A 72,089-nucleotide genomic window follows, 5' to 3' on the forward strand; every position below is an offset into this window, starting at 1 on the left:
TCTTTCCATGGGTTTGGCTTTTCCACGAATCTGTTTTAGGTGCAGTCATCCCGCGTTTGCCCCGGGTGACTGGCTTAGGTCACTTGTGTACCGTCTTCAGGTTTCATCCATGTTCTCACGTATTGCAAGATCGTCTTCTATTTTAAGGCTGAATACTTCCATCGAATTTCTGTTGTATGTAATTTTTTTCTTAAATCCATTGTCATCGTGGGCATCAGGGTTCTTTCCACGTCTTGGCTACGATGAATAGTGCTGCAGCGAACACGGCAGCATTAATATCTCTCTGATCCTGACTTCCATCCTTTTGGTTACATACACAGAAGTGAGAGCATATGCTGAGTCGTGCAGAAGTTCTATATTTAATTTTTTGAGGAACCTTCATACGAGTTTGCACAGAGGCAGGACCTGTTGCTTTCTCACCAGTCGTGTTCAAGGCTTCAGATTTCTCCATGCCCTTGCCAACATTTGTTGTCTTTTTTTTTTTTTTAAATAGTATCTATCCCAATGAGTGTGAAGTGAGGTGTTTTTGTTTGTTTGTTTTTGTTTTCTAAGATTTTATTTATTTATTGGACAGTCAGAGAGAGAAAGAGAGAGAACACAAGCAAAAGGAGCGGCAGAGGGAGAGAGAGAGAGAGAGAAGACTGACCAGGAGCCTGACATGGGGCTGGATCCCAGGATCCTGGGATCATGACCTGAGCTGAAGGCAGAGGCTTTAACCCACTGAGCCACCCAGGTGCCTCAGGATTAGTATGATCTTTAAAGTAAGTGTTTTTTGGCAATAAAGGATAAGACAAAAATTTGGATCGGTCTTTGTGTGTTAAACTATACCAAACTCATTCACTGAGGGTATTTCCTTTTTTCTTTTTTTTTTTTATATCATAGTAAGAACACTTAACACGAGATACAGCCTACCGACAGACTGTAAGGGCACAGTACACTATTGTCAACCGTAGGTACAGTGTCGTACAGCAGCTGATCTCGGCAACATTTATGTTGCATAACTGAAACTTTATCTTTTTAAGATTTTATTTATTTATTTGAGAGAGAGATCATGAGCAGGAGCAAGGGTAAAGCAAACTCCCCAGTGACTGTCCTGACAGGCGGGAGGAGGTATCTGACTGTGGTTTTCATTTGCATTTCTCTGATGATGCGTGATGGTGAACACACTTTCACGTGTCTGTTGTCCGTGTGGATGTCTTCTTTAGAAAGATGTCTACTCAGGTCCTCTGCCCAGTTTTAATGGGGTAATTTTTAAAAAATATTGAGTTGTATGAGTTCCTTAAATATTTTGGATACTTATCCCTGTTGTATATATGGTTTGTAAGTATTTTCTCCCATTCTTTAGGTTTTCACTCTGTTGATTGTTTCCTTGGCGGTGCAGTTCGGTATGGTCCCACTTACCTATTTTCGCTACTCTTGCCTGCTCTTTTGGTGTTATCTGTGTTCCAATTGCCAAGGACAGTGGGATGGAGCTCTCCCCCTGTGACTACTTCTGAGGTCTTTGCAGTTTTAGGTCTTACATTTACCTCTTTAATCCATTTTGTGTTGACTCTTGTGTATGGTGTAGGGGTTCAGTTCTACTCTTTTGCATTGGGTATCTTGTGTTCCCTACACCACACGGGAAGAAGACTCTCCTTTCCCCTTTTTGAATTCTTGGTGTCTTTCTTTTAGACTGGGGGATGGCATTTCAAGCGTACTTTCTGGCTCTCTGTTCCGTTCCATTGGTCTATGTATTTGCTCATATATCAGCATCTTATCGCTTTGATTCCTGTGACTTTGAAATCAGGGGCTGTGCTGCCTCCAGCTTTGTCCTTCTTGCTTTGGCCATTTGGAAGCTTTTGTATTTCCATATGAATTTTAGGATTGTTTTTTCTATTAGTGTGAAAAATGCCTTTGGAATTTTATAGGGGTTGCATTGAATCTGTAGATAGCTTTGGTTAGTATAGATATTTTAACAGTATTGATTTTTCCAGTTCACAAACATGGAATGTCTTTCCATTTCTTTGTGTCTTCTTCAATTTCTCCCATGAGTGTTTTATAATTTCCAGTGCACAGAGCTTTTACCTCTTTGGTTAAATTCATTTTTAAATATTTTATTCATTTAGTGACATTCATTAAGTGAGATTATTTTCTTGATTTCTTTTCCAGAGAGTTTGTTAGTAGAAGAAGAGCTGATTTGTGCATGTTGATTGTATGTCCTGAAACTTTACTGAATTCATTTAACTATTTTTGTGGGATCCTTAGGGTTTTCTATATATATAATTGTGTCATCTGCAAACAGAAACAGTCTTACTTCTTCCTTTCTGATCTGAATGCTTTTTATTCCTTTTTCATGCCTATTTTCTTGGGCTAAGGCTTCCAATACTATATTTAATGGAAGTGGTGAAAGTGACTTGTTTCCTGTGTTGTTCCTGATTTTAGAGGAGAAGCTTTCAGCTTTTCACTATTGAGTTGATATTGGTTGTGGACTTGTCATAATGGCTTTTATTATATTGAGGTATGTTTCTTCTGTAAATAATTTTTCAGAAGTTTTTATTATGAAAGGAGGTTGGATTTTGCTGAATACATTTTCTGCATCTACTGGGAAGAACATAATTTTCCCCTTCATTCTGTTAATATAATATATTACATTTATTGATTGGGGTATGTTGAAAATGTCCTTAGAGCTCAGGCATAAATCAATTATTTCTAATTCTTTGTTAGGCAATTCATCGATCTCCATTCTTTGGGATCAGTTATTGGCAAATTATTGCCTTCCTTTGGTGATGTTTCCTTGATTTTTTTGTTCCTTGCGGTCTTGTGTTGCTGTGTTCATGTTTGAAGAAGCTGTCATGTCCTCCTGTGCCTACTGACTTGGCTTCGGGAGAGAAATACCTTCACTTGTCACTCCACTCGCTGGCGGATCCATGCTCGCTCACCCCTTCTCTGCGGGTACCCCTACTCCACAATTTGTCACTTTTGTTTTATCTCTCTCTGCCCCTCCCCCTACTCCCACATGCTCTGTCTCTCTAAAATAAATAATAAATAAATAAATAAATAAATAATAAATAATAAATAAATAAATCTTTAAAAAAAAAAAAAGATGGTGTGCTTTCTCTCGATCCCGAGAAGCCACACTGACCGCTGAGAGCCTCTCGTTTGTTCTCCCTGTCGTCCTAAAATGCCCGAATTGCTGTGCCTTCTCTTAATACCTCCGAGCCACGTGCAAAGGCTCCTACTCACTGACCACGGGGGCTCGCATGGAGAGCCCACTGTGGGAGGGGAAGTAAGATGCTTTGAGCATTGCAGGTGCCGGAGGGCCAGCTGGGTGGGTCCTTAGGCACCAGGGACAGAGGTGTTTGAGACTCACGACTGGCAGTTTGGATTTTGTTCTAGAGAGAGAGGAGAGCTGCTGCAAGGCTCTCAGACAAGAGTGGCTTGATCCGACTCACGTGTGCGATATGTGTGATGGATGACGGGGAGATGGGGGGGCATGAGTGACCGTATCTGCGAGGTGTACCTAGGAAGCTAAGAAATAGAGTTTTGTGATATCCAGGGAAGAGAGGGTGTCAGCCTGACCTAGGATGAAGCCAGTGGAAATAAAGAGAATGAGACAATTAAAAATACACTCTGGGAATAAAAAGGATCAGGACTTACTAGGGAATTCAAACAGGAAGAATCAAGGGAAAAGTCTAGATTTGTATTTCAGCAATCAGACAGGTGATGCCCGGAGAGGGACAAACACTGGCGGGCAGGAGTTTGTGAGGACAAACAAACATGTTGTTCACTCTCTCCGAAATGTTAGGGTTTGGACTGGACTGTAGCCCTTTCTGGCTCTAATAGGAAAGAGGGCTTTATGCACTGGGGTGTGCCTGTCCTCAGCCCTCGATGCGAGAGTGATGTGTTCCCCCCACCAAAGTACGCCAGACCCTTGGAAATCGATGCAGCCTCGCTTTCCACCTGCAGCCGGGCGAGCAGCGAGATCTCGACGCGGGCTTCCGCCGGGGCTGTCCTTGCCATATTCACACGTTCTCTAGCTGTTTCCAGGAATGCAATCTCCCCTGCTGTTTTCTCTCCCTATGAAATCAAATTCTTCTCCTGAGAACTGTTTCGGGCAAGTTCTTTGACTCCAGCTGAAGAAGTCCAGCTGGAAAAGCAGGGCATCCAAAGGCACTGTGGCGGTCTGCGCCACGTGGTGGCGTGTGGGAGAGCTGGGCGGGAGCAGACGGGACAGGGGGAGACAAGGAGCTTGCCGGCCGGCCAGCCCTGCTCCAAGTCTTTATCGCTGGCCCCGCGAGTAAGAAGCCAGTCTGTTTTCCTGCAAACCCACAGCAGTTACTCTTGCCCCAGCCTGTATCTGTCTCTTGGCAGCTGGGCTCCTCATGGGCGGTGCGATTTCTGTGGCAGCTGCTGGAAACTCTGCCCCTTCTCAAGCGGCGCTGCTGTTGCCACGTCAGCAGCGCATCAGATGTATTTAGGACTTTGACACTGGCCCAGAGTGGATGCATGTGTAATTCACTCATGGTGAAACCTGCCTCTGGGGGTCACTCAGAAGAGCAGGGGAGAATGAGTGTCCGAGGAGGGCCGTTCTCAGTAAAAGTTGAACAGAACACCGCACTGAGCCTGGGGGAGTCTTCCTAGAGGTTGTTGAAGACTGGCGTCTGCCTAACAGGATACAGGGTTTATAGGACTTAGTTGTGAGGAGACAGTGAGAAGAGTCAGGGAAGGTGAGTTGGGGTTTCTGTGAAATCAGGTGAAGCACCTTTGCTCTTGCCTGGGAAGGAGACACTAGTGCAAAACCCAGCTGACATTAATTGCCTCCTTAACTGACTTCTCCTGGGTCTGGGCGTGGGGCTCGTTTCCTGGGACCGAATCTACTTAAAGCCCTAGCTGGCTTGTCCGGGTGGTCACGGTTGCTGCTCTAGAATGCTGGCTAAAACTTCTGATGTCTGTCCCTCTGTGTTTTTGTGAAGTCGCTAGAAATTCCTTGAATCCAGAGTTAGAAGATGAATGTTTGTGTTCTGGGTTTGTGCGTGCTCTGGTAGATCATTTCCTCCATCTGGGGCCTCAGGGGTCTCCGAGGTGAGATTTTCTTCAAGATTCTTCCAGTCCTTGTGTTCTCAGCATCCTTGACTTCTTGGAATTTTCCCCACCAACCCTGAGAGTCAGCCACTGTTAAGAGTTCGCTGTGGAGAAGACCTCTCTGCTTCTGGCTTTGAAGGTAAGAACTGTGTGTTTAATTCTACTTCAGGAACAGTGCAAAGATGCCCAGTCAGAGGGTCCTGCAGCAGATCTACTCATCGTGGGGACTGGGAAAGCTTGGGAATTGTGGTTCATGAGGGTGATCACGTTTCGAAGTGAGCATGTTTTCAGCAAACTTTGTACATTCAATCAGTACTTTTCAAATTTTTTTTTTAAAAAAAATCAGCCCTTTTGCTCAGTTATCCCTTAAAGGTCAATCAAATGCTTACTAACACGTGAACATGTCCTAGAAGTTTAAATTATTTTCATGTCCGTAGTAGTTTATTTATCTTTATCAAAATGTACTTTTCTTTTTTATTCTCTGTGAATTGGGTTTTCCCTACTCTATTTTAAGACAGACTTTCTCCATTTTTCAGAAGGTCATCCATAAGCTTTAATCTATAATTGAATCACAAAAAAAAATCAGGGGCTTATTAAAAAAATTATTAACTTTGGTATTTTTAGGAAGCATTTTATCATTTGCAAGGAGGAATCCAGCCATTTTTGCATCAGAGTATGTAGAGTAGACAGTGGGGTCTAAGGCATGAAATGTGGAGAAGCGAGGACTCTGCTGTGAGCCTCGTGGAGAATTTTATGGCAGATTCCAGTAGTGCTTAGGATACACTGGTAAACAGATGACAAGTATTAGTGCTTATGTGGTCTTCTCAAACATGGCTTTATTTGAAAAGTGAACTTAAAACTGTCAGAATTCCAGCATGCAAAAGGGAAGTGTTGGTTGAAATATTGGATGAAAGTCGTAATAAAAAGTCCTGAGCTCCGGGAAGGAAAAGGAGAGCCACCCCCCACCCCCACACCACCCCCTTGCTGCAATGCAGCTGTGAGGAGCCTATGCTCCTCCGTGTGAGCCCCACTCGCCTCTCCAGGGCTGTGGTGTTAAGGGGGGGTAGGGGGTTTATCTGCCCTTTCTGTTCCTTGGTGTTCTTGTCTGTAATATGGGGAAATAATCATGGTACTTTGCTCTTGGGCTTGTTGTAGAGATTAAAAACCTCTTGGAAAAAATACCAGAAACAGAACCTGGTGTATATTAAAGATTCAGTGGGCTACTGCTAAGTTGAGTGAGGAATTGATATTAAATATTTTCTAGGTTAATGAAACTTTAGATACTAAGATGGAATTTTAGGCCAGGGAGTTCATTTCCTACTTTTATGAGGAACCATCCGTAAGAATTCTTGGTTGCATTTCCATCACCTTCATTCATTTTGTATTTGTAAAATAGGATAATCTGGATGCACAGGCCAAGGTCTCTGAGGTCCTAGACCATGATGACTCCACAGTCCACACACTTTTCTGCTGGGGGAGTCCAGGAATACACTGAGCCTCTCCCCATCTCCACCCCAACCACCACGTGTCTGCCACTGGCTGGCGTATGCTCTGAGTGGGGAGGGGAGGGTTTGAGTGTGAAGACATGGTCTCCATTCCTAGAAAGCTTACAGTCTAACATAGAATGGAAGCAGGACAGAAGGGGAAAAATTACATAGGATGTGGTCCTTTCCCAGAGCAGCAGCACAGAGGATGCTCTAAGAAAATGCACATAGGAGGAGTGCCTAGCCCCACACTCACCCCCTTGGGAGATTGTTCCCTGTTGGAGGTGGCCAGGCTACGATCTCCCGAGGGGGTGGGCATGGGGGCATGAGTGGGAGGGCACGACAGGCTAATGCGGGGAGCAGGAGGAATCCTGGCTGGATCAGGTGGCCAGAGGGAGCTCATCTCCCCCTGAATAGGGCTGTGGGTGTGAGCCTGAGACTGAGTAGAGATGAAGGGGTGCAGAGCAGCCTGTTCTTGATGTCTTCACGAATCATTTTAAGGAAGCTTGAACCTCAATACTGCTGTAACGAGTCCTGGACATATGTTAACCTGGAAAATGACACAGTGAAACTAATATTTTGGGGGAGATTCTTCTGCCAGCTGGGTGGAAAATGATGAGAAGGACATGTGGGTAGAGGGAGGAGCCCAGGTGGTATAATGAACAGAATTTAGTGGTGAATTAGATGTGGTGCCCTTAAAGGATGAGGGGTACTTCTGTTTCCAACCTGACCAACTGCCATTCCTATGAAAAAGGGAGCAAGTTTGGTGGGGTTGGGGGGGGAAGATGTGTTTAATCTTGAATATGTTGAGTTTAAGATGCATCCCCATTGAAAGTGGTAAAGCTTCTCAGGCAGGAGCCATGTGAATGTGGAGTGGGGGAGGGGGAGATGGTGAGTTAGCACAGGTGATGTTGGGTGGCAGGGGAAGAAAATGATAAAAGACTTATTTATTGATATAGCAAATGAATCATATCTAACAAGTGCAGTGAGTTTCTTAGCCCTTCCGTGTCAAGAACTCCATGTGATGGTTCCAACCTACCTTGTAGTTTCCACCATGTCCCTAAATAAAACCTAAGCATCAGCCTAATGCAGCTACTCATTGTTCTCTGGGTTTCCCACTATTTTCCAAGGCTGGGTGGTGACCTCTCTTCCAGAAAGCCTTTTGAGATTGCATTTAACTGGGTGCTCTTTCTTTCTTCTCCAAACTGTGGAGCAGTCTCTGAGATACTCTCACAATCTTCTTTGTGTTAGAGGTTTGTGAACCTGCCAGCACATTCACTAGATGACCAACCTTTCATGGTTGGCCATTTTTGGTTTTCTGAAGTGTGAATGACGCCACGCCTGGTTGCAGAGTGTCTCTCGGGTTGACAGAAACCACTCCTTGAGTATGTGTTGCACTAAACCGATGTGTGTGTCAAGCAGGAAATCAAGGACGGGATTAAGATTAGAAATGTGGGAAGAAAGATCCCTTAGTGATTTGAATTAAAAAGTTGATGCTCATGAGGAATCAACAGAAGGTAGAAAAAGAGTCAATTTCTGCACAATCAGGCAATGTCAGGTAATCAATTAATTGGGAATTTGACTGCCCGGCGTGGCAATCTTTTGAAATGCCAGGGGACACCTGCAGGGTGGAGCAGGCAGGTGAAGCCTTTAGGCTCTGTCCCCCGAGCCACTTTGGGCCCCTTCATTCTGAGCCACAAAGATGCCTCAAGAGGGCTTTGGCAAGTGCCAAAAAGGAACTCTCTACTAAAGCCTGAAGGTCTCAAACCAGCAAGTCTGGAGAGTGACAGCAAGTATAGATACAAAAGATGGAAAAACAAAAGCTTAGTTTGACTACACGGGAACTTGTAAACAAGTAAATTTAGGGCAAACATTTTAACAGAGGCTGGTGGGAGCGAACGGAGTATCTGGAGTGTTTCAAGTGAGGGAGGGGTGGGTGCTCTAACGCAGGGGGTGACTCAGGGAAGTCTGCTCTACAAAAGCGGGCTTTAGAACTCATCCTGTTTTTGCGAAGATTTTAAATTCCATTACTTTGGCTTCTTGTGTTTTCCTCTTGGGCTCTAAGTCCTGGATCAACCTGAGAATCTGCTGAAAGAAATGGAATTCTTTCTGGGGAAAACGTGCACATTGGTGTATAGGGACAGTCAGAAAAAGTGTGTTTGTCTTCATTGTCAGAAGTGTGTGTGCATATACTTCTATGTGTATGTTTATATACTTCTGACTTGTGCAATTCAGGGTCTCCAGACACCTTTCCACGGACTTTCAAGGCCCCACTGTACCCCAGACAGCAGCTTCCGGTTCTCCAGTGGCTGCTAAACTGTCCCTCTGCAGAGGCTGGCCCCTTGGATACCACTCTGGGCACCGTTCCAAGTGGCTGTGCTATCCTCTGGCCTCTAGCCAGATGCATTCACACTGTTCTGCACATTTCCTTATCTAAAAAGGCAGCAAACAAATGCTGAAAGGCTTAGGCAGAACTAAGTTCCTCTTTATTTTCTTTTCACACAATTTTTCAGTGTCATCAATAAGCAAAGCTCCATCTCTGAGAATTGAGAACCTTGGCAATGGATTATATGGGAACCAATCAGGACTTTGGCATTTTGTGCCTCTGCCTAGCCATCTTGAGTCCATTTGGATGGAAAGCTCACAGAGTCCTCTTGCTTGCCAAGCTGTGGATTAGTTTATTTATTAATGAGGTGGTGCTGACAATTTATTTCCAAGAGCCAGTGTGCTGGGCAAAGCAATGTAATATTAAGGCATTCCATAAAGTTGTGAGAAAAAGGGTGCCTGGGTGGCTCAGTGGGTTAAGCCTCTGCCTTCAGCTCAAGTCATGATCTCAGAGTCCTGGGATAGAGCCTGCATTATTAGGCTCTGTGCTCAGCGGGGAGCCTGCTCCCCACCCCCCAACTCCACCCCTCTGCCTGCTGCTCAGCCTACTTGTGCTCTCTCTTTTTTTGTCAAATAAATAAATAAAATCTTTAAAAAAATTGTGATGAAGAAGACAACATCCGAAGCCCACAGTTTAGCAAGATGGAGTGCTAGGAAACTAGACACCAGTGAGGTGTGGGAACTGACACTAATTCAGCACCAACTGCATATTGTTGCTGTACATGGGTCGACTGCAAGCACCTCAGCAACTCCATGAGGTAAAAATTGTCATCCCCATTTTATGGATGAGAATGTAGTTTAATAGAAGGTAAGCAGCCTTAGAAGGCACTGGGCTGCCATTTATGGTGCTGGGTATGGTTGGGATTCAATCAGAGATGTGATTTGGGAATGGGAATGGGGTGGTTGGGAATTCCACTTCTTGTCTCTCTGGCCAGACTCCTGTTCTTATGTAGACATCCTACAGTAGCTTTGCTATGTATAGCTGTAACCCAGACCATATTTTAGGGTTCCTCGTAAGTTACCGTGCGTTGATGAGGACCTGTCTTGGAGCTAGTACTATATCCCTCCCTCATCCACTAGTTGTGTAAGAACTGACCTGTTAGAGCAAATGGAGTCATAGTAACCATAATTACTCACATTTCACTCCTTCAAGGTTTGTGTTCCTTTGGGGCGTCTGCCCCTGTGTGGTGTTGTCCTCGAGGATTTCCAAGAGCACCTGGGGCTATTCCCATGATTTTAGCTTCTTCGTGCTCTCCTCTCTCTCAGGCTCTGTAAGGGGAGCCATTCCAGATGGTGATATTGATACTTCTGTGGACCTGTCTCTGTTGTGAGGGAGAATGGGGGCCCCCAGCCAACACAGGATGAACACGGAATCAGAGTGTTTAAGTCACTGAGATGTGGGGCTGCTTGTTACTGCATCACAACCAAGTTGGTACTGACCGAAACCGCCTCTGAGGCTGGTTCTCAGTGAATAACCTACTTGAAATTTACTTCTGTTTTGCACTGATGCTCTTAATTTGCCTGTCATCCCATTTTGATGAATACCTGCCTTGCTCAGGACCCTTCCGTTAAATCCTGCCATTTGAATTGATTTTTCCTCTACTACTCTGTCTCACAGTATGAGTGGCTGACTTCTTTAAAGATACAAGCCGTGTCTCCCTAGCTCTTAATTTCTAAAGGATCCAGGGTCTAGTGAGGAAGATGAAACAGTGTCTCCCTCACTTTTCCAGAGTCTTTCCTCCCCAGAACACACGGGTCCACTGGTGCTGATGTGTGGGCTGACAAAAGGCCGCCGTGGTACTTGAGGCTTGGCTTTTCCTCTGGCCAGTTGCTCAGCCCTCTTTGCCATTCCTTACTTAGGAGAAATTTGCTTTTAGAAGGCTAGGCGGTGCTCTTGGCTGTTTGTCCTCTGATCCCTAACATAACTGCCAGAGGATATTTGCTTCAGAGACACATGGAGGCTTTGAATTATTTTGCCAGGGGACTCCTCTCCTCCTCTGTAAATCACATGAGGAAAAGAGAGCGGAGTGCAGAAGTGTCCCTCCCTGTCATGGGTCAGATAATTTCCAGCTCCTCAAAAAATGCCACTTGATGGCTTGAGGATTCATTAGTATGAGGATGAAGCAGTTGGCTCCAAACAAGGGGTTAATGTGTGTTGGCGTCCAAGGTTAATGGCCATCGATAATCAGGAAATGAACATACTGTGCCCTCTTTAAGGAAAGACATGCTTCCCATGTATGAATTTGTGTCTCCATAAGCCCAGAGGACTGACTGAATAGTCTTTCTCACACCCTGAGAACACCTGCCTTCGGACTTATTTTGGTTATTTGATTTAGGGCAGATTACACATCTGAATGAGCAGCTTAAGACTCTGTGAGTAAGAGGAAAAAGGCAGATTCTGGGGACCCTGGTCATTCCCATGGGCTCCCCTGAACTCTGGTGGGCTTCTTCCTGTCTCCTTGAGCATCACCAGCCCTACAACCAAAGACTTCCTCTTAAGCCTTTTGGCAAGGTGAGGAGGGAAAGCAGGCTCTGCTCTAAATATTAAAAACTTAAAAAAACTGGAGATAATAATAATAATAATAATAATAATAATAATAATAATGCAGTAGCTACTCCTTAGTAAGCCTGTAATTTATACCAGACAGTTCTTACATATGTAATCTTTAATAATTAAAATCCTGGAATATAAGGTATATTAAACCTCATTTTACAAATAAGATAACAGAAGGTCAAAGTTTAACTTGTCAAAGGCCACACACAGTGAGTGCCTGAATTTGCCCAGATAAATTCACTCATGTCCAGTTTTTCCCTCAAATGAAATATTGGTGATACTTTTCTTAAAATAACAATTTCATTATTTTTGGTTAAGTCACAAAACCTTTTTTGGCTTGCTACAGTTATGTTGGTTACTCTTATTATTACTGAATCATCTGGAACTTCTTGCACTAGTTTTCAGGATTCTTGTATGATATCTTACCTTTAATAAAAATAATTTTGTTACATTAAGTTCCTCAACAAGCTGTGTTTTTCCCGGGTTTATCTCCACCAGGAACCAGAAGCAGGGACCTGGTCCTCACTAAAGCTTTTCCTTCCTTCCCCACTTCCACCACCCAGAACCTTCTCCAAACCCAGCATTTCCATGGAGGTCACTGTTTCCATGAGGTAGTCACCGCCTCAACTTTCAACTGAGTTTCATTCTTTTGCAAAGAGACAGAGAAGGGATTTCTTTGAATAACCAAGGACTGTAATTTATAGGACTTTAAGCTTGGAGGTGAATTTTGTCTTTGCAATGACAATGCAGTTGCCTCTCATTCTTGTCTTTTGCCTCTGGGCTCCTTACTCTCTATTCTTCTACTTCCTGCCGGCTGCTCTGCTGATGCTGCCCACCCCGTGATCTAGGCCTGTCAACTTGTTCCATCTCATGTGCCCTGTGAATTCTCCTCCTCCCTCTCCCCTGCTCTTGACTGGCTGTCCTCCCCAGACAGCAGCCGCAGTCACACCTGGTACCTGGTTAGTCTGTGGCTTGACGGCTTTCCAGGTGATTAGGATGCATGTTAAAGCGTAAGAACCACAGTTCCAGGGCATTCATGATTATCTAACAGGCGTTCCCCCTTGAAAAATCTCTTCTGTTGGTACTTTAAAACATACATGTCTTTATAGCTGTAGAGGACCTGTCTGTATTTCTCTAATTTTCTGTTTTTATGTTAGGGTTTTCACCTGCCTGTCTGACAAAAAATAAAAAATAAAAAATTATATAGACCTCAATCCTCTTTTTCTCTGTGAATTTCTCTTTCGGAGACTCTGCCCTTGTCTTGTTCTTTGGTATTATCTCTCACTCTCAAATATCTTTGATTACCTTCTCCATGCTGTGATTCACACTTCAGCATCACGGATCTGAACCTCTTGGAGTTTCACATTTCCCAAAGCCTAAAGGTTGTTTCTCTTGTGTTTTCTTAACCTAGTATTTCAAATAATAAATCTTTATTCTGTAGTAACAAGGGCTGCCAGCCTCAGAACAAAATTAAGAAGTGTTCTTGGAAAATAGAGAACAAATGTTTTGTGTTAGAAAGAATGGGATTTATAAGTGCAGCAACACCACAGCTCAAAACACAAGCTGAAAAGGTGCTGTAATTCAGGAGTAAAGCCAGAGAAATTTTCAGAACAAGAACAGGAGGTTGCCCCAAGATGATCTTTAGGGTGATTGATAACTGACTATGGGACAGTAGGCCCAGAGTTCAGCTTTTTTCTCCCTCCCTATCAACATGTGTGCACACCACACACAGGGCTGGCACTTGTGCCCAAACCTAGCAAAGCCAACCATCTGCTTCATGCCGAGTATACTGGCTTCAGGGAACTGAGAGACCAGATATGGAGATAACTCAAGAGCTTCACAGAATACTATGCAACAGTGAAAAATGAGACTCTGTATGTAATTTCTGCCCAAAAGAAAAATTCATTCCAGTCCCCAAAGCCTAGGGTAAAGAGGTCATTCTTTTGGCCATTCAAAATCCCAAATGGGACTGACTTCCATCTGTATCCACTGAGGGAAGTCTGTCCACTGGCAGTCAGCATTCCAATTCTAAGAAGTTAACCCCTAAAAACCCAGACCCTAGGAAGAATCTGTCCAAGTACCTAAGTGATCCTAAGCCTTTATACTCAAAGTGGGATGAAGGGGGAAGCAAGGATCACCAAATTATTAAGGAAAGTCAAGTCTTTCTTAATTGGATAATTAACATCATTCAAGTGTATAACATAATGATTTAATGTTTCTATATCCTGTGCAATGATTACCACAATAATTTCAGTTAGCGATCATCCCTGCATATAGTTACACAGTTTTTATTTCTTGTGATTAGGCCTTTTAAGAACTTTCTAGCACCTACCAAATATGCAGTAGTGTTATAAACCACAGTCTACCATGATGTACCTTACACATGCACCATGCTGTGTAGAGTCTTATGTAACAGGATCAAAGTGAAGCAAACAAATGATAAACTGATTCTAGATGCAACAGAATTCAGGGAACAGAAGAGAAGTAAAAAATATTCCAAAGAATACTTCTAAAGATACTTGAGACTTTTGTGCTTCCATAAAATAATACCATTAAAAAGTAATGTGAGAACAAGAATTAGTCTTGCAAATTAATCATGTTATTAAAAAAAAATTGTAACTGAAGACAAAAATAGTGATTGGGAAAATACCTGGAAATTGCCTCAGACTATGGGGAAAAGGAAAAAAAAAGGTTTAAAAAAAGATTAAAGGTATGAAGATGAATCTATAAAACTGTGTGTTTTCTGCAGGGGTTTTAGAGTGAACGGAAGTAGAAGAAAAATCCCAGTTCATATTCACAACCAAATACATGTAAATGAGTTAAATTTTAAGTAAAAGAGACTGGTTTACAAGCTCAGCTGTAGTGTAAGAAATAGACACTAAATGTTAGAGCACCCCTGCAAATAGAGAAATGACACATTTAAAAAAAGGCAAATTCAAACAAAGGGGAAAAATAAATATGACAGTATATTTAAGAAAAAAAAAAGGCAAATCTCAAAGCCCTTAACTGGGGAAATGAGATTTCATATTGGTAATCTATTTAATCTACTCCAAAAATGAGGCCACAGCCTTTATTAAGCTTCTTATATTGCTTTAAGATACATACAGCAGAAATAATTAAGACATAAATAAAAAGGACATAGTCACAGGATGAAAGCAGATCTTCACTCAAAATCAACAGGGCAAATATACAAACAACACAGTCATATAAATACTTCATTAAAACCATGTGGTATCTATTTGAACTCAACACATAATAAGTAGTCATTTTAAACACAAGCCAATGTTTACCAAAAATATTGTATTAAGAAGGGGAAGCTTAGGTTTTTAAAAGGGAAAAATCATATATACAATATTTACTTTAAACAATGCAATGCACCTAGCAATTACAACAAAGACAGGCAAAAATAAATACCAAGTGTCATTACCATGCCCAGACTGTCTTTTTGGAGTTAACAGACAACAACAAACCAAAATCCTTAAAAATAACTTATGTTAAAGAGGAAGAAAAAAGGTACTTTTTCAAATGAGTAACAGTGGTGGAATTTCACATAGAAACTTGTGGAGGTGGAACTCTCAGGTTGTACTCAGAGGCAGGGTGTTGAGCTGGCAAAGCACACAAACCCTGAAACTAAATGCCTACTTTTCACTCCTGTCTTTTCCTTGCCTTTATTTTCTTGTCTGACCTTGAAGAATTTAAGTAACTTCTCAGGGTTCTCCTTTCCAAAATTTGGGTGGTAGAACATACCATACCCTAAAAAGTGTATCTGTGTACACTATCTACCTTGACCCTTGAACAAGATGGGGGTTAGGGCTGACAACGCCTGCACAGGTGAAAATATACCTATAACTTTTAACTCCCACAAAACTTTACCAATACTCTCCTGTTGACTAGAAGCCTTGCTAATGATATAATGTCGATTAACACATTTGTGTGTTCTCTGTAAAACATACTGTTTTCTTACAATAAAGTAAGCTAGTGAAAAGAAAATGGTAAACTCATAAGGAAGAGAAAATGTGTTTATAGCATTGTGTTATATTTATTGGAGGAAAAAACTGCACATAAACAGACCCATGCAATTCAAACCTGGGTTCTTCAAGTTCAACTCTGGAAACAATCAGAAATCCTTCCTAGGAAAGAGACATCTTTGTGTTGGAACTGAGTATTTACCTCAACACGATAAAGACGACTAAGACAAATCTAAGGAAAGTCAAGGGAAGAAATTACCAAAGTTAAAAGCAAAAAATAAAAAGAAAACCACAAAAGGATATTCTTGAATATTCGATGAAACAAAAAGCCTGATAGTTTGAAAGAAGCAATATTACAGATAAGCCTTTGTAAAATTTATTAAGAGAAGAATCTATTTACACAAATGCATAAGAAATGAGTGGGAATGTAGGTATGATTTTTAAAAACTGACCTTTTGAGGGCATGCGGTTGACTCAGTGGTTTAAGTGTCTGCCTTTGGCTTAGGTCATGATCTTGGGGTCCTGGGATCGAGTCCCACATTGGGATCCTGCTTCTCCTTCTCCCTCTGCCTGTTGCTCTGCCTACCTGTGCTCTCTCTCTGTCCAATAATTTTTTTTTTAAGTAAAGAAATAGAAAAAGAAAAGTTGATACTTTTACACAAGCACTTATTTTGATAGCTAGTATTCTTTTCATTTACTAGATGAAAAAAATGAGGCACAGATAGGATAAGTTATCTAAAGGTTGCACAGCATTACATGATAGAGCTGTGATCTTCCCAAACAACCCTACACTGAAATAAACATAATAAATTATGTGAGGAGGCATGTAAAATTAGAAAGGCCGATCATGTTGCCAAATAAATAAGGATTTTAGCTTTATAATCCTTTTTTTAAATTATCCTATAAGATTGACTGGATGCCAATAAAAACTCCAAGAGGGGTGCCTGGGTGCCTCAGTGGGTTGAAGCCTCTCACTTCGGCTCATGTCATGATCTCAGGGTCCTGAGATCAAGCCCCGCATCGGGCTCTCTGCTCAGCAGGGAGCCTGCTTCCTCCTCTCTCTCTCTGCCTGCCTCTCTGCTGCTTGAGATCTTTGTCTGTCAAGAAAATGAATGAAATATAAAAAATAAAATAAATAAAATAAAAACTCCAAGAATTTTTTTTTCTGGATCCTCACAATCCACTTTTAAAATTTATTGAGAAAAGTGAATAACTAAAAAACTAGGAAGGAAACTTTGAAAAAGAAAATCCCAATGTAAATCTTTGCTGTTGAAATAATGCGGTATCAGCACAGGGACCAATACGGTGAAAGGGTTAGGAGTGACTAGGGTAGACGGACTGTCTGGTGAAAGTGTTCCTAGAAAATGATCTATGCATATTCACTGTACCCTCTTAAACCAGAAAAATCTAACATCCAGTATTGATGTAGGTGTGTCGATACTGGGTGTAGAAGTTGGCTCCGTCTTTCTGAAGAGCAACTGCCGATACCCGTATCAAGACACACGCAATTCCATTTTCAGTTTTCTATTTTGGAAAAATGTTCACTTTTTTTTTTATTAGCACAATGTTCATTTTAGCGTAGCTTGGAATAGAGGACTACTGGAGAGAAAGTTAATGTTTATTCATAAGGACATGGTTAAATAGTAATGGTTAATGACTTTTAAAAAAAGGCGTATCTGTCCCGTGAAGTACTTTCCCCAGGTGCTTACGCACACATGTGTGCCTACATGAGCCCACGTGCATTCTATTCTCGGACATAAAACATCGTCTCAAACATTAAAATGTTCTTCTTAAGGAACAAAAAAAGATTTCCACACAGTGTGTTGAACTTAATCCCATTTATATAACAGAAAGATGACTTATAGGTGTACAGATCCGCGTGTAAACACATAGTAGGTGTCCTGGAAACATTTACATCAAAATCATAAAAGAATTTGCCTCTCGAGAGGGCAGCATGGGTAGTGGTGAGCGGAGATTTTTATTTTTCTTTGCTTACTTCTGTATGGATTACTTGAGACTATATTTGTATATTCTTTAGAGAATAGTGTTTTAAAATCCTAGGAAACTATGATCACCTAGGAGACTGGTCAGATTAAAATTCTACATGTTCATCAATACAGGTGATAGAATTACGTGTTTACATGGGCACATTGGGAGCCCATGTGGGGCAAATGTGTCTGTGTCTGCAGAGGTTTGTCTGTGTCTGTGTCACAATCCCTGTGAGGCACCTGTCGAGATCCGCAGGGATGCCTGCTGCTGGCTTTCAGACCACTGGGCAACATCTTATGAGCCTCCTCACGTTGGTTGTGAGAGCCTAGGATAACTTCATGAACGATCTGTCCTGGAAGGCTTGTTAGGTTTGCAATTTAGGAGGACCAACCAGAAGTCCTACCCAGTGCGAACAAAAACTTTTCCTCGAGCTGGTTCTCAGGCCACACGAGATGGTAGAGCCCATTGGACGTGCTGTGATGGCAGTTCTCCACGTCAGGTCCCTGGCCCAGTGGTATCTGTGTCACCTGCTCCAAGGTCAGTTGCCTGGGCTCCTCCAGACCCGCTGAATCGGACTGTCTGCAGCTGTCTGACCATCTCATGGGGGCTTAGGTCTGAGAGCATGGCTGTAGGTGTCAGACCACAGTCAGTGTTGAAAGATTGATCGCTCATCTATTAGCTATTAAGCACCATCTAGATCTGCATCGCTGAAAAGACCTAAAATGGGAGCCACATATTTAAGTTTCAATTTTCTAGTGAAAAGAAAAAAGGAAAAGGTGATATTAATTTTATTGCTATGTTTTATTTAACATAATATACTATCATTTCAGCATGTCATTGATGTAAACCTATACTTATAGATATTTTACTTTGGGGGGGACTATATCATGGAAATCCAGTGTATTTTCTCCCTACAGCTTGTTGTGTTTTTGTCCAGCTACATTTTGTGGGCTCAGTAGCCACATGGGGCTGGTGGCTGTCGGAAGAGCCCTTGCTTGAGGAGGAGCTAGGTCTCCATTACATACTGTATTGTGAACCGTCAATATTGGGTTGAATGCAGAATTATTTACTGTATCGGTTGAGGCCCAGATCCTCTGCTGTCGCTCCAACAGCCCCTGAGAGCAGACAGAACCTCAAGGGCTCTTAGTGTGGTGGATCCGCACTGTCCACTTGCCACGCGTGCCCTGCCACACGCCGAGTGGGTTGTGTCCTCCTCAGACTCCTACCCTGAGTCCTAACCCTCAGCGTGATCATATGAGGAGGGGGCAGTTCGGTGGCACCTTCATGAGTGAGATCAGTGCCCTTAGAAAAGAGATGCCACAGAGTTCCCTCACCCTTTGCATCGTTTGGGGACACAGGGAGAAAATGCCGACTGGGAACCAGGACGTAGCTTCTCTCCAGACGCTGAATTGGCCCGTGCCTCGGTCTCGGACCTGCAGCCTCCAGAACCGTGAGAGAGGACTGTCCGTAGCTCACAAGTCCTCCGGCGGTCTGTCCTGTCGGCCGCAACACGCCGAGGCACGCTGTGCCCATTATTTGTGGGGTCCAGCACATTCGGCCCCGTGGCGTGCGGTGGCCGCAGGTGCTCATTCCTGCCTAGTCCGAAGTGGAGGATCTTTCCCCAGGCCCAGGGCATGGATGGGGGTAGTCAGCCGTTCCTTCCAGGAGGGGACTGGGACTAGCAGCAGGTGTCAGGGGCTCGGGGCCGGAGGCCGGTGACGACAGCCAGCCGTGCTGTCTGCTCGCCGAGTCACGCGCTTATGGAGACGTGCGGGGGGCCGGCGGTCGCCTCCCCGGTGCTTGAAGGTCACAGACTCGGTGAAAGCCAGAGTACATCCTGTGTCCCGAGCTTCCACAGCAGTAATTTTGCCCAAATTTGTTTAACCTCCTCTTCCTTATATCTCAACTTGTAACATAGTGTCTTGGAACCCACAAATGTGGGCATCCCGGCAAGAGGCTTCTGGTGGCCCCAAGGTGGGTGGTCCGAGCAAGTTTGCTCTGAAAACCCCTCCACTCGGAGACGGCGCCTTCCCGTCCTTTAGCCCCGCAGAGTTTCTCTCTTGCTCTGTTTCTGTCCTTCTGCCTGATCTCCATTCATGCAGTTTGTCTGTCTGTCTTTGCGCGGAAATGCAGAATTTTTAGCCTTTTAGCTGTCTGACTTGCCCTTCCCATCCCTTGACTCTTTCTGTCCATCATTAAATTCGTGGACTTGCAGTGAGACTTCTGTCCATCCTTCCCAAATTCCTGTGTCTGCCTCATCAGTTGCTACAGTTAATTATGCCAATTAACAATCTATCCCTGCTTAGTGTGACCGACTTTTGGTCCCTATCAGGAATCGACCTCCCGCATTCATGACACTTGGATTTCTCCAAGTGCTGTGCTTGGTCTTACTCGTGGCCCTCAGTGAGGTTCTGCGCCCACCTTTCCGGGTCAGGCAACCCCTGCTCACTCTCCACGCACAGTCGTGTATCTCCCTCCGCCGGTCCTCACAGAGCGAGCTCCCTGGAAGTAGGGGAGTGGGGGGTCCCTCGTCTCAATGGCACATCCTGTGTCCTGAAGTGACCGCTTGGCTTGGTTCAGTCCCTGGCATTCCTGGATCACTATCCTCCTCAAATGTTCTTGTGTGAAAGATTTATAATAAAACCCAAAGCAATCCTGTTTTGGAAAAAAAAAAAATTAAAAACCTCTCCCTTTCCTCCTGCTTATTCTCTTGCCCCTCATCTTCTCTCTCACTGTCCTGCATTTCAAAGAACAGAATTTTTTTTTTCTTGAAGTATATATGCCATACAATATCCTGTTAAAGTGTACAGCATAATGATTTGATATTTTAGATGTTACAAAATGATCCCCATGATAAATCTAGTTACCATCTGTCACCTGAGTTACTACAATGTTATTGACTATATTTTCTGTGCTATGCCTTACGTCCCCAAGACTTATTTTATAGCTGGAAGTTTGTACCTCTTAATCCCCTTCATCTGTTTCACCCACTCCCAACCCTGCCCCCACTCTGATAACCAATAGTTTTTTCTTGTATCCACAAGTCTATTTCTGTTACATTTCATTTGTTTTTTTAACTTCCATCTCTAATGAAGTTATCAAGGTATTTGTCTTTCTCTGACTAATTTTACTCACCATAATACCTCTCCTATGTCCATGTTGTTGCAAATGGCAAGATTTCATTCTTTTGATGGCTGAAAGGGCGCCGGTGGAGCAGCAGATAGTGTGTCTGACGATGCATCAGAAGACTATGGCTGAGTAACACTTCACTCTCTTTTTCTTTATCCATTCAACCATAGAGAGAGAGAGACATTTAATTTGTTCTTGTATCTTGGCTATTGTAAATACGTCTGCATCAAACATAGGACTGCATAGATCTCTTTCAAATGGTGCTGTTTATCTTCAGATAAATACCCAGACGTGGAAGTACTAGATAGTATAGGAATTCTATTTTGAAATTCTTGAGGAACCTCCATGCTGTTTTCCATAATGGCTGCACTGGCTTGTGTTCCTGCCAACAGTGCATGAGGGTTCCTTTTTCTTCACACTCTCGCCAATACTTGTTATTTTTTATCTTTTTGATAATAGCCAATGGGACAGATGTGAGGCAATATTTCAATGTGATTTTGATTTGCATTTCCCTTATGATTAGTGGTGTTGAGCACCATTTCATATGCCTTATGGCCATCTGTATGTCTTCTTTGGAAAAACGTCTAAGTCCTCTGCCAAATTTTTAATAAGGTTGTTGTTTTTGGATATTAAGTTGTGGAAGTTCTTTATAGATTTGGAAATTAACCCCTTATATATGATTTGCAAATGTCTTCTCCCGTTCTATAGTTTGCCTTTTTATTTCGTTGATGGCTTCCTTTGCTGTGCAAAAGCTTTTTAGTTTGTTGTAGTCTATTTATTTTAGATTTCGTTGCCCTAGCCTGAGGAGACTGGTCCAAAAAAATATTGCTAAGACTGCAATCAGAGTGTTAACTGCCTATGTTTTCTTCTAGGAGTTTTATGGCTTTAGGTCTCACATTTAGGACTTTAATCCATTTTGAGTTAATTTTTATGTATGGTGTAAGGTATTAAGAATGGTCCAGTTTCATTGTTTTGCATGTAGCTGCCTATTAGGGCTTTGTTTTGGCCTCACATGACATCTGTTCTGGAGAATGTTTACCATGTGCACTGGAGAAGGATGTGTATTCTCTTGCTTTTCATAGAATATTCTATATATTATCTATTAGGTCCATTTTGTCTAATGTGTTGTTTAAGGCTGATGTTTCCTTAGTGTTTTTTCAGTCCATGGGATCTGTCCTTTGATATCAGTGGGGTATCAAAATCCTCTATGGATACTGTAATTATATCAGTTTCTCTCTTTAGGTCTGTTAATATTTGCCTTATACATTTAGGTGTTCCTATGTTGGGTGCATAAATATTTATAAATGTTGTATCTTCTTTTTGGATTGACCCCTTTATCATTATGTAATGTTCATCTTTGTCTTTTATCCCTAGACTTTGTTTTATAGTCTATTTTGTCTCTTAATGAGTATAGCTACCCCAACTTTCTTTTTGTTTCCATTTGCATGGACTATCTTTCACTTTCAGTCTGTATGCCCTTATATTTGGAGTGAGTCTCATACAGGTAGCACACAGATGAATTATTTTTTATCCATTCTGCTAGAGAATTTAGTCCATTTCTATTTTTTTTTTTTTTTTTATCACTCGGCATCAGGGAAATACAAATCAAAACCACAATGAGATATCACCTCACACCAGTCAGAATGGCTAAAATCAACAAGTCAGGAAATGACAGATGCTGGCGAGGATGCGGAGAAAGGGGAACCCTCCTACACTGTTGGTGGGAATGCAAGCTGGTGCAGCCACTCTGGAAAACAGCATGGAGGTTCCTCAAAATGTTGAAAATAGAACTGCCCTATGACCCAGCAATTGCACTATTGGGTATTTACCCTAAAGATACAAATGTAGTGATCCAAAGGGACACATGCACCCGAATGTTTATAGCAGCAATGTCCACAATAGCCAAACTATGGAAAGAACCTAGATGTCCATCAACAGATGAATGGATCAAGAAGATGTGGTATATATACACAATGGAATACTATGCAGCCATCAAAAGTCCATTTCTATTTAAAGTAGTTATTAGTAGGTATGTGTTTATTGACATTTTGTAAATTGTTTTCTGGCTATTTTGTAGTTCTTCTGTTCCTTTCTTCTTCTCTTGCTCTCTCTGTTGTATTTTGATGACTTTCTTTAGTACTATGCTTAGATTCTTTTCTCATTATCTACTTTGGATTTTTGCTTTTTGATTTTATGAAGCCTGCATGTATTTGCCTATATATGACAGTCTACTTTAAGTTGATTGCAAGTTAAGTTTGGGTACATTCTAAAACTCTGCATTATTATCCCCCCAACATTGTTTGATTTCATATTTTACATCTTTTTATTTTCTGTATCTCCTAACCATTACAGTTTTTGTTAAATTTACTACTTTTGTCCTTTAACCTTCATACTATGTTTATAAATGATTAATTTACCATATTTCCTATATATTTAACTTTACCAGTGATTTTTTTCTTTCCTTTTCTTTTCTTTCTTTGTTTTATTTTTTTTACTTTTTTTTTTTTTTACTCTTAAATGTTTTCTTGTAACTAATTAGTGCCTTTTCATTTCAGCTTAAAGAAGTCCTTCAGTATTTCTTCTACAACTAGTTGAGTGGTATAGGTTGATAAGCTTTGGGTTATCTGGAACAATCTGTATCTCTCCTTTGATTCTGAGTGACAGCCTTGTTGGGTAGAGTGTTCTTGATTGGATGGTGTTTTGTTATTTTTTTTTTTTTCCTTTCAGTATTTTGAATATATCATGACACTCCCTTTGGGCCTGCAAAGCTTCTGCTAAAAGGTCTGCTCATACTCTCGCTCAGAACCTTCCTGAAGCTGTGTTCAGACCTTGCTGCTTCAGCCTCGACACATCCCATCCTTTCATCCTGCAACTAGCAGTACAGAAAAAAAAAATTCCATATCATTTTCTTGCCCTGTACACACCTTGAGGTGAGTAAAAAAATTAAAATGAATTTTAACAGTGAGGGAAATTGTGCACATCCAGGCCAGTTAGTGTGGTAACCAGATCAGTGCGAAGTTCTGGGAGGTAATCGGTAATGAACATAGCATCGACCCCACTGGAAGCTACCACAGTGACAGTGACCTGCAGCTGGATCACATCTCCACATTCGACAATGAAGCTACACATGGCAAATATGTTCCTCGTGCTATCTTGGTGGATCTAGAACCAGGGACCATGGACTCTGTTTGCTCAGGTCCTTTTGGGCAGATACTAAGACCAGACAACTTTGTTTTTTGGTCACTCTGGGGCAGGAAACAACTGGGCCAAGGGCCACTATACAGAGGGGGCTGAGCTGGTTGACTCAGTCCTGGATGTGGTGAGGAAGGAGGCCGAGAGCTGTGACTGCCTGCAGGGCTTCCAGCTGACCCATTCACTGGGTGAGGGCACAGGCTCTGGAATGGGCATCTTGCTCATCAGCAAGATCTGAGAAGAGTATCCCAACCACATCATGAACACCTTCAGTGTGGTACCCTCACCCAAAGTGTCTGACACTGTGGTCGAGCCCTATAATGTCACCCTTTCTATCCATCAGTTGGTAGAGAACACAGATGAGTCATATTGCATTGACAATGAGGCCCTTTATGACATCTGCTTCTGCACTCTCAAGCTGACCATACCAACTTATGGAGACCAGAACCACTTCGTCTCAGCCACCACAAGTGGTGTCACCACCTGTCTCCACTTCCCTGGTCAGCTCATTGCTGACCTCCAGAAGCAGCCGTCAACATGCATTCCCACAGCTCCACTTCTTCATCCTGGATTTGCACCTCTAACCAGCTGTGGAAGCCAGCAGTATCAGGCCCTCACTATGCCTGAACTCACCCAGCAGGTCTCTGATGCCAAGAACAAGATGGCTGCCTGTGACCCCTGCCATGGCTGTTACCTCACTGTGGCTGCTGTCTTCATGGGTGAATGTCCATGAAGGAGGTAGATGAGCAGATGCTCAACATGCAAAAAAGAATAGTAGCTACTTTGTGAAGTGGATCCCCAACAACGTCAAGATAGGAGTCTGCAATATCCCACCTTGTGGCTTCAAGATGGCAGTCACCTTCATTGGAAATAGCACAGCCATCCAGGAGTTCTTCAAGTGCATCTCAGAGCAGTTCATGGCCATGTTCCTGTACCAGGCCTTCCTCTTCTGGTACACAGGTGAGGGCATGGACAAGATGGAATTCACTGAAGCTGGGAGCAACATGAATGACCTTGTCTCTGAGTACCTGCAGTACCAGGATGCCACCACAGAAGAGGAGGAAGATTTTGGTGAGGAGGCTGAAGAGGAGGCTTATGGTAGAGTGCTATCACCTCAGGCTTCTCCATTTCCTCAGCCTTCTTCCTCAGCTGCCCCTGTACTTTCCCTCAGAATTACATTTTCTGCCTCTGTCTCCTTTTTTTTTTTTTTTTTTTTTTTTTTTTTTTTTTTCCTTTTTTCTTTTTTTGGAAGTGGAGGGGGCAGGTCCTAGAACACAGTGCCTGGCACATAATAGGCACTCAATAAACACTTGTTGTTTGTTGAATATCTCCTCTCTTCCACTCCGGGAAACCTAGATTTCTGCCATTTTGGGTAACCCTGTATTTCCTTTTGGTGTCCCCTTCTCCCATCTGTCCTGTTGGTACTTCCCTTTGTTTTTTAAGATAATTCTTCAAGAAGCTGTGTCTCATCAGGTCCCATTTAGAACCAAGTGCTTAAAACCCAGTAGACAGCCACCATCCTAAGCCCATGTGGTAGCCTGGGGGAAAGGAAACCAAGCTACCTCATAGCAGTAGAGGTACCTATAAGGAAGGGGTAGCATATTCTATTCTAGAGCAGTTTGGAGAGGGATATCCAGCTCTTGAGACCTAATTTCCAGGAATTTCCCTGGCCCTCTCAGCTTCAGGAGAGGTGTTCACAGTATTATCTCTATTTATCATCTTCTTCCAAGCTGTGTCCTGAGCTGTTTCTTTTGCAGGGGTCTGCCTCACTCTGTTAAGCAGGATCCTTCCCTTTCCTACATAACCTCCTTCATATGTTGGATTCCTTTCTTTTCCCCTGGTTGGAGAAGGGGAAGAGGGACTAGCCTCCAGAAAGACCCTCCCTATCCCCACCTTTTCTTAGCAAATATCCAGCTCTGCTCTGTATATACAGAAAGGTTTGTACTGCCACCTAAATCTTTTGAATCATTCTTCCAGAAAGGGGCCAAGGAGACCCTCCCATCTTTGGCAACATCTCATTTTTTCCTTTTGCTATTCCCTGTAGGACAGGCTTCATCTTGTCCTACATTTCAAATTTCCGTTTTGTGTTGAACTTGCTTTTTTTTTCATATTGAAAATATAACATTGCCCCAAGAGCCAAAAATAAATGACAGCTGGAAAAAAAAAAAAAAAGTCTGCTCATAGTCTTAGGGGGAATTCCTTTATACATAACAAGTTGTTTTTCTCTTGCTACTTTTAAGATTATTTATCCCTAGATTTCAGTACTTTAATTATAATGTGTCTTGGCATGGATCTCTTTAGGTTCATTTTTTTTGGAACTCTCTGGACTTCCTGGACTTGGATGTATGTTTCCTTTCCTACATTAGGGAGGTTTTCAGGCATTACTTCAAGTAAATTTTCTTCCTCTTTCACTCTTATTCTAGAATCCCTATAATGAATGTTACTTCATTTGATGTTGTCCTATAGGACTTTTACGCTATCTTTATTTTTTTTTTTAATTCTTTAAAAAAATTTTTTTCCCTGCCCTGTTTGGGTGAGTTCCACTGCTGTCTTCCGGCTCTGATTTGTTCTTCTACTTCATGTAGTCTGCTGTTGAACCCATGTAGTGTATTTTTAAAATGCAGCCTGCTATTGAGCCCTATAGTGTATTTTTAAATTTGGCTATTGTATTCTTTAGTTCTATGACTTTTGTTAAGTACTTTCTTCTATTTTCTGTCTATTTGTTGAAGTTCTCATTGCATTCATTCATTCTTCCAATTTTGGTGAGCATCTTTATGACCATGACTTTGAACTCTTTATCTGGTAAGTTACTTATCTCTACTTCATTAAGGTCTTTTCCTGAGGTATTGTTGTATCCCTTTGTTTGGAAAATATCCCCTATTTCCTCATTTTGCTTGACTCTGTGTTTGTTTGTATGCATTAGGCAAAACATCTACCTCTCCCAGTCTTGAAGGAGTGTCCTCATGTATCTTGAAGTAGTGTCCATGTGTAGGAGGTTAGCCTTATCATTCAACCTTACACAAATTTTTGGTTGTCTTTTGAGTCTTTGTGATTATCTAAACTGCCTGATTTACTATTTTTAAGTTCCAATTGTTTTGTTTGCCAAGATCGGTCTGTACTCCAAGGGGAAGTATCTCAAGAGTACACACTGTACAGTCCTTTGGGGCCACATTTATAAACCCTGCTATCCTCTAGACTGGGCAGTCTGAATGTGTGCCCCGAGTGACAGTTGGGAAAATCAGGGCTCTAGTATATAAACTCTTTTCTGGGAGGTACCCACAAGATGTAGCAAAGCAAAGGCGGGATGCAAAGATGGCGTACCTGGCCTACATCCCTTAGAGCACCTCCATAGCCTCTAGATGTGTGGTCATTCTAAAGCCTGCCCCCCATTGCTGAAGTTATAGGATAAGTAAATAAATCATAGTTTCTCCTTCTTCTCCTTTTCCTCCTCCTTCTTCTTCATGCCCTGGGAGGTGGTAGTCTGCCAGGAAATGTCTCTTTTATTGTTTCAGTCCCATGGGACACTGAAGTACAAGTCCCCAGTTCACCAGATCCAATGCCTAAGGGGTATCTCCTGTGTGGACTACATGTATCCACTGGTTTTAGTAAGGCGGGAGGGGAGTATAGGGCCAGGACACACCAGTGGAGCATGCCAGTGCTAGTGCTGGCAAGATAGATGGAGAGCACAGAATTGGTGCCTACCAGTACCTCCATTCCTGGAGGGAGTCCTAATAATCCCTTGCCTCTCCAGAGCATGCTTTAAGATCAGCAAATGAATCTTTTTTTGCATATGGTTCATGTGCTTTTCCAAATTCCTTTGTGCTGTGTCCTGGCATTAGTGAGTCTGTGTGTGCCCTTTCAAAGTAGAATCTCAGTTCCCTAGGTCCTTGGGGTCTCCTGAATGTAAGCCAGGTTGGTTTTCAAAGCCAGATGTTTTGGGGGCTTGTGTCTCTGGTGCAGGTCTCTAGGGTTGGGGTACTTGATGTGAGGCACAAACCCCTCATTTCTTAGGGAGAATCTCCAGATTGTGAAATTGCTCCCTAGTGAGGCTTGCCTTGCTGGGGGTGGGGTGTTGGTGAGACTCTATCTCTGTATCTCCTGTTTACCCTGATGTGACCCTTTTATCAGTTGTTGTAGAGAAGCTGTTCTGCTTGTTTTTGGATCTTTTTCAGACCCATATGTAGCTGTAGAGTTGTGTCCATGGGAAAATGTGAGTTTAGGATCTTCCCATGCTGCCATCTTGAACTGCCTCTTCCACTTCTTGATTATATGGCTCATTTATTCTAGCTCTTGGTAATATGGGTGGCATCTTATCTTGGCCTTTATCAGAAACTTAGGTTGGGACATAGAATAGGTTACAGTTTTTCTTTCACTGTTTTACTGCACAGTGGGTTCTTTGGTCTGAGATAATACTGTTTGGGATATAATGTTAATAGAGAAAGCATCATGGGAGTCCTCAGAGTGTGGCACTTGTTAGGGCATGGTAGGCATAGAAGCCAAGTACACACTGATTCCTCAGAGCGGGGTGCCTTTTTAAGGACTCATTGTTTGTCATTGCTGATAGTGGATTAGATATTCTGTAGTGTTTGTCCCTATGTTAGCTGTTATCAAAAGGAGCTTGTGTCTCGGTCTCATGAATAGGTTCTTTATCTACCACTAAAGGTGACTAAGTTCATGGACACATTGCCTCAGCCCTATGACACTAGGAAGGGAGATTTATACCTGTGACAGAAGTCATCCTTCCCACCTTCATTGGAAATAGCACAGCCATCCAGGAGTTCTTCAAGCGCATCTCAGAGCAGTTCATGGCCATGTTTGTAGGGAAAGCTCCATGGTGGTCATGAACACGAGTGTCAAGGATCTGCCTATTCTATGCCTGTCCTATAGGTTCAGTAATCTCTCTCCCATACTTTCAGGTGTTCAGTCTCCCTGTTGTTTTTTCTGTTTTGCTCCTGAACAAAACGCTGGGTAACCTCTGCCTTGGAGTATATACCTCAGCCAGTTCTTTCTCCATTTAAAGTAGATCTCCAAGTTCACCACTTCCTGCTCAATCCACTAAAAGCATCATTTTCACTATTGCCCTTTAAGGCCACTTCTGGAAGTGGCTGTAATGCGACAGTTTCTCATTTTCTGATAGTAACCACAGGATGCACTGACCCATGTAGGAACTAGGCACACATTCTTTCTTCTTTCATCAGTTGTTCTAAAGAACCCTTCCACATGTGAATTGACAGGAACATGTCATTATTTCGTGCATTTAATTTTCTCATACCTCTGGATCTGCAAAGACTCTGCTCAAAATTTGCTACTCATCTCACAGTGGATGGTTGACGGGCCAGTAAGAGCCAGTGCCTCAGTGGCACTGGTCATATCGGCTTCTAATGGACAGCTGCAGATATGTTGTCACCTGGTCTTGTAGTCTGGGTATCAGGTTCTATGTGTTAAGTCTCCTTTCAGGGATTGCCAGAGATGCCAGACAGTATTTTTAACACCACTGATCTACAGGGCTCTAAGGCCATGGAGCTTGCACAGAGTCTGAACCTACAGAAACTCTCTCTGGCTTTGGCTGAACTTAAACATGGAGCTTTCTGTGTTCCCTCAATAAATGGGTCAGGTTGGATTTCCAAGTGTCATGCCTGTTGCCTACAAAATCCAAAGAGGCAGTTGTGTTTTTAGTATTTACCCAAATTAGTTGAAAACCTACATCCCCGCAAAACCTGCACACAGGTGCTTTTAGCAGGGTTTTTTTTTTTTTTTTTTCATAATTGCCCCAAATTGGAATCAAGCAAAATGTTACTCAGTTTTTCTTGAGTTGATGTAGGGATGAAAATTCATAAAAATATCTGCTTTTTAAAATGGAAATGAACAAGACAATTATAAAATTTAGATAGAAGAAAAACTAGAGTGCCTGGGTGGCTCAGTTGTTAAGCCTCTGCCTTCAGCTCGGGTCATGATCCCAGGGTCCTGGGATCGAGCCCCACATTTGTCTCCCTGCCTGGTGGGAAGCCTGCTCCTCCCTCTCCGAATCCCACTCCCCCTGCTGGTATTTCTGCTCTTGCTATCTCACTCCTTCTGTCAAATAAATAAATAAAATATTTTAAAAAGAAGAAAGAAAAAAATGGTCAGGAATATGTAGGACACTTCTGAATGTGCATTCATACAATGGAATGTTATTCAGCAATAAAACTAAATGAGTTGTCAAGCTTAGGATACTAAGATAAACAAACTCTCGTCCATCCAGAAAATGAGATATTATTCAGTGCTTAAAAAAAAAAAAAAAAGCTATCAAGCCACGAAAAGACACAGAGGAGCTTTAAATGCATATTACTAAGTGAAAGAAGCCAATGTGAAAAGGCTTCATACTGTGTAATTCCAACTTCGTGACAAAAGGCAAAACTATGTACATGGTAAAAAAAAAAAAAGGGGGGGTGTATGTGTGGAAAGGGGGCTTGGGTTATGGATACTGGGGAGCGTATGTGCTATGGCGAGTGCTGTGAAGTGTGTAAGTCTGGCGATTCACAGACCTGTGCCCCTGGGGCAAATAATACAATAATACATTATATGTGAATAAAAATAATTAATAATAAAAAAATCCGTAATTGCCAGGGGAGGAAAAAGGGGATGAATAGGTGCATACAGGGATTTTTAGGGCAGTGACACTATTCTTAATGGTACTGAAATGGTAGTTACAAGTTACTTTGCACCTGTCAGAACACATAGAATGTACAATGTCAAGAGTGAACCCTAGTTTTATCTATGGACTTCAGTTATTAATAATATATAAATATTGGTTTATCAGTTGTAACAAGTGAATGCCACTAATGCAAGGCATTAATAATAGAAGAAATTGTGGGGGAGATGAGAGTGGGCTCTCACCTTACAGATAAGAACTCTCTATCCTTCATGTAATTTTTTTGTAAACCTAAAACTGCTCTAAAAATAAAGTCTATTAGAGAAAACCCAGAGAGGCCCACCAAATGCTATTCTTTTTGAGTAGTAAACTTTGGGAGATAGAAGGACTTGCCCTGTATCTTTGAGGGAGTATTATGATATGTCCTAGAGCACCGGACCCCTGAAGCTCTTTTAATAGATTAAGTCCCTGTATCTTAATGGGACCCTCTGGCACCAGGGTACTTACTACTTGTTGTTCTCCAGGTTCAGGCATAATGATTTAATCAATACTGGATCAAAGTGATGTTCAAAAGCATGTGAAGATAAATGAGGCCCCTGTGAACTATATTATAAGAGAGAGTAAGAGTTGGCATAGATGGAGTGCAAAACAGTGAATTTGCCCTCCCCATTATGTGAAGATAAACTGCTTTGTTTTCTTCCTACTGAGAAGGTTTTCACTAAATTATCAGCTGTCACATCAAGTGCCAGAGTCTGTGTCGATCTCCTGTGGTGATGATCCCAAGTGTGGCGCAGTCGCTGCCATGGGCTCTACCGGCTTACATTTATAGCTGTCAGCCTTCATCTGTCATGAGCCACCTGAGTTTTGCAGGAGCCACAGAGGCACCTTGAGGAGGGTCCTAGGAGCTGGTGGCCATATCCCCGCATAAGTCTTGGATGGCTGGGCCTCTGGAATTGCTCAGGGGATGCAGCATCGCTGTGTAGTGTCTGGTCCGCAGTGGGGAATAGCGTCAGGGCAGGGAGGGTACTAAGAAACGCATGCGGCTACCCCAAGCCTCACCCACTTTCGGGAGTTTAGGTGCTTATACCTCCAGGTGCCAACTCCTGGGCGTGCTGTCTGCTGACGGCCAGCATCTGAATCCCTCCCCTAGAATTTCTTACACTGAAGGAGCTTTCTCTTCCCAGATTTAGCCCCCATCCCCCAGGTTCCCACTTCTGATGGTTGATGTAGGAAATCCCCAAAAACCTATGGAATAATGATTAGAAATATAAGCACAGTAAACATTTAATCATACAATTAGACAAGGGAATTTATAATAGCATCTGATGATATCATGTATGTAGGAATAAAACTAGACAGTAGATGTGTAAAATGTCTATGTAAAAGTCCTAAAATTTTACAGAGATCTAAAGTAATACACAGGTGAATCAATTTGTAGTGATTCTTTATATATTGTAAACCTAATTCTTTGTCCTGTGAATACATAAGACTTAATGTTGTGAAAATTAGGGATGCCTGGGTGGTTCCATCAGTTAAGCATCTGCCTTTGGCTCAGGTCATGATCCCAGGGTCCTGGGATTGAGTCTTGCATTGGGTTCCCTGCCCTACAGTGAGTCTGCTTCCCTCTTCCTGCTGCTCCCCTTGCTAATGCTTGCTTGCTTTCTGACAAATAAATAAAATTGTTTAAAAAATGTACAAATTTTAATTCTTCTCAAATAGATGTACAGATGCAATGCAAATCCAATCAAAATGTTATGGGCTCCGCCCACCCCACCCCCTCCTCCATGGAACTCAACAAGATGATTCTACATTTATATGGAGCAAAGATATGGTAGATGATGGTAGGGCACTTGTGAAGAAAAAGGGCAGAAAGAAGAGACTTGTCTTAATAGACGTTATTATGAATGTGTGATATTGGCTCAGGATCAGACAATTGGCCAATAAACTAGCGTTTTTGTAGAAGACCAACACATGCCATGTATCTGATCAGTCAGGAGAGGTGGTGGGCTTCATAGAACTGGAGAATAGCTATATTTCTGACAATGACATTGAATTACCATCTCATATATTAATGAGTTAACTGCAGAAGAATTAAGGAATTAAACAAAAAACAAACTCTTTATTATGTTTTTATTTAAATTCAATTAGCCAACATCATTAGTTTCAGATGTAGAGGTCAGTGATTCATCAGTTGCGTGTAGCACCCGGTGCTCATCATATCATGTGCCCTCCTTAATGCCCATCATCACCCAGTTACCATTTCTCCTCACCCTCCTCCCCTCCCCAGCAACCCTCAGTTTGTTTCCTAGAGTTAAGGGTCTCTAAATGGTTTGTCTCCCTCTCTGATTCCTCCCATCCTCTGTGATCTTCTGTGCTGTTTCTTATATTTCGTATATGATTAAAACCATATGATAATTGTCTCTCTCTGACTGGCTTTTTTCATTCAGCGTAATACTGTCCAGTTCCATCCATATTGATATAAGTGGTAAGATTTCGTCCTTTCTGATGGCTGAGTAACAGCCCATCATCTATCTGGACCACATCTTCATCCATTCATCTGTTGATGGTCATCTTGGCTCTTTCCACAGTTTAGCTATTGTGGACATTGCTGCTATGAACATTGAGGTGCTTGTGCCCCTTTGGATCACTCTGTCTGTATCTTTGGGATAAATACCCAGTAGTGCAATTTCTGGCTTGTAGGGTAGCTCTATTATTAACATCTTGAGGAACCTCCACACTGTTTTACACAGTGGCTGCACCAACCAAGAGTGTAAGAGGGTTCCCCTTTCTCCACATTCTCACCAACATTTGTTGTTTCCTGTCTTACTCATTTTAGCCATTCTGACCAGTGTGAGATAATATCTCATTGTGGTTTTAATTTGCATTTCCCTGATGCCAAGTGATGTGGTGCATTTTTTCATGTATCTGTTGGTTATTTGTATGTTTTCTTTGGAGAAATGTCTGTTCATATCTTCTGCCCTTTTCTTGACTTGATTATATTGGGGGGGGTGTTGAGTTATATAAATTCTTTATAGATCTTGGATACAAATGAATATAATCTTAGATACAAATACATTTTCAAATTATAGGTGAAAGTCTTTGGACCTTGGAATGAACAAGTTGCTTAAATAAGATACAAAGTGCTTTGATTATGAAAGAAAAAATGGTAAATGACTATGACAGTAAGCTCTCTTGTTCATCAACAGATATTTTAAAGTAAAAAGATATAAAAAATAAAAAGATATAAATGAGTACAAAACACAAGATTTTCACAAACACAATTGAAAAGACCTATCAAGAATATATGCAGAATTTTTACAAAACAATAAGAAAAATAATTTCATAAGAAAAAAAAACTTGGCAAAAGATAAACAAGCATTTGATTGAACAAAACATATTTTGTCCACTAAAATATAAAATGATTTTCAATATCATTAGTAATCAGGAGAATACAATTAAAGAGTGAGTTACAATTTTATGTCCAAAAATGAAAAATTCTCTAAAATGAAAAACTCGACACTATCAAGTTTTGTAACAGGTATGAATCCGTGGAATCTATTAGACATTACTGGTGATCATCTCAGTTGTCCTAGCTTCTTTAGAAAACACATTAGTGTTAATTCCTCAAGTTAAATATTGACTGATCTCATGTCCCAGCAATCCCACCAAAGTGAAGACCTTAAACATGTTCTTCAAGAGATATGAACAAGAGTATTTGTAGCAACACTGTTTATAAAAACAAACACCTGGCAACAACCCAATTGTGCATCCACAGGAAAATGAATGAATAAATTGTATGTTTTATAATGGAATATTATCAGGTCATATCTCAAACTGACTACAGGGGCATTGAACTCCATGGATGATTTTTAGTAAAAAAATTAAGTGGAAAAATGAGTCCCAGTACATATATATATGGTCAAAGTCCAAACCACCTACATATATGATATATATGATATGATACATATAACACACATCTGTATGTTATATGATATATATGTGTTACATTTGTATAGTACTTTTCAGGAATGTGTACAGATGCAGTTAAACTCTCCGAAAAATAAAGTAACAATGAATTGGTTTCAGGACAATGCTTAACTGGGGTGTGGGAAGGGGTGGCATATCCTCTTCAAGGTCATAGCCTTTATTTTATTTTGTTTGTTTTGTTTGGTGGGGTTTGTTTTGTTTTAGAGAGAGAGTGTGCACATGAGCAGGGGTGAGGGGCAGAAGGAGAGGGAGAGAGGGAATCCCAAGCAGGTTCCATGCCCAGTGTGGAGGCTGATGCAGGGCCCTGAGCCAAAATCAGGAGTTGGACCCTTAACCAGCTGAGCCACTTAGGCGCCCAAAATGGAGTATTTGTAAATATGTTTTACATTATGTGAAAAAGCAATAATTAAAGGGTCACTTATGGACCAGTGATGAAAGCGTGTCATGAATGGATAGTAGGGATAACCCTTTGCCCTGAGGTGCTAATGGGGAAAGATAGAGTAACTCTCTTTGTACATACATTGATTGTTTCATACATGTGTGAGTCTCTCTATTCACCATGGCGAACAGTAGAATTGTTAGTTACAGGATATTTGAATTGTAAATGTTGATAAACACTGCCAGTACTCTAGGTTGAACTTACTTGCCCTTCCTGGAGCAATACATGAACACACCTATTAGCTCCTGTTTCTGTCAATACAGAATGCTCTCATTTATTTGAAATTTGCAGGAAGACAGGTGAAGCCTATCTCATTGGAATCACTGTGATTTTATTGTTGAGAATTATTACCTTGTATTTAAGGTATATTTGAATTTCTTTCTCTGTAAAATGTCTTCTCAGCTTTACATTTTTGTCCAATTTCTTTTGGGTTTTTTCTTACCAATGCTTAGATCATTATAAACTAAGAAGACTAACCTTTCCTTTATGGTAATGTTGGAAATACTTTTCCTTATTTGTTTCTTATCTTTCTACCTGAGTTTTTTAAATCATGCAGAAATTATTTTTGTAGTTAGATTTGTCAATTTTTACTTTGATAATATCTGAATTGTATGCCTTAATCAGAAATGGTTGCTCTCCAAGAATATGAACAACTTTATTTCCCCCCAAAAGTACTTTTTGTCTCATTTCTCAAGTTTAAAAATCTGTCCCACTGGCTATTTCTTGGAGGTCAGTTGGAGATGGACATTTTCCCACAAATGTCTCTCTTGTTGTCTTCACATTATTGACATTTTTTCCCTGCTGATGTGAAATGTCCTCATTATTCACTACAATTCTCTATGTGCATCTGATGTAGGGTTTTCCATCTTGTTTCACTGATCTGTTTATCTAATCAGCAGTGCTGCCTTGTATCTTTTAGACACTATTATACTGTCTGGTAAGGAATAGTTTTTATTATCTGTGTTTCCTAGATTTTACAGATAATTTTTTTAATGGGCTTCATTATTATTTTCACTTTTTCTCATGTCCCCTTTCCCTTGAAGGGGCATTTAATTTTTATTCCTCTTGGGCTTCCTGTAGACTTGAGAATTGCCCATGGAGACTCGCTTGGACCCACAGAGTAGGAGTGGTCATGGGATGCATCGTGTCCGACCAGCATTTCCAGGGCCTTCCAGTGTGTAGCTGTGTTTACCTCCAGTCATGAGAGGTGCGGTCCTGGGATAGGGGCAGAGATCTCAAAGGTTTCTCTCTGCAGGAAAGCTTACTAATACAGTCTAATTAATCCTCATAACTATCTTATAATTTGGCAGCCTGTACTTGCCTGTTTCTATGGATTCCTTTTCTCTAAACATAATTCTCTAATATACTTTTAAAGTATACAGCTTACTTTTAAATTATTTTTACCCACAAATTTTAATCATAAGCCTTTATCTGTAATTATTTTCACCTATGCCAGTCTTCAATCATAAATGATTATTTCCAAGGGTTCAGAAGGACTGTTGAGTCGACTTTTCTATCATGCTAGTAATGTGAGTTCATGCAACTCATGAGTCCTTCTCTCCTTCCTTATGGAGGCTTCCTCACCTGTGGATGTTAAGCGCACTGACTGGGTGGGAAGGGGCCGCATGGAGGAAGGGGCACGTGGCCTGGGGTAGGCTCTCTACTCCCCCTTCCCCAGAGGGCACACCCACTCACTCACTGGGATCACCATGAAGAACAAACATCAGTGCACCAAAGACACAGTTCAGTCGTTTATTTCTCTAAGTGAAATTCATGTTTTCTTGTCTACAAGATGTGGATGATGAAATTAATGGCCCAAGACAATGAGAGAGAGACCCCTGGTTTCCATCACTGCCCCCAGTGAACTCCACCTGAGTTCCCATCAGTTCTGGGCTCGGCCAGCTGGTGCTTTCCATGAGCTCGCAGCAGCTGTCCTCGGGATCCTGGCAGGCCTTATGGAACGCCACGGCTTCCTTCTTCTCCAGCTCTCGCTCCCCATATTGGGGAGCTGTTGACTCTGTTGGCATCTGCTGGCACTGTTGACTCTTTGATACATACTTGCACTGTTTTTCTGTCACAAGTGTAATCTGACCCCGCTCACTGCTCAGGGTACCCAGTCTGTCTCCTGTCCCCACAGTCATTGCAGGAATGACCGGCTCCTCTCCACTGTGGTCCTGTCCCTTCACTTAGTTCTCAGTGCACCACTGGTGTTGTACTTTAACCCCTTCCTGATGGTAGAGAGAAGGCAGCTGTTTTGATTGTTTCCTAATTGCTCTTTGTTTCAGATTTTTCTGCATTAGGTCTCTTGGACAGAGTGACAGTCCTATTGTCTGAACGAACCCCTGCACTCTGGCAGTGAGTGGTCTTCAACCTCAAGCTGCTTCTCTCTGCTCATGGCATGAGATTGCTGCCCACCTGTCTACTAGTCATGCCAGCTCCATGTGGACCTTAAGGTACAGGGTTTTATCTTGACTTTGCTATATTTTTTTTTCTGATTGTTGGGGTGGACAAAATAAGATAGGAATGCTATGTCTTACTAGAAACAAATACGAGTTCTAGTGAGAGTTTCAGAAAACTCCTTTGGTTAGTGTGAATGATTTCAGTCTATTGCTCTTCCTAATATTAATTTCAGGCATGTTGTTTCCATATTAGGTGATGAATTCATAAAGGAAATCAAAAGCATACACCATCTCCTTGCCAATGACAAAGCACTGTCAGATCATCTGCAGCTTACATCTGTAGGATAATTTCAGGAGCACATTACTCATCTTTGAGATATTGAGTGTTCAAGTGACATTTTGTAAATATTTTCGAGCTGCTAAGGTTTCAAGGATGTGTGAGGTTTAGAGCTACACTACCGGCCAGAGCTGCGACTAGTTAAAACACACTCCAGGTGTGACATGTTTGGGAGAGAAGCGGGATATCTGAAGTTATACCAAGTGGATGAAAACATCATGCTGTTCAGGAAATGGTCACCTTGTGTGTGCCTGTGTGCATGGATGGGTATGGTACATCATTTCCATTACAGTCTTATTAGAGCAACTATAAAAATCTCAACTAACTGCATCAAGAAGAAATCTTTTTTTTTTTTTTTTTGGTGCGTATTTTTTGGCCCAATCTTTGCTTACCGCACTGTTCTTGCCTTATGCCCATCTGTTTTGGAAGGGTTCTTGCTTTTTATAAGAATTTTCATGACTTCTTCCAAAAATTTTCCTGTTTTTGCCTATGCTCGTGTTCAAGGGCTAAATTTTAACCTTCGTCAATACTAATTAAAGGAGGTGCTTTCATCAACAGGCACTGTAAACTTTCTCACCATTATGCTTGTGGAAAGCGCTTCTCCTCTAGACACACGGTGCGTGCCATAGCTTGGCTGGGAGTCTGCGTGTCTGCTCAGGGGTCTCTGTGTCCTTGGATGTCTACCTTTAAAAGCACTGAAAAAGTTTTCAAGTCCTTTGCTTTTCCGTTGGAGGATAATTTTAGATTGAATTAGAGCAGAAGTTGGCAGAATAATGGGCTCTACCATATGTCCATTGTAGCACTGCTGAGCTCCTCTACCTGCGGTGGCCTGGAGTTTTGCAAGGTGGTGATTTTTGTATCCGGTCATGATTTCCTCATCAGTAGAGGGTTTTGTTGGGGGACCTGTGGCCGCATGTCAGGACTAATGCATTTTGATATCACTTTACACTTTGGACTGTATTTAAAGGCTTCTTTGTACATGCAGGGCAGACATAGTGTCCTTTCATGGTATCACTGGGGAGTCTCTAGAATCCCTCCTCCCCAAAGGCCTTCAGAGGGGCTGTCGTCTGCAATAACATTGATCGTCGCATCAAGTAGGTTGTGTTTGTCTGCTCCTATCTGTCTGCCGTGATAAAAGCACCCTAGACTAGGTGGCTTCTACAAGAGACATTTATTTCTCACAGTTCTGGAGACTGGGAAGTCCAAGCCCAAGGCCTGTTCCTTTCTTCGTCTCATTTCACTGGAGGCCATCTTCTCGCTGTGTCTTCCCATGGCAGGAGGGGTGAGCGAGCTCTCTGGGGGTCCCTTCTGTGCACACTAACCCCACTCTTGAAGACTGCACCCAGTGATCTGATCCTCGCCCAGAGGCCCCCACTTCTGATAAACGCACACTGGGAGTTAGGTTTTAATATAAGAATTTAGTCTATAGCGTTGTTTTTTTTTGTAAGTAATAAGATTAGAGGGTTTAATATTTTAACTACGGTTAGATTAATACCCCTTTTCAGTGTAATACTGAAATGCTCAATGGCAGATACAACTAAGAATGACAGCGTTTGAGTTCTCAAGTGAGGACAGTGCTCCAGAGTCCATGGCGCCCTATGAGCACGCCATCCAGTATTAGTCTTCAGGCTCGCTGGCATGCAAGAGGAAACCCCGCTGACCTCGCAGAAGGGCTGGTTTGTTTCCTGTTTTTGCACAGCCTGAGCAGACAGGTGGGTGCAGGGCTCTCCACCTCCTTAGTCAGAGCTCCTGGCCGTTTTCCTTTTATGATGCTGTCATATAAACCAAAGTCCTCCCGCGTCACAGTAGACTGGGTGGGGACAGAGACCCGGGGCCATTGGGATGCGGAGCACAGCACTTCCTCCCATTTCCTGTTGGAGCAGAATCTGGTGCCATGTTCACAGGAGTGGCACAGGAAGCAGGCACAGGACATGGGGACTGGTGACGCATGAGGCCCCTGCTGTGCTCTTGCTATGGGCTGAAAATGTTCCCCTCAAATTCCTGTGCTGAAGCCCTCACCCCCAGTAACTCCACATGGAGATAGACCCTTCAGGAGGTACATGAGGTTAAGTGAGGTCACTGCGGTGGGCCTCATCCTGTCTGGCTTCTGTCTTCCTGAGGAGAAGAAAAGATTAGGACACAGAAAGCTCGGAGGAAGGACCAGGAGAGGATACAGTGGGACCACAGCTATTCGCAAGCCAAGAAGATGACCTCAGGACCAGCCATACCCGCCGATACCGGTACTTTGGATGTCCATCCTTTACAAGTATGAGAAAACAGATTTCTGCAGTGTAAGCCCCTCAGTGTATGGTATTTTGTTTTGACAGCCTTATCAATCCAATTCAATTCTGTAAGAGCAATAACTTAAAATTTATAAATTAATTTGGGAAGAATTGACAGATTTATCCTATTGATTTCTTGCCTCGTAGGGATTGATTCTTCATTTATTTAAACCATCTTCTAGGCCCTTGTCTATGGTTCTCTAGTTTTCTTGATACAATCAAGCATGTATTTTAAAGCTGATTTTCTTGGCAGTATTTGTCCGTTATTTTTTTTGTGAAAAGGATGTTTTTCAATATGTTTTCCTGATTATTATTTCTGGTGTAAAGGGAAGTTATTGATTTTTTAAAATAATATTTTGCAACCTGTGTATCCCACTGAGCTCTCTTCTTAGTTCAAATACATTTCCATTTGTCTTTCTTGAATGCTGCAAATAAACAATCTTTCTATTTGTTATGGCAGATAATCTGATATTATGCAAACGCATTCAGCACAGATTTTCTGTATTTTCTTGCTCTAAATGCAGCTGCGTGAAAGAATGCATGCTGTTTCCCTTTACACCTATCAGTTTCTCCTTTTGTGAAAAAGCCAGTATTTGTGTTATTTATCTCTACGGTGTATTCTTGGAGGATCCCTGTTTCTGTTCCATCGTCATGGTGGATTATACCCTCTCATAGGAAATCCCCCTTTAATTTTATTTTGACTTTAAATTCTGTCTTGTTCTTCTTAACACGGTAATCCTTCTCTTCTTGAAGTTATCATGACTTAACATAACTTATGGATGTTTTGTGTTAGCTTTTGTCATGTGTTTCGTTCTGGTGGTGGTATTCACTTATTGTAGAAAGTAAGTAATTCAATCTGAGAGTCTTCCTCTTGAAAGAGAAGTTTTTCCTGTTTTGTCCATAGTCTTAGCCTGATAGTCTTGTTTTACTTCTGTCATCATTCGGGACTTTGTTATTCTCTCCTTCGTTCCTTTTGTCATATCTCATCACTGTGCATTTCCTCTGCCTATAATATAAAGGCTATATATTCCGTTGGTAGTGGGCTGAGTTTTGTGTCTCAAATTCACAGGTTGAAGCCCTAACCCACTCCCCCCATGCCAGTGTGGCTGTATTTGGAGTAAGGAAATAATTGAGGTTAAATGAGGTTAAAAGGGTAGGGCCCTGATCTGAAAGGTTTAGTGTCCCTGTAAGAAGACACACTGTGGAATGCACAGTTTCTCTCTGAGTCTGCACTGAGCGGCCATGTCAGGACACAGAGGGAAGGCAGCCTCTGTAAGCCAAGAGGGCGTCCTCCCCCGAAACTGAGTTGGCAGAACCCTGATGTTGGATTTTCTAGTCTTCAGAGCCACAAGAAGATGAATTTTTGTGATTGAAGCCACCCTGTGTACAGTACTTTGTTCTCGTAGCCTGAGCAGACGAGCCCACTATTTTTTATACGAACTTCAGTTATACTTACCAATTTCGAAAACATTTTTGAGACTGTGTTTGGTAATGTCAGTATCAGAAATAAAACAAACTCTACTGACACTCTCATTAAATACAAGGAAATTGTTACTAGTACCAGTTTTTAGTAATGATACTGAAATCTTAGATGAGTATTCTTATTTTGGATATTGTATCTTACCTGTTGATGAATGATCTCAGTAAAGCCATAGGAAAGAGATGGAAGTCGACACAAAAAATTGGAAAGACATTCCATGCTGCTCATGGATCGGAGGAACAAATACTGTTAAACTGTCTATAGGACCCAAAGCAATCTACTCATTTAACCCCATCAAAATACCAGCAGTATTTTTCAGAGAATTAGAACAAACATTCACACAAAGGCACGTGCATACGCACACGTGCACACCAATGCACACGCACAGCGGGATATTATTCAGCCATAAAAAGAATGAAATCTTGCTATTTGCAATGCCGTAGCTGGAACTAAAGAGTGTAGTGCTGAGTGAAGTCAGCCAGAGAAAGACAAACACCGTATGATTTCACTCATATGTGGAATTTAAGGAAGAAAAAAAGCAACGGAAACAAAGAGACACAAACCAAGAAACAGGCTCTTCACTGTGGAGAGCAAACTGATGGTCCCCAGAGGGGAGGAGGATGGAGCGCATGAGGGACGCAGGGGACGTGCCCGAGAGTGCCCTTGTGAGGAGCACCGGACGACGCAGGAGAGTGCTGGATCCCTTTATGGTACACCCGACACTAATGCTGACACTGTTTGCTGACTAGATTTAAATATACATATAGATATATGACATGTCAATGTAGTAACGATATTTGCATAATTTTATAACTGTTAAAAATTATTCAGAAAAATGTAAGTTGTCATGGTATTTTTGCTACTCATCAATCCTTTTGTCGTTGAACTTAATGGCAAGACTTCGCCGAACCTGTTTATGGTTGTGTCTGTGATTTAGATGGTGACAGTCAGGTGAGGCTTTGGCTCAGGTTTGTAGAGGGGTGCTGACCAATGGCCGGTATGCAAAGTCCGTCCCCTCCCAGAGCAAGTCCAAGAACAGCGCATTCTCACCGTCCTGTACCCACCGCACTGATAGTGGAAAGTTTACAAACAACTGAAAACAGCCTCTGCCCCAGTGACAAGGAGCAATATGACATGTGTCTGGTTCATTCTTTTCTAGTTAGGGTGCTCTTGTACCTTCTCTTCTTGGGGTTCCTTGGCACGGTTTAGTGCAGGGTAGCCTACGGTGCTTCTGGAGGCCACTGACAAAGGAATGTGAAAAGTTTGTTTTTCAGCCTTCCTCTCGCCTCTAGACATGATTGCAATTACTTTAGCTCAATTTTTGGTACAACATTGGCCCTCAAAAAAATTTTTATTGAATGAATTTCTGAATATAGAATTGTAAGTCATAAACTTTTCTATTCATGATTCTGGAAGGATATCTGATGTTGGGGAGAAGAAATTTTAGTTAAATCGAAGTTTTCTTTCTGACTCATTAATTTTTTTCATTTCATGTCTGTGAGATTCTTTCCTTTGCTTTTAAGAGTTAAATTTTCACCTGATGGAATCTAGATGTTGAATTCTTTTACGTATAGTTTTTGCTTAAAAAATAAAAAAATAAAAAAAATAATGCTGCTTTCCATATGGCAAATATGCGTTTTGATGCTACTCTATGTTTTTCAAGTAACACAACTTAGAGGCAATGTCATGTCAGTTATACCCACATTTTCTTTCAGATAACGTTTAACTCTGTTTCTGGTCTTGAAAACCAGGAAGTTTTTCCAGCTTGTCATCTACTACCCTAATTCAATTTTCTGCAGTGTTTCTTCTGTTCATTACTATTCTAATGCTGGCTCAATTTCTAGGATCAAACTTTTTCTTCTATTAAGTACAAACCATTTTTTATTTCATCTGACTCACCTTTAATTTGTGTCTGTCCCTTAGCCATATTTCCTTGAGTCTGTGCTCTAACAATTTAATATTTCATAGATCATTTTCAATAAAAATTTTGCTTTCTCTTGGAAGTAGAAAGTATGCCCTTCTGAAATGTTTGGTTTCTGCAGTGAAACTATTTAGCTGCCCCTTCCTGAGCTATGTTCTCTTGTCCTTTTGTTTTAGAATCTTTTATTAGACTATTTTTTCCTGTTTATTTATATTGATGTCATGTAAATTTTATCCATGTCTGCTACTTCACTTATTAAGAGAGTGGATCAATTCTTATGGCATCTGTTTTCTTACTTTATGTTCTTGGTGACTTACCTTTTGGCTTCAAACATGTGTTTATAACTACCAGTAGAAGAAATTCAGTCTAGTCCTGGGCATTTCAGGGTCTACTGAGCTCCTAGACGTGTATGGGGAATGAAAGAGGGTAAACTGTTTATGTCATTTTCCTTGTGATTAGACGATTAAGTGAGGCATCATCTTCTCCATCATTAAATTAGAATGTGGTTATGAAAACTACTTGGATCCCTATGTTGAATATCTCATTAGACTAATTAGTCCAAAAAGAGCTACATGAATTTAGGATAGGATGTACAGAAAGAGAATCTATTTGGAAGAAATTGCCCTGTGATTATTTAGGGTCATGCTTCAGTGTGAATGTTAACACAGTGGAATGACCTTTATGACAAATAATTAGAATACTGGGGCACGGCTTCCCAGAATACAGACCATCCGCAAATCAAGAAAGTATGGTCCTGGCTTAAACTGAATAATATTTCGGTATCATTATTCTTTTTTATTTATCAAGAAGAAAGGATGTCTGGGAATATTATAATTTTATGGCATAAGAAAGGAAGAATTTGCATAGAATTTCTATCTGTATCTGTATCTCTGTCTACAGCTATATCTATATTTAAAGACAGGCTGACATAGTACTGGGAGTTTTGTGACTTCTTAACTTTCTGTAACTTCATATTAAAGGAGTATAGCTAGATAAAATAGAGACCCACCATTTAAATTTGAATTGTATATAAACAATGGATTTTTTATTATAGGTATGTCCTATATATTGCATGACACATATCATTGTTCATCTGATATTAAAATTAAACTGTTTATCCTAAATTTTTATTTGCCAAATATCTAAACCCTTTATTATTATTTAAAAAAATCATCCATTCAAAGCACAGTTTATGAAATATTGCATTTCATTAACAACAAGATTTTTCCAAAACCCATTTTGAAATTAGAAAAAGGATTGAACTTGGAATGAAAGCAAGATTTCATGAGTGGTCAGTAATCTCCTGTGATGGCATTCTCAGTGAGATGTATTTTACGAGAAAGAGATAAAGATTATATTCATCAAGACTAATCTCCACTTGTTTTTGTGTTCTTTGAAAAATTTAAGCATTCTTGACGTATTTTTTCCATCCTGTATCTGTGATTTTAATATTCATAATCTACTTTTTCTCTGCTCATATTATTTCATGAGCATACTTGAAAACTGTAGAAACAAGAGGTTGGTGATGATCTTTAAAGCCTCTATTGATGCATTCAACAGCATTTATCGAGGCCCACTGGGTACCAGTTATTGTGTTAGCTGCGTAAGATAGGACTACAGACCATTCCCTTTCCTCAGTCTCAGGGAACTATTAGCCTGGAAGGGAAGAGAGATGTGGACATCGATAGTGAATAATATGGTTAGACATTCACACGGTAGGAAGAGAGCAGCAAAGCAGAGACAGGAAGGAGTAATGGAAACGTTGACCACAGAACAGCGGACGACATGTGTTTTGTGGATAATGAGACTGGGAGAACTGAGAGAGAAAATAAGACATGAGAAGCCATGAGGTGAACAAACATGTGTGAGGAGTCCTGTGCTTTTTTGCCAAGGTGGGAGCAGGGGGTGTGAGGTGTGAGGCAGGGATGCTGCTGTCAAGGATTTGCCTTGGATTCGGATGGAGAGGGAGGCAGGCTGTGATTTTGGAAGACAGAGCACCCGGCTGGGGGATTTTGAGTTTCATGCTGCAGATTGATGTGGAGGTTTTGGTGTTTTAAATATGAAATGTCATAACCAGTGTGTTTCAAACACTTGACTCTGCCTAATGTAGTGTACAGATGGACTGATTAGAAGGGACCATGAATGGAGACAGATTTTGGCAAGGGCTTACACTAGAAGACAACCATGTGACCAAAGCACTGGGAGTGCACATGAAGATAAGGTGGTTTGGCAAGAGGGTTGGAGTGGGAGGCTGAATTGATCTACTGGACTTCAGGACGTGGTGGAACCTAGATTTTTGGCTTGGATTGTTAGGGAATTGACAGGTTTACTGCACCACACAAGTCTAGGGGGTCCACAAACACGGTCTGTTATGTGAGTAGTAGCCCCTGGAGTTTGAAGAATCCAACCTATGCAGCTGTCTGCGTGGTGTCCCTGACTTTGAGTGGCACAATTCATAATAAGGAAGATATGAGGAAGAAGAGGTTTGGCACAAGGTGATAAATTCAGGCTTTCTGACTTACAGCCTGTGTCAGTCATGCAAGCAAAATATTTTGTTTATCTTCAGACTTGACATTTGATGCTCTAGCAAACTGTGTGTGTAGTCTTTTGATAAGTCTACATAGCATTGTCCAAGTCACAGATAGATGCATGCATCTGAATAGAAGAAAAGAATTCAGCAGTTATCAGCATATATGCACAAAATGGCAAATGTGGGTCTACACAGCCTTTGCATCTTCTGTGTCCATGGAAGACGTCACTAGTCAGTCATTCATAGTCCTTCTCTCTAAACCCATGGTTAATTGTAGAATCATTCTTAACTCAGGATTCTAGGAAGCCACAGTCAAATTCAGTACCTGATCTGTAGGTACTGGAAAATGGGTCTGGTTAAGATTGCCTGGGGGGAGATCCTTGAGTACCAAGAGAAGAATGTTCAGAAAATAATCTAGATCAACTTCACTATTTGAGAGGCAAACAGCAGCTAACCTGACCTTGAAGGAGCATGAGAAGGAATTTAGGAGGAATATTACAAGTGAATGTGCAGTGGAAACCAAACCAAGAGAAAGTCTCGAAGGGGAGACTTGATTTCAGTGCAAAAAGGAGCAGGAATATTGATAGTGATTAATCGACCTTGATTCATATTGAAATGAGGAATTTCAGAGAATGACTTCAGAAAACTAGTGTGGCAAATGATGGGCTACAGGGAAGAATTGGAGGTTACAGTGTGAAGACAGTGGTGTGATGCTTCTTTCTAGAAGCTTAGCTGTTGAAGCTCATAGTAGGTCTTTAAAAATAAGTGGTAAACAATTGAAAATTTTATAGGGAAGGGGAGGAACAGATGGGAAAGGAACATTTAAAGATTCAAAATTAAGGGGAATTAATTGATTAAGTATTTGTAGACAATGGAATCAAGTACAAGTGTAGTGACGGTGAAGGAGTATGAACTCAAATAGGTGAAGAGAAGAAATGGAGAGAAACTCTGTACTTGGAGTCCTGAGTAATCATGGATGTTTGTTTGTAGGGATGCAGGGGTCATAAGGTATCTTTAAAAATTTATTTATTTATTTATTTATTTATTTAAATTTTTTCAATTTATTTATTTTCAGAAAAACAGTATTCATTATTTTTTCACCACACCCAGTGCTCCATGCAATCCGTGCCCTCTCTAATACCCACCACCTGGTTCTCCCAACCTCCCACCCCCCACCCCTTCAAAACCCTCAGATTGTTTTTCAGAATCCGTAGTCTCTCATGATTTACCTCCCCTTCCAATTTCCCCCAACTCCCTTCTCTCTAACACCCCTTGAGTCAATTATCATATGGTTTCACTTATTTGTGGAGCATAAAAATTTATTTATTTTTAACCTCATTATTTAGAGTAGGTTTAGATGAATAGGATTGAGGGGAAGGTAGAGAGATTTTCCATATACCCCTGCCCCCAACACATGCACAGCACCTCCCCCCGCCCCCCGCCAATGACTGAGATCCTTTATTATAGCTGTACATTTGCCACAGCTGATGGACCTACACAACACATTATCACCCAGAGTCCATGGCTTGTGTTAGGGCTCACTGTTGGTGGCATGCTCAGTGGGTTTGGACACATGTATAATGACGTGCTTCCATCATCAGAGCGTCATGCATCACGGTTTTCATGGCCCCAAGTGTTCTCTGTGCTCCACCTGTTCATCCTCCCGACCCCGTCCAACCCAGCAGCCACGCTCTCTTTATTGCCTCCAAAGTTTGGCCTTCGTCAGAATGGAATAGAGTTGGAATCACACTATGTAGCCTTTTCAGACTAACTTCTTTAAGGATCTTTATTTTTAGCTTCTTATTTTGGGGAGTGGTGCCCTGTCATCTTAATGAAGTCATCGACGTGTTTACCTAGTGCGCGGAGTGGTCAGTGGGGTCTGGGAGTGGGTCGTGAAGTCTGGAAGCCCACTGACTTCTGGTGGCATGAAGAGCTTTCTCAGAAAGAAGACTTTCTCCATGGGGTCGAGAGCTTAGCTGAGATTTGGGGCTGAATTTTCAATGATACGATTTCACTCAGATTGGTGTTTTATTCTCTAGAAATCTTTCCTGGATACTTGAAACTAGGACAAATCCCTTCTTATCCTCACCTCCCTTTTACTTTTTCTTGGACTGTCTTAAAGAGATCAGCTCGGTCTACTTGCATTAACTAAGTTGTGCTCCTATTTTATAATTGGACTATGAAGTTAGACTATGAGGTCTTTGGCCCCCCAGGAGCTTAGAAACTACAGCAAAGAAGAAAGAGTGGGACATAGGAGGAAATTAACTACAGAGACACATAGCAGAGTGACTGAGAGCTCAGGTGGAGGAACAGGGGGTGTTCTGGACTCTTGGGTCTGGCAGTTAGTTATGGGTTTGGTGGTTTGGGAAAGGTTATGTGTTCTTTCTGTGCCTCCAACTTCCTGTAGAAAAGGAGAGCAATGCATGCAGGTTTATGAAGATGATATATTCACACACACACATGCATCTATGCATCTATTTGTAAGGCACTTAGAGAAAGATCTCCATAAATGTGATTAATACTATTATTACTATATGGGCTTAAAACATTGATGCCACTTGTCAGTTAATTGCATATGAGTGTTGAGTTGGAAAAGCAAGCAGACATGAACTCTGAGGTTTCACATCTGGGTGGTTTTGAAGCTGTGGTTTGGGAAGAACTGGGAGGAAGTTCTAGAGTGACAGCAAGCCCTGCACATGAATGGGAAGCTGGGGACCCCTGGGCCAGCAGGAAGGGGTAGACTCATGCCCACAGCAACAGCGATAGGCAAAGGAGCCTCGTTTTGGGGCCAGCTCCCCAAGCCCTACTTCCGACCAGGTGATACACAGGGGCCAGGTGGCATGATGGGTTGTTACAGGAGGGACACCGTGAGCTCAGGAAGCCAGAGCTCTTACCGTAGGTGGTAGCCATGCTCCCTCTTCTCTCTGATGGAGAGAAGGTCTCGGCCTTCACTAAGCAGGCATTTCCAAAATGATGGCGTGGAGCACAGGACCCTCAGTCTGTCACGTTACACAGCATCACAGCCATGCAAGGGACCCCGGAGAACTGTCTGCCCGTGTGGAGGGAACGGGCTCCGGTGATGGGAAAGAAATGGCAGAGCTGGAGGTCGGCTGGAGTTCGTGTTCCCCACGTAAGATCGTGGGTCTCCAGATAGAGGAGTTGGGAACTAGAGTAATCATTTGAAATTGTTGCTCTCTTGTACTTCCTCCTGTTTATAATTTTAGTTCCACAATCATGAAACCTGAAGGTCCCATTTTTCCAAGACAGCCATCACTTTGAGCTAAATTTTACCAGAAACCCCTTCCTATTTTTTTGCACTAAGTACAAAATCAAAATGTTCTCGGTAAATTTTTCCGTATACTGGTTTAGGATAATCCACCTTCAAAAGCAGTGTCTTTTTAAGTTTCTTGTTACTTCGTATTCTCCCATCCAACTGTACCAGCTAACCGTTTTCTGTAAAATAGAATTTACTGTCCATCTTATGGCTGTCTTTGTCAGCATATTATGGGGAGTAGTTATTACTCAACAATGTACTCACAATTCTGTGATGTGACTATTAAGCAGTTCTTTTAAAGTAATGCATTTCTCCATTTTTAGAGAACTTGCAAGGATAGTATTTACATGGCTTCAGGAGTTTAAAAACAATTAGATTATCATCTGATATGAGAAGACTATGATAAACGTTGTAAAACATACTTATAACTGACTCTTTAGAATTCTACCGAGTAGGACTCTTTATAAAGTAAATTCCTAGGTCAGGGCAGAGGAAGATAAAGGCTCTACAAAGCCATTTTCAAATTCTGTGCTACTGTGTCTATAAGACAATAAATTAAACCCCCAGTAAGGAAAACCCATCCCTGCTTAGGATGAGTAAATCATCGTGATTCTTCAACCCAGCCTAGGTTTGGTCCCTTGTAGCTCTTGAGGACAGAGAAGTGTGTGATTATATATCTGAGACCATGGCAAGACAGTTCCTGGCCTTAACATCACAAGACGATCCCGATTCTGAGTAATTCATTTATATGAAAAAAATTCCCATCGTTAGTGACCCGGGGATGTGAATCACGAATATGACACACCTCTGTCCACTGCTGTTGCTGTCGGCACGAGCTGTCCCTCACTGCTCACCCAGGAGTTCCCAGCCTCCCATCCCTGCCTGTGACACTGTCAGGGGCCAGCTGGTTTGTCTACCAGTTCCTCACAATTCTTCACACACAACTTAAAAATCACCCAGATTTGAAGCCGTGGGGCTAATGTTTGCTTCCTTTTCCATCTCAACTGTCGTATGCAATTAATTGACAAGTAACATCAATTTTATTAAGCTCATGTAATAATAATAATAATGAACATTTGTGGAGATCTTTCTACTTAAAAGTGCTTCACAAATACGTGCATATAATGCATCTTTGTGAGCACATATATAATCCTCCTAAACCTGCATGCATTGCTATCCTTGTTCTGTAGAAAGTTGGAGGCACAGAACACGCATAAATTTGCTGTAATTTATGATCAAGAGTGGTGTGTTCTTTGGGTATTTCTGTGGGTATTTTTTAAGAGATTAAATTGTCCTTTTAACAGATTAAATTGTCTTTTATTCCTTGTGTGATAATTTTTTCAGCCAGACTGGGTTTTGAATTTTATCAAATGCATCATCTGCAACTATCAAAGTGACTATGTGACAATCAAATGACCTTGAAAAATCTGGGGAAGTAATTTTTTTCTGTCAAGTTAACTGAGCAAATTTGGTTAGGTTGACATTATTTCTTCAGTAGAAGAATTTACTGGTGAAGATACCTGAGCCCAGAGTTTTGTTTTTGAAAATATTTGTAACTACAAATTACTTTTTAGATGTTATAACCAACCAAATTTTCTATTTTGATGTCTTCCTTCCTAAGTGGAGCTTTTTATGGAATCTAGTTATTTCAAGTCACTTTTCAAAATTCTAAGTGTAAAGTTGTTCATGATATAATTACCCTATTTTTCATGTTTCTATTACTTTGAGTCATACTCTTTTCATTTCTGATATTGTATTTTGGGTTTTCCCCACTTTTCTTTGAAATCGTTCCTGCTTGATGTTTGCCAGGTCTTATACTTGTTTTGTATTTCCCAAGGACCAACTTTTTCAACTAATTTACTTGTGAGATGCTCCAAAGTTTCATTTTTTCCTCCAGCTGACATATTCATCATGTCTTTTAAGTTCGATATTTGCATGATATATGGATCTACTTATATCATCATTTTTGTTGTCTGGGTGGTGTCATGCCCTTTTCTGTAGGCATGCTTACTCATTTTTATTGAATGAGAAAGGTTTTGTAAATAATGTAGAGGATCCCTGCAGGAACTGCGCTCTCCTCTGCCAGGGAGAGAGAATGGATCAAAATGAGGAGCTGGACCTAAGGGGGGCGCTGCCATTTTGGTAAGGGGAGCCTGTTTCTGACTCTCCCTGCTATGTCCTCGCAGGCAGGGATCCCCCTCGAGCTGAAGCCTGGTGTACTTGTAGGTTCTCTCCTGAGCTTGAATATTTGTGGGCTCCAAATCATAGAAACTGGAAAAGCCTCCTTGCTTGTCAGAGGCTGACTCCTGGCCAATTTAGCCTTCCTCCCGTGCAGCTTCAAAAGACAGTAGACGTCAAACTACGTACCCGAGGAAGGAACCGTGCTTCTCCAGTCCCTGCAGCACGTTCATGTTGATCTTTCTAGCCCTGGAAGATGGCCAGAGCCTCAACTGTTTCTCAAGTCTGCAACAGTGGCTTTGGATTCATACCTTTTGCTGTGCACCTGAAGCTGGCAGATATCCCCGAAAAATAGGACTATGTAATATGAGCGAGGATCTAAAGGCTTGTAGATCTCATTTTTCAGTATTTCTCTTATGCCTTTAAATAGGGGCATATATTATATGATTTTATACTGACGTTGGATTTGCCATAATCCACTCCATTCTTCCCAGAAGCAGATATGCATTGTATTACAATGTATCTCCTTATTTTATTGTTAATGATTTAATTGTTAATTCAGTTGAGGACATTTGCTAATGTTTATGAAAGAAATCTGCTCTTGGGATATTAATAGTAAGATTTTCTGACCCCATAACAAATTAACAGTCAGAATTATTCCTTTTTTTTTCGTCTGTAAATATTTGGCTTTATTTCTTCTGTGAAGCTTTGGAAGAATTCACTGATGAAGACCTTTTTTGTATAGTTTTTTTTTTTTTTTTGAGACGTTTGTCACTTTTTAATACACAGAAAATATTTCACTGGAGAACTTTTATTATTTTTCTATTTTTTTCAAAGATTTTATTTATTCGACAGAGAGAGACACAGTGAGAGAGGGAACACAAGCGGGAGAGTGGGTGAGGGAGAAGCAGGTTCCCTGCCTAGCAGAAAGCCCAATTGGGGCTCGATCCCGGGACACTGGGATCATAACCTGAGCTGCAGGCAGATGCTTAATGACTGAGCCACCCAGGTGCCCCTCGTTAGAGCATCTAATGTTTGGTTATTTGTGTTCTTCTAAAATAGTGGTTGTCAATTTCCCCCATATGTTTTACTTATCAACAAAGAGTTGTTCCTAAATGTTTTACAAAAGGTTATTATGTACCAGGAGTGTTTGTCTTCATTTCTGGTGTTGGTACTTTTTATTTTCCATTTTTATTCTTACCGCTCTTACTAAGAGGTTATTTTATCAATTAGTTTTTCAGAAATCAATCATTGAGCATAAAGCCTTTCTCAACTCTCTCTCGTCTATGTCATTAAACCTCGCTCTTTATTATTTCCTACCTTCTGCCTGTTTGGGTTGGTTCTTTCTCATTGGTCTTCAGTGTTTCGTCACTCAGGCTTTCGGGCGTACATTCACTCCCAATCTGTAGCTTTCCTTGCATCCCACAGCAGGACTCATTGTCATGATCATTTCCTAGTATGTTCACCTTCCCATTTACGTTGCTTCTTTGACAACAGTTGTTTTCTTAATGTGCATTTCTATATTTCAAAATACTTGAGATGTTTTAAGTTACTTTTTAAATATTTTCTAATTTCACTTGATTAAAGAGCACGCCCTGTATCACGAGAGGCCTTTGACATTTTGTGAATCTGCTTTTAGTTCCTACATAACAGCACTTCCAGTTAATGTTTTTCTGTGCATCCAAGACACATGTATACGTAGCTATTAGAGGCTGTGTTTTATATGTTGCTTGAGACAGACTTATTATGTGTTTCAAGTTATCTGGTACCTTACTGATTGTCACCTGTTCTATCAGTTACTGTGAGATGTATATACAAAAAAATTGCAGATTTTAAATTTCACTTTATATATGTCAAATCTACATTATTATGTTATGAAAGCAGACCAAGTCCCCATCGCCTGATGTATAGATAAAGAAGATATTACACACAATCGAATGTGACTTGGCCATAAAAAGAATGAAACCTTGCCATTTGCAATGATATGGATGGAGCTAGAGTAGAATGTTTGCTACAAACATTGGGGTGCATGTATCCCTTTGAATTAGTGTGTGGGGTTTTTTTGGCCAATACCCAGTTGTGTGGTTCCTGGACCATAGGGTAGTTCTCTTCTTAATGTTTTGAGGTCAGTATGGTCAGTCTTCTATACCATCATTTTTTTTATTGTTTTATGATATAAATTTCCATCCTGTTTTTAATTTTCTGTATCCTTTTAAATTATGTATTTTCAACATAGTTGGGGTTTGTTTCTAAAATTCTTTTAATCTTTGTCTTTTAATTAGAATAGAGAGATTAGGTGTATTTTGAGTGATATATTTCAATTTCTGATGTCATTCTATTATTTTTCAATTTACCAAATCTTTCTATATTTTCATTCTTCTCTTTTTTCTTCTTTGGGAGTAATAAAATATTTTTAATCCATTTAATCTTCTTCAGTAATTGTAATGACTCAGTCATGTCCCTTGGTTAAAATTTAATATTGAAGTCCTAACCCCCAACATGACTGTTTGGAGATAAAGATTTTAAGGAGGTAGTTGAGGTAAGTTGAGAGCATAAAGGGGGACTTACTTTGATAGGATCAGTGTCCTCATAAGAAGAGAAAGAGACACCAGAACACAGCTTATTGCAAAACAGGTAGACGGTTCTCATCAGACACCAGCCCTGCCCAGCCTTGGTGTTGAGCTTCCAGCCTCTAGAACTGTGAGAAAACAAATTTCTGTTGTTTGAGGCTCCCAGGCTGCAGTATTATCTTGTCACGTCAGCTTGAACAGATGGAGGGAGTAAAGAGCTGTTCGTTTGTCATTTCAGTGGTTACCCTGCAGATTACATCATTCAGCCTTGCCTTACATAATAGAAACGTGACCTTTTGCCATTCCTGGACAAATAAAGATGCCTTAAGTGTTTGTTATATATTTAAATTTTATGTTTATTTAGAATTCATCATTACTATTATTTTCATTTTTTGTGTTACACCATCAATATTTATTTAGGTTCATCCACGTAGTTCCTTTTATCATTGCTCATGCAGTGCTCTGTATTCATTCTGAAAGTTCGGTGCTTCCTTTTGCATTCATCTTGTTTCCACTGGAAACTGGTGGACAGTGTTTCATTTAAGAGGTGTCTGGTGCTGCTGTGTGATTGTTCTTTGTTTTAAAATTTTTTCCCCTTATTTTGTCAAATAGTTTTGCTTGACACCTTTTTTTGGTAGGCAAGTATTTACTTCCAGAAATTGAATATGTCATTTCATTGAAATCTGGTTTCTATAATTTCTGTTAAGAAATCAGCTATAAACCTCCTTGGTGGTTTTTTTTTTTTTTTTTTTTTTTGAGGCAATATGCTGCTCTCCCTCTGAATTCTTTAGATTATTTTCTTTTTCTTCAGATTTCAGCAGTTTTGCTATAATATTTCTTGGTGAGAATTTCTTTTTTAAAGAACGCCTTTGTCCTGTTTCTCTCTTCTGCTTAGGATTCCAGTAAATACATAGATGTTACAGGATTTTATCAAGTCCAGTAGAACTCAACATTTTCTTTATTTCCCATCTTTTTTCCCCCTCATGTTGAAAGATCTGGATATTGACTACTGACCATTATTAATTCTCTGTGTTTAATCTACTATTTAACACAATAAGTGAATTATTTATTTCAGTTCTTAATCAATTCTATAATTCCCACTATCTCTAGTTCTCTGGAATTTATAAAATTCCAGATGACCAGAATTCATGATTTCATTTATTTTTCTGATGATATTAATCACCACTATTTTAAGTAGAAGTAAATGTCCTTAACTCCAGACCCTGAGTCTGTTTCTGATAGGTCATTTTTCCCTGGTACTGCATCTTGGCATGCCTGGTGATTTTAGGTTAATTGTTGAATATTGTGTGTGAAAAATTGGGAGACTGTGGATACTGCTAACTTGATTTTCTTCAGCTTTTGTTAAGCAGTTATAGGGAAACCATCTTTATCTAATAATTGGATGAATTGAAGTATGATTTCAGTGTTCCATGCTTGTCCTCCCACTGTCTTTCCAGGGCCCCACTAGACCACACGAGCAGCTCTTGTCAACTGCAGTTGTAACTCCAGGTGACAAAATCCTAAGGTCATCCGACTTGATGGTTACTTTTTTTCTCTTAACAACTTTATTGAGGTATTATCTGCATGCAGTAAACCACAACCATTTTAAGTGTACAATTAAGTGATCGTGCCTTTCAGCGCGTGTTCTCCATCCCAGCCGCTAGATCCCAGCAGCCACGAAGCGTTCTGTGTGCACTAGCCTGCCTCTCTTTGCTTTCTTCTTTTTTTCTTCTCTTCTCTTCTTCTTCTTCTCCCCTCCCCTGCCCGCGTTTCTTCTCCTCTCCTCTCTTCTCTTTTCCTTTTAATTTTTCTTTCTTTTCTTTTTTCTTTTTCTTTCCTTTGTTTTCTTTCTTTCTTTCTTTCAACATTTCATATCATGGAGTCATAGAATATGTGGTTTTATTGTCTTATTTCTTTCAGTTAGTAGTTTTTATTTACTATAGGGTTAGCGGTTCATCCATGCTCTAGGATGTCTTCTTTTTTTTTTTTCCTTTATTACTGCCATGTAGTCATCGATGGTCGCATAGACCACATTGTGTTCATCATTAGCTCATTAGCTGATGGCACTTTGTTCCCTCTTTGGGCTATTCTGTATAATGCTGTGGCGAACATTTGTGCCTATGTCTTTGTGTGAACACAGATTTTAATTTCTTGGGTAGATACCTAGGAGTAGAATTTCAGGATTGTAATTTTTCTAAAGTATTTTTAAAAGTGCCAAACTGTTTTCACAGTGGCTGGGCCGTATGTATGTTCTCACTAGTTTTCAGTCTTTCTTGTATCATTTGACTTCTGGGACATCCCTGTCTTAATTTGTGACAATTTTGACCCTATCTCTTCATCACCTTTGATGGGTCCTACTCAGGTTCTTAACCTCTAAAATCGGAGTGCCATGCGCTTAGTTTTTAAAGCCTAGGACTGGATGAAATAACTGATTGTTAACAAAAGACAGAAATGAAAATATGTCTAAAAACAATCTTTACCTACATGATTTCTAAATTTATATTCTTAGGTCGGATCTTCCTCCCAAATGAACATCCACATCTGACTTCAGCTGGACATCTTTCCTTGGATTTACAACAGGTACGTATAAATTAGCATGTCTACACCTCCTGTTACCTGCTTACCCTATGCCATCAAATTTCTGCCCACCTTACATATTCTTCTCTTATCCGATAAATACAAACTCCATCATTGCATTTGATCAGGCTCAATAGTTTCCTTCCTAGTGCACATAGTCCGTAACTCACCGCTCGTTGTGCTGGTGCTACCCCACCCCCAAACACATTCAGAATCTGTCTTTACATCCTTCAGTCTACTCCAAGGAAAAATTATAAATAACCAGGATTATAACAGCAACATAACAAGGTTCCATGTTTCTCTTCTTGCCCACATAGTCTGTTTTGCCCACAAAAATCAAGGGGACCATTTTAAAATATAAATTAGATGTGTTTCAGAAACCTCCAAAAAAAATCCCATCTCATTCAAAATAAAATCAATGTATTGTACCAAGGTCATCAAAAATGAGTGTTATCTATTAATAAAACTGTAATTATAGATAATAGGCATAATTATAGTATATTAATGGTTATAATAGGATTATAATTATAATTATTATCGTTATTATGGTTATAAATGTATAATGTGTCTTGCTATTTACCCCTGTGGTTCTTCTGCTACAATGTTTCCTTGCCCCATTTTGGGTACACTGGTCTCCTTACCCTTAATTTACATTCCCAATAATATCCCCATTTCTCCCTAAAATGTTCCTCCTCCCGTTTCCCCAGTTACCATCTGTTCTTGGAGGTTCTTGCTCAAATGTCCCCTTATAGGAGAAGCCTTCCTTCCCTGAGCGTCCTTTATGAAGTGGCAATTACATCCGCCCTCAGCACCTGCAGTATTTACTTTTTCTGACTCATTTTTCTCCATTTCACTAATTGGCTCATGGCATATTGCGTATTTGTTTATTGTCGGTCTCCTTTGATTTTAATGTAAGATCTATGAGAGCAGGGGGAGGTGTCAGATTTATTCATTGCTATATCCTTACTGCTTGAGTGTTTCCTGGCATAGCAGCTTCCTAATATGATTTTGTTGAATGAAAGAATAAGCAATAAGTTCTATCAGAGCAAAGATAAAGATAGAGGACGCCAGTCAAAGCTGGCTAGGGCCCGTGCCCAGATGATTAGCGTAGAGGACATCTATTTTTTTCTTGCCCAGTATCTATTTTGCTGCCTTTTCATAGCAGCAGACTAGTTTTTCTTTTGCTGCAAATCCTTCCCCCATCATAAAAACGCAGATGGCACGGCCAAGAAAGTTGACTGACTCTCCCTTGTAGAGGATTGCTGTCTGCTCTAAATCAGGCCAAGATCAGGTGTTCTTCTGGAATTTCAATTTTGAGTGGGATGACAAGGTCTGAAAACTGGGGGAGCTTATTCACCCTGACGGTGGTTTCCAGTAGGTACCCCAAGAGCTCTTTGACTTTGTTTGACATTTGCTGAACCCTAGAGTTTTTCAGCCTTCCTTTGGTTCTCTTAGTTAGACCTATCCTACCAGTTAGTATGCTTTTTTTACTTTTGGCCAGAGTTTGTTTCTACTGTTTTCAGTTCAAGTATCCCAAAGGATACCGGCAGATTGAAAGGGCACTGCGCTGAGCTCTCTCAGCTCATTTCCAGTGATTCAGGAAGGTCTTTGGAGGACTGGATAAGTGGGTGGATCATTTGAATTTCATGACTTACCCATTTACTAATTTTTTCAACAAATACTTAGTGAAAATATATCATGTGCTCAAACGATGCTCCGCTTTGTGTATGCAAGGATGGTCCTTTTCCTTAAAAAATCTCAGCATCTGTTGGAGTATTACCATGTTCTCATCAAGGTCTGTGTGGGGCATAGTGGAGGTACTATACAAGACAAGAGTGGGTAAGTTTACCTGGACCTTGATCGGGTCAGGAACAGCCCATAGGGTTTTCTAAGCCTGGTTGAGCCTAGAAAGGTTGAGTAGGAAAGGGCTTTGTGTTCAGTGTGGCCATAAAGGCTTTTGAGAAAGGAGAAATTCCAGGCAGCATGCGGGCAGTGTGATAAATCTTTTGATCTTGGTTTATGTACATTTATAACTAAAAAGCATCGCTAAGAGTGATACCTCTTCACTAGCTTTTTCCCTGCAGAAGACGGGGATGGTACTTGAAGCTATCTGGAAAATGACTTTGAAATAACCCCTTTTCTCACACCTGGGGTCCCGCTGCCTGATATAAAATGTGGGCAAAAACCTGCAAAGGCATAAGAAGGAGAATTTAACTCTCATTAGTTTAATATTTGGACTATTCTAAGAAAAAAAGTTCTATTGTGTGAAATTCTCTCTCAACAGTGTTATTTGCGAGGGTGTTGGAAATGCAGGTACTCTAAGTATCTTGGAATACAAAGACCCAAAGCTCTGAGCATCAGGGGCTACTCACCCTCCCTTAGTTGGGTTCAGAAAAAGCAACTGCATCTGCAGTGACATGGTCAAAATAGAGGCCTAATATTATTGAACTTACTTTATTGTATAAATTCATATGATGAGACACAGGATTAGCATTTAGAAACCGTGCGGAAGGAGTTAGGGAAGGAAGGTAGCTCCTGGTAAGAATGATAGTGCATCTAAGTCTGGGAGATTGGAAAAAATACCATTAAAAAAATTTATTTTTAACATTCCACCATAAATTGTGGTTTTAAGGATCACACAAAACTATGTAAAGAGGAATGCCCAGAAATACATGACACGAGCTTTGTAGTTTTTTCTTCATCAGGCATTTGGAGGAACTATAGTCCAGGATCTGGATGGCATAATTTTTAGTGGATCCCCTTGTCCCTTTTGGTGTCCATGTGTAAAGCCATTCTAGAAAAACAAGGAAAGAACCCCCTCCCCCATGGTGAAAATAAGGCTTGGCTGTTTCTGTTTTCTGGCTTAGGAGGGACAGGTCAGTTCAGTCCACACATTTTCCTATGTTAAACATCTATGATAGCCCCAATAAAATAAAAAAAAAATAAAGAGGAGGAATTTTATCTGATCAAATGAGAAGATAAAAAATCTATTTACAAACACCTGTATGTACATATTTGCAATTCCCATTGGATTCTACAGCAAACATTCACAATAGCAGAGCCTTTCCAACCCCCATCACAGTAAATTTGTAATTTCTGTGTGTGTGTGTGTGTGTGTGTGTGTGAGAGAGAGAGAGAGAGAGAGAGAGAACATTTAAGTTATACTCTCTTAGCAAGTTTTAATCACATGACAGAGTGTTACTCACTGAGAGTCCCCATGTTTCACATTAGACCTTCAGACTTTATTCCACTTGCAGCTGAAATTGTGTCTCCTTTTACTGACTCCTCCCAGTTGCCACCAGCTCTGGCAACCACATTTTTTTTTTTTTTGAAAAATGCATTTTTTAAAAATTTTTAAATTTTTTTTAGTAAACATATAATGTGTTATTAGCCCCAGGGGCACAGGTCTGTGAATCGCCAGGTTTACACACTTCACAGCACTCACCAAAGCACATACCCTCCCCAATGTCCCACCCCCTTCTCCCAACCCCCCTCCCCCCAGCAACCCTCAGTTTGTTTTGTGAGATTAAGAGTCACTTATGGTTTGTCTCCCTCCCAATCCCATCTTGTTTCATTGATTCTTCTCGTACCCACTTAAGCCCCCATGTTGCATCTCCACTTCCTCATATCAGGGAGATCATATGATAGTTGTCTTTCTCTGCTTGACTTATTTCGCTAAGCATGATACGCTCTAGTTCCATCCATGTTGTCGCAAATGGCAAGATTTCATTTCTTTTGATGGCTGCGTAGTATTCCGTTGTGTATATATACCACATCTTCTTTATCTATTCATCTTCTGGCAACCACTTTTTTACTCTGTTTTTGTGAGTTTGGCTTTTGTTTTTGGTTTTGTTTAAGATTCTACTTGTAAGTGACACCACGCAATGTTTGTCTTTCTTTGTGTGTATCATTTCACTCAGCATCGTGTCCTCAAGGTCTTTATTGGAAGGCTCTGGAACATGCTGTGCACCTGCTACATGCCAGGCCTTATTCTAGATCCCAGAGATGCAGGAGTGAAAGACTGTCACTACCTCAGCACAGTCCTTTCCTGGATGGCTGCATTTTAGTGCCAGAGAGAGTTAGGAAACAATGGAGGAAAAGCATCCTAAAAATCTACCAAATCTCAAAATATGTTTAGTGTAAGTTAGAGATCAGAGACAAATATACTATTTAATATGCACTACTTATTTTGAGGTTGTTTTTGCACTTAAACAGCTGAATTAGATGCTTGTTTACATGGAAACATGACCTATGAATTTGAAAATCTCCTGGGTGTATGTGAAAAATAGCTCAAAATAAACCGGGTCTGTCAACTACTCAGTGGGAGGAAACACATCTCTTCTCATCCTAAAGATTTGTGTTTGTTCTGTGACTGAAGGTAGCCAAGGACTTTGGGCCTCTCTGAAAGGTTGATACTCCTATAGTTGGTTTTATGATCCTACAATAATTTTTACCCTTCTGTTATAGTTAATGTATTGTCTGGTTCTCATTTCACTCAAAAATTGTAATTTCTGGATGGAGTGTTTCATCTTGGCCAATCAACAAGTACAAATCACATCACAAGTAAATTATTGGCTAAAATGTCCTGCCACAGAATTTGGCGTAGGGCTCTTGGCATCTGATCTGTGCCCTTGTTTTAATTGCACAGCAGTTCTGGGGAGTGTCTCTTGGAGAGGGCAGTGGGTGGGCAGGTGCGTATAGTGGCAATGAAGAACAGAGTGGAAGAGAGAGTTTTGGAGTGAGGTAAGACAGGATGCTATGTTCTGAGTGGATGACTGACAGCCCCCGGGGCATCAGAGGCATACGTGTAAGCAAGAGCACGTGGAGGAGAATTCATGAAGAATTTGGAGGAGCAGCAAACTTCAGTTGCCCCTGCTACAAAGCTAAATGGTGTTTTCCTATAAATTCTCATTCTGAGTGATGAAATGGCATACATAATATCACATAGTGTTAAGTTTTAACAGTTAGATTGTGATAGTGCTATTTTCTCTCTGAATCCTCAAAATTCTGGTTCACTATAATGAAGCAATATCCTTTTTTGTGTCTCTGGAACATACTGACAATGCCTCATGCATGAATTCTTTTGACCTCTTTAGAAGGAATTCTATGCAAGATGTCGTTTCAACTGGTATTGCCAAGGGACTTTGGTTAATAAAAAAATTATTGGGTGTTAGGAGAGGATGTAAAGAATGATCAAGACAGAAGAAGTTCCAGTGGGCATCTGCTGCATCTGTCAGGGTCCCTAGGGGCCGAGTGGTAGCAACAATGACAAACACCGGGCCACTTTCAAAGAGTTCCAAACTGCATGGCACCATCCTCCAGAGGGCTTTAACTACCTAGACATCTGTCGGGTTACAAATACAGCTATCAGATGGCTCCTAAATTATGTCGAGGACAGCTTTATGATTCAGCAAGTGAGACTCTAACCTGGGTTGAAGTCATTCTGACTTGAGAAGAATAGGGAGGGTTTGTTCAAAGTCTTGGATGTCCTAAGGGACCTAGATGCAGGTTGACCTGGTTCAGCGGGGTAAGTGGGAGTAGTTGTTAGAACAAAGGTGTATTTCAAGCAAATAAATTTGCAGAAAAAAACATTTCTTTGTTTCTAAGGAGAAATTTATATCTGTAGGAAATCTCGATCAGTGACAGCAACTGCAGACTTTTTCTCATGAGAGAGGATTGTGACTGTTAATCAAGAAGACAGTTTGGGGGCACCTGGGTGGCTTGTCAATTAAGTGTCTGCCTTTGTTTGGCTCAGGTCGTGATCTCAGGGTCATGAGGTCGAGTCCCACATTGGGCTCCATACTCAGTGGGGAGTCTGCTTGGGATCCCCCCCCACCCCGCTCCGCTCCTTTCCTGTGCTTGCTTGCTTTCCCTCAAATAAATAAATCTTTAAAACACCAGTTTTTCAAGAAAATAGTAAGTGTGAAGAAAGGAATTGTCAAACAGTTTAAAAGTGAGCTGCTTATCTCCTACAGAATACATTATTTCTGTGCTGTATTCATATATGGGTTCTCCCATATTTACTTCGGAAAAGGAATACGAGACCTTACCAGGGACAGAGATGTTAAAATGTGGAATAAGGGAGGACAGGGAATCATTTAGATGGCAGTGGTTTTGTGGCTGTTCCCCAGACTCGTTTGCTTTCTAGTCTTTGTCATTCTACACATCTCAGTGTCCCTTCTCAGTGGGCAACCTAGAGCAGAGTTCTAGCCTGTGAAGGGGGTCCAGGGGATGGGAATGTTCCTTCCAGCTGAATTGCCAGACCTTGAGGAGCCCTCCATGGCTACCCACCAACCAAAACACCCCCACATGCCTTCTCCAAGACCTAAAGGGAAGAAAATACTTTTTCATGCATTGTTTATTTCGTATGTGCTATCTTGAAATGTGTGATGCTATTTCTTTCCTGCTCTTTTAATAATTTTTTCTACCAAACCTCTAAAATCCATAGGTATTTCAATTCCATTGTTTTGAGTAAACAGTAGGAGTCACAGAGAATAGGTTGATAAGGAGACTGTGCTGGGAAAGGCACCTCCTACCCTAGTATGCCCTAACGGGGGGTTATTTCTGATTGACTAAAAATACCTTAGGGTCTGGATGAGCTGACCTAAAGGCCCAATGACGATGGTCTATATTTGGACTTTGGATTCTTAAGAAATTGAGAGTCCTTTGTTAGCTTACTTAAAAAATTAGCAAGCGTGCGTTGCATGGAATAGACTGTGTTAGGCATTATGGGGAAGACAAAATGAATCATGAAAAAAGGACTTCCTTTAAAGTTATCTAATAGTAACACATTTTCAATAGAAGATTCAAGATGGTAAGTGCCATGGTGAACCAAACAGTTCTCGGAAGAAGACATTTGCACTGACCCATTATAGATTCCTGTCCTATAGCCTTGTTTTCAGGGATTTAGATTTACTTTTTAAAATGGAAATCTTCTGGGGCACCTGGGTGGATCAGTGGGTTAAAGCCTCAGCCTTCGGCTCAGGTCATGATCTCAGGGTCCTGGGATTGAGCCCCGCATCGGGCTCTCTGCTTAGCGGGGAGCCTGCTTCCTCACCTCTCTCTGCCTGCTTCTCTGCCTACTTGTGATCTCTGTCTGTCACATAAATAAATAAAATCTTTAAAATGGAAATCTTCCTAAGCGAGTATTCTTGGTAGACTGTTGGAAGAACTCCGTCTGATATGCCTGGCGGGTCTCACTCTTCCCAAGGAAGTTGATCTGTGCTTCTCAGGGGTTTCTTTTTCTTTGGGACTTTGCTCTCCTGCTGTGGTCAGATTCTGCTGGATGGTGTCTGGAGGAACACCTTACTGGCATCAGTTTCACTTTTCATGTCATCTCCAGGAGACCCAGCATCAGTCTTAAACACCATTGTGCACTGGGACATCGCTGGACAGAAGGCATCCCATAAAGGAAGTATCTTAAGGCAAGGGCGGCTTTAGACCTTGCCCCTACTTGGCCTTGTTGAGATTGGGAAGATGTATGCAGAGATTGGTGTCATGCATTATTACAGAAATGAAATAATCTTCTGTAAGAATTTTACCACACATTAACTACTGACTGATTTGGGCCCCTCACTGAGGAACCACAGGGAATATTCTGTGCCAGCAACATTTTGTCAGTGGTGGTAAAGAGAAGTCAGAAAGCCAGTAGGAGGATGTTGACAAGTGAAACATTTTGTTTGGAGTATCTTCATCTATTACTGGATTGATGGTGCCTCAGGAACGAGAACTTTCCCTGTTATTAAACACTGTGCACAACTTTTGCTGAAATCCTATTGGGAGGCAAAGTGTTTGTATATTGCTCAAAAGGAGAAATTTATTCTAGAAGTAGTAGAGAAACAGGAAAACCTCTGCAAAATAGGTCGTCTGGATTTCACTGGAGGAGTTACTACTGTATATGCTTTATTCCTATCATGTTTATTTTAGGATTAAATTTTCTTTGAATACTTTGGCCATATATTTAGCATCAATTTGTTTTACCTATTTTTACCATTCTTCATCTGCTGCTCAGTTTTGTTTTGTTTTTGAGAAGTGTAGTCACCAGCAGTATCATAATAGAAACTAGGGGTGCCTGGGTGGCTTTGTAGGATAAGTGTCTGACTCTTGATTTTGACTGAGGTCTTTATCCTCAGGGTTGTGAGATACAGCCCCACATGAGGCTCTGTGTGGAGTCTAAGATTCTCTCTCTCCCTCTGTCCCTACTCCCCTATTTCTCCAACCCCAGCTTGCACTCTTGTGCTCTCTCTCTCAAAAAAAGAAAGAAAGAAATTAAAAGTGGATTACTATGATAATTTATGCAACATCAATGCTCTATTATGTGTATTTCAAGTAAATTTGACAAACATTATGTACATGAGGTAATCACCCTTTTCAAAAGTATGCCCTTTTGCATCTTTTGTTATCAGTTAATGAGCTCATAAAATTCATATTTGTTATTTAAATTTATCATATTAGCTGTCAACATATTGCTTAATGAAGCAAGTGGTTTTTGTTCAGAGAAAATGAAGGTCTGCTCTTGAATTAGCTGTTATTTAAAAATTTGCTGATAAAAGCAAGTTAGTGATTTTTCAATGGGCTGATCTGCATGTTACTAACTTTGGAAAGAACACTAAACTATGTGTACATATTTACAAATGTCACTACGATTCAGTATCATCTAATTCAAGTACCATGTAAAAGTCAACTGAAGGAAGTTTTTTAGATGGATAACATAACTGAAATTCAAACCCCTTAAGAAAATTTAAGGACATTAGTAATGTGACATTCTAAAAATCTTGTTTTTAAGCCTTGAAAATTCTCAGGCATGGGACAACTTTGGGTTTTGATAAATAAGATTAATTTAATCTCCTTTTACTTGAGCTTGCATGTGTATTTCAGTACTTAAACTGAACTGAACCTCAGTCTGGGACATAATCTGTTTTGTAGCTGGTGGCTGTTAGCATTATAACTAAGAATGGTATTTTAATTTGATCTGATGCTCTGTGATTTTTTTTTTTTTGTCCATGGCAAATGTAAAAGTTTATTTTATTTATTTATTTTTAAAGATATTATTTATTTATTTATTTGTCAGAGAGAGAGAGAGCACAAGCAGGCAGAGTGTCAGGCAAAGGCAGAGAAGCAGGCTCCCCACCTAGCGGGGACTCCAATGTGGGACTCGATCCTGGGACCCTGGGATCATGACCTGAGCCAAAGGCAGCGGCTTAACCAACTGAGCCACCCAGGCATCCCTAAAATTATATTTTAATTAAAATGATTTTGTTTTTTATTCTTGATTCTGACTGATATGATGTTGGAGTGCTAACTGACATGAATAAGAAAAAAAGCACTAATAGGTAAGGATACCTGCCCTTCTGAGTTTAATGGTATTCTTACAATGAGAGATTAATGAACTGTTCCATAGGATTAAACCTATAAAGGTCAACTTCATCTTGGAAGTTGATCTGTCAGCAAAAGATACCAGATATCCCAGTGTAGAAACTGAAACTCAATGAAGAAAACCAGCACAGAAAAGAGAACACTCAGGGTTCTTGGTTCCTGCCAGAAACCCAGTTTTGGAATCCAAGAAAGAAAACTGATGGCCACCGGAATCTGAAGCTGTCCCACCCTGAGGGACATGCCGTTCCACTGCCTCTGGTCCTTTAAGTGGCCCCAGCTGGGTCAGACACAAAGAACTGTGAAATTGCCTTGTTCTATACTGAGGTTTGGGAACAGGGACAGGGCAGAGGGCACAGCCCTAACATGGGTATGGGTATTATCAGACAGAAAGAGGAAGAGCCTCTTAACTCCTCTTATTAGGTCAGGATTACCCAGATAATCTCCCTATCTTAGGATCAGTTGATTTGGGACCTGTTTGTATACACAAGAGCCCAGGAATCTCAGGGCCCACATCTTAAGATTCTTACCCCTCTCAGTGGTTTTCCTTCTGAAATTCATTCTGATTCTAAATTCTGTGAGTTAAGTGGCTCAGTCCCACAACACTACCATGACCTGAGCTGAAATCAAGAATTTGCCGCTCAGCTTTCCTCCAAGCGCCAGGGAGATGGGGGCGGTTGGGTGCTTTTCTCTGAGGGCGCACTGAGGAGCAGACCCTGAGCTCTTGGCTCCTCCGGGCCAGATTGGGAGGCTGCCATCTTCCTTCCCGTCCTCCGGAACTCAACGGAAAGTTCTCAGGGAACAAAAGCTCCCGAAAGCAAACCCAAGTGGATTAGTTAGCCTGGCCCCTGGTAAGGGCAGTGCAATTCCGCCTGGGGCAAAGACACTTGAGAATCACTACAACAGGCCCCTCCCCCAGAACATCAACAAGAAACCCAGCCAAGACCACCTTCACTCACCAAGGAGAGCATCAGAATTCCAGAGGAGGAGAAAGCAAATCTTATCTGGACAAAATGACAAGGCAGAAAAACTCACCACAAAAAAAAAGAGCAAGAGGCAGTACTGAAGGCTGGGGACCTAATCAATAGAGACACTGATAATATGACAGATTTAGAGTTCAGAATGATGATTCTCAAGGTTCTAGCCAGGCTCAAAAAAGGCATAGAAGAAATTAGAGAAACCCTCTCCAGAGAGATAAAAGCCCTTTCTGGAGAAATAAAAGAACTAAAATCTAACCAAGTTGAAATTAAAAAAAGCTATTAATCAGGTGCAATAAAAAAATGGAAGCTCTTACTGCTATGATAAATGAGGCAGAAGAAAGAATTAGTGGCATAGAAGACCAAATGACAGAGAATAAAGAAGCTGATCAAAAGAGAGACAAACAAATACTGGAGCACGAGGAGAGAATTGGAGAGATAAGTGACACCATAAGGCGACACAACATTAGAATAATTGGGATTCCAGAAGAAGAAGAAAGAGAGAGGGGGGTAGAAGTTATATTGGAGAGAATTTTTGTAGAGAATTTCCCTAATTTGGCAAAGGGAAGAAACATCAAAATCCAGGAGATGTAAAGAATGTCCCTCAAAATCAATAAAAATAGGTCCATACCCTGTCACCTGATAGTAAAACTTACAAGTCTTAGCGACAAAGAGAAAATCCTGAAAGCAGCCCGGGAAAAGAAGTCTGTAACATACAAGGGTAAGAACATTAGATTGGCACGGGACCTATCCACAAAGACCTGGCAGGCCAGAAAGAACTGGCATGATATATTCAGAGCATTAAACTAGAAAAACATGGAGCCAAGAATACTATATCCAGCTAGGCTATCATTGAAAATAGAAGGAGAGATAAAAAGCTTCCAGGACAAACAAAAACTGAAAGAATTTTCAAACACCAAACCAGCTCTACAGGAAATATTGAAAGGGGTCCTCTAAGCAAAGAGAGACCCTAAAATTAGTAGATCAGAAAGAAACAGAGACAATATACAGTAACAGTCACCTTACAGGCAATACAACGGCACTAAATTCATACCTCTCAATAGTTACCCTGACTGTTAATGGGCTAAATGCCCCAATCAAAAGACACAGGGTATCAGAATGGATTAAAAAAATAAAACCCATCAATATGCTGCCTTCAAGAAACTCATTTTAGACCCAAAGACTCCTCCAGATTTAAAGTGAGGGGATGGAAATCAATGTACCATGCTAATGGACATCAGAAGAAGGCTGGGGTGGCAATCCTTATATCAGATCAATTAGATTTTAAGCCAAAGACTCTAATAAGAGATGAGGAAGGACACTATATCATACTCAAAGGGTCTGTCCAACAAGAACATCTAACAATTTTAAATATCTATGCCCCCAACGTGGGAGCAGCTAACTATATAAACCAATTAATAACAAAATCAAAGAAACACATCAAGAATAATACAATAATAGTAGGGGACTTTAACACTCCCCTCACTGAAATGGACAGATCATCCAAGCCAAAGATCAGCAAGGAAATAAAGGCCTTAAACGACACACTGGACCAGATGGACATCACAGATATATTCAGAACATTTCATCCCAAAGCAACAGAATACACATTCTTCTCTAGTGCACATGGAACATTCTCCAGAATAGATCACATCCTTGGTCCTAAATCAGGACTCAACCGGTATCAAAAGATTGGGATCATTCCCTGCATATTTTCAGACCACAATGCTCTGAAGCTAGAACTCAACCACAAGAGGAAGTTTGGAAAGAACACAAATACATGGAGACTAAACAGCATCCTTCTAAAGAATGAATGGGTCAACCGGGAAATTAAAGAAGAATTGAAAAAAATCATGGAAACAAATGATAATGAAAATACAACGGTTCAAAATCTGTGGGACACAACAAAGGCAGTCCTGAGAGGAAAATACATAGCGGTACAAGCCTTTCTCAAGAAACAAGAAAGGTCTCAGGTACACAACCTAACCCTACACCAAAAGGAGCTGGAGAAAGAACAATAAAGAAACCCTGAGCCCAGCAGGAGAAGAGAAATCATAAAGATCAGAGCAGAAATTAATGAAATAGAAACCAAAAAAACAATAGAACAAATCAACGAAACTAGGGGCTGGTTCTTTGAAAGAATTAATAAGATTGATAAACCTCTGGCCAAACTTACCAGAAAGAAAAGAGAAAGGACCCAAATATATAAAATCATGAATGAAAGAGGAGAGATCATAACCAACACCAAAAAATACAAACAATTATAAGAACATACTCTGAGCAACTCTACGCCAACAAATTTGACAATCTGGAAGAAATGGATACATTTCTAGAGACATATAAACTACCACAACTGAACCAGGAAGAAATAGAAAATCTGAACAGACCCATAACCAGTAAGGAGATTGAAACAGTCATCAAAAGTCTCCAAATGAACAAAAGTCCAGGGCCAGACGGCTTCCCAGGGGAATTCTACCAAACATTTAAAGAATTAATTCCTATTCTCCTGAAACTGTTCCAAAAAAATAGAAATGGAAGGAAAACTTGCAAACTCATTTTATGAGGCCAGCATGGCCTTGATCCCAAAACCAGACAAGGATCCCATCAAAAAAGAGAATTACAGACCAATATCTTTGATGAACACAGATACGAAAATTCTCACCAAAATACTGGCCAATAGGATCCAACAGTACCTTAAAAGGATTATTCACCACGACCAAGTGGGATTTATTCCAGGGCTGCATGGTTGGTTCAGCATCCTCAAATCAATCAATGTGATATAATACATAAATAAAAGAAAGAATAAGAACCATATGATACTCTCAATAGATGCTAAAAAAGCATTTGAGAAAGTGTAGCATCCCTTCCTGATTAAAACTCTTCAAAGTGTAGGGATAGAGGGCGCATACCTCAATATTATCAAAGCCATCTATGAAAAACCCACTGCAAATATCATTCTCAATGGGGAAAAACTGAAAGCTTTTCCGCTAAGGTTGGGAACACAGCAAGGATGTCCATTATCACCACTGCTATTCAACATAGTACTAGAAGAACTAGCCTCAGCAATCAAACAACAAAAAGAAATTAAAGGCATCCAAATTGGCAAAGAAGAAGTCAAACTATCACTCTTTGCAGATGATGTGATACTATATGTGGAAAACCCAAAAGGCTCCACTCCAAAACTGCTAGAACTTGTACAGGAATTCAGTAAAGTATCAGGATATAAAGTCAATGCACAGAAATCAGTTGCATTTCTTTACACTAACATCAAGACAAAAGAAAGAGAAATTAAGGAGTCAATCCCATTTACAACTGCACCCCAAACCATTAGATACCTAGGAATAAACCTAACCAAAGAGGCTAAGAATCTATACTCAGAAAACTATAAAGTACTCATGAAAGAAATTGAGGAAGACACAAAGAAATGGAAAAATGTTACATGTTCATGGATTGGAAGAAAAATATTGTGGAAATGTCTATTCTACCTAAAGCAATCTATACATTTAATGCAATTCCTATCAATATCCCATCCATTATTTCAAAGAAATGGAACAAATAATTCTAAAATTTATATGGAACCAGAAAAGACCTCGAATAGCCAAAGGGATATTGAAAAAGAAAGCCAACGTTGGTGGCATCACAATTCCGGACTTCAAGCTCTATTACAAAGCTGTCATCATCAAGACAGCATGGTACTGGCACAAAAACAGACACATAGATCAATGGAAAAGAATAGAGAGCCCAGAAATAGACCCTCAACTCTATGGTCAACAAATCTTTGACAAAGCAGGAAGGAATGTCCAATGGACAAAAGACAGCCTCTTCAACAAATGGTGCTGGGAAAACTGGACAGCCACATGCAGAAAAATGAAATTGGACTATTTTCTTACACCACACATGAAAATAGACTCAAAATGGATGAAGGACCTCAATGTGAGAAAGGAATCCATCAACATCTTTGAGGAGAACACAGGCAGCAACCTCTTCGACCTCAGCCGCAGCAACTTCTTCCTAGGAACATTGCCAAAGACAACAGAAGCAAGGGCAAAAATGAACTATTGGGATTTCATCAAGATCAAAAGCTTTTGCACAGCAAAGGAAACAGTTAACAAAACCAAAAGACAACTGAGAGAATGGGAGAAGATATTTGCAAACAACATATCAGATAAAGGGCTAGTATCCAAAATCTATAAAGAGCTTAGCAAACTCAACACCCAAAGAACAAATAATCTAATCAAGAAATGGGCAGAGGACATGAACAGACCTTTTTACAAAGAAGACATCCAGATGGCCAACAGACACATGAAAAAATGCTCTACATCACTTGGAATCAGGGAAATACAAATCAAAACCACAATGAGATACCACCCCAAACCAGTCAGAATGGCTAAAATTAACAAGTCAGGAAATGACAGATGCTGGCGAGGATGCGGAGAGAGGGGAACCCTCCTACACTGTTGGTGGGAATGCAAGCTGGTGCAACCACTCTGGAAAACAGTGTGGAGGTTCCTCAAAAAACTGAAAATAGAGCTACCCTATGACCCAACAATTGCACTATTGGGTATATATCCTAAAGATACAAACGTGGTGCTCAAAAGGGGCACGTGCACCTGAATATTTATAGCAGCAATGTCCACAATAGCCAAACTATGGAAAGTAACTAGATGTCCATCAGCAGATGAATGGATAAAGAAGATGTGAGATATATATAGAAGATGTGAGATATATATATATATATATATATATATATATATCTCACATCTTCTATATATATCTCACATCTTCTTTATATATATAGATATATAAATATAGATATATATAGATATATATAGATATATCTAGATATATAGATATCTATATATCTAGATATCTAGATATATAGATATCTATATATCTAGATATATCTATATATATATCTATACTATGCAGCCATCAAAAATTACTTCTTGTCATTTGCGACAACATGGATGGAACTAGAGGGTATTATGCTTAGTGAAATAAGTCAATCAGAGAAAGACAACTATCATATGATCTCCCTGATATGAGGAAGTGGAGATGAATGTGGGGAGGTTTGGGGGTAAGAAAAGAAAAAATGAAAGAAGGTGGGATTGGAAGGGAGACAAACCATAAAAGACTCAATCTCCAAAAACAGACTGAGGGTTGCTGGAGGGAGGGGGGAGGGAGAGGGTGGTGGGGTTATGGACATTGGGGAGGGTATGTGCTATGCTGAGTGCTGTGAAGTGTGTAAACCTGGCGATTCACAGACCTGTACCCCTGGGGATAAAAATACGTTATATGTTTATTAAAATAAATAAATAAATTAATTAAAAAAAAAGAAAACAAGACCTACCAGATATACTTATTGTTGCAATG

The 72,089-nt window shown here is 40.8% G+C and overlaps 1 pseudogene; it reads left to right on the forward strand.

Moving 5' to 3' along the window:
• Positions 1 to 23,747: 23,747 nt before the first annotated feature.
• On the forward strand, positions 23,748 to 56,371 carry LOC101688236 (annotated as a pseudogene).
• Positions 56,372 to 72,089: the final 15,718 nt, after the last annotated feature.

Source organism: Mustela putorius, unplaced genomic scaffold (assembly GCF_011764305.1).
Source record: "Mustela putorius furo isolate JIRA1106 unplaced genomic scaffold, ASM1176430v1.1 tig00000905_pilon_pilon_pilon, whole genome shotgun sequence".
NCBI lineage: Eukaryota > Metazoa > Chordata > Mammalia > Carnivora > Mustelidae > Mustela > Mustela putorius.